The 72,089-nt window shown below is 37.5% G+C and overlaps 1 protein-coding gene across 2 annotated transcripts; it reads right to left on the bottom strand.

The window, feature by feature from the left end:
- Positions 1–22,362: 22,362 nt before the first annotated feature.
- LOC134854184 (degenerin-like protein unc-105) lies at positions 22,363–58,641 on the bottom strand. Of its 2 annotated transcripts, XM_063870335.1 has the most exons (12): positions 58,449–58,641; positions 38,996–39,311; positions 38,615–38,751; positions 37,911–38,065; positions 37,420–37,520; positions 36,469–36,632; positions 35,947–36,042; positions 35,611–35,734; positions 31,944–32,086; positions 24,817–25,064; positions 23,990–24,065; positions 22,363–22,765 (listed from the first exon to the last, which is right to left on the bottom strand). In XM_063870335.1, exons 1-12 carry the CDS (start codon positions 58,503–58,505, stop codon positions 22,364–22,366), a joined length of 2,019 nt encoding a protein of 672 aa, XP_063726405.1. In that variant the 5' UTR covers positions 58,506–58,641; the 3' UTR covers position 22,363. The 2 variants fall into 2 exon arrangements, with proteins under 2 accessions (XP_063726405.1, XP_063726404.1); XM_063870334.1 differs by lacking the exon at positions 58,449–58,641 and having other exon boundaries at positions 38,996–39,839.
- Positions 58,642–72,089: the final 13,448 nt, after the last annotated feature.

Genomic DNA, 72,089 nt, shown 5'->3' with positions numbered 1-72,089 from the left:
CATACCTTGATTATTGATTTTGTGAGCAAACTCGAGCTGTTGGCTGAGAAAAGTGAGCTGGAGATGAGAACAAATTTTCAAGATAAAGAAGTAACTGTCAATGAAAGAATAAAAAGGATCTTTGATCAGCTAAACGAACGTGGTAAAATTTATTCAAGTAACAAATTCGATTACAAAGAAGAATGCATTGAAGATTCGGAAGAAGCAGATATGTCAACACAATTCTTGCGAATTCAGAAAAATCAACTCATTGATTTGAAACAACATCTGGAGAGATATGTAAATACTTTACCTGTTTTTGGGTTTAACAGCGGTAGATATGATTTAAATTTGATCAAGTCCTACCTAATCCCCTATTTGATTCGCGATAAAGAACAAGAAACATCCGTCATCAAAAAAGCAAATGATTTTATATCTTTCAAGTTTGGAGATGTACAATTTCTCGACATAGTGAAGTTTTTGGGAGGGGCAACTACTCTGGACTCCTTTCTCAAAGCCTATAAAGCTAGCGAAACGAAGGGATTCTTTCCCTATGAGTGGTTTGATAACCCAGACAAACTTGACTTTCCTGAAGTGCCACCGTATAAAGCCTTTTTCAGTAAACTTAGAAACAACAATCCTCTAGACAAAGACTTCATTGATTATGAGAAGTTTAGAAAAAGTGGGTTTGACGAACAACAGGCCTTGAAAAAGCTTCAAATCAAGACTGTTCCTATATCTGGTTTGGATAATTACTTACAAGAGACTTTGAAGAAAAATGGAATGACAGTGTTCAAAGACTTTTTGAAGTTGTACAGCAACAAGGATGTAGTTCCAACCCTTGAGGCAATGCAAAAAATGATTCAGTTTTATCATAACAAGGGGATAGATATGTTGAAACTTGGATGCACACTTCCAAATTTAGCAAACATATGTCTACACAAATCTACAAATTACAAGTTTTATCCGTTTTGCGAAAGTGATAGAGACTTGTGTGAAAAAATTAGAGAGGACATGACTGGAGGTCCTTCCATTGTTTTCACTCAAAAAGCTGTAGTTGATAAAACATACATCAGAAATTCATCAAATGTTTGTAAATCAATCGTTGGAATTGATGCAAGCCAGCTTTACCCTTTCTCAATGTGTCAAGATATGCCAACAGGACTGTACACGAGATGGGAGTTTGACACTGAAATGCAGAAATTCAAGGCCAAACATAATCGAACTAGCAATTTTGAGAATATGGTCATGTCTTTCTATCAAGAATCAAGACCAGAATGTATAATTGAGAGCTTTTTTACATCTGGAAAACAATAAAAAAATCGACTGTTTTAATGTTGATGGTTACTGCGATCACTGTAAAACGGTATTCGAAGCAATGGGATGTTACTATCACTTCTGTTCCTGTCAAGAAGCTCGTCCCTCTTTTACAGAACAGGATATTGAGCGAGGAAACAAGAAGAGAGAGATGGATGATATGCGACGAGAATATATTAAAGAGAAAGGATACAAAGTGGAAGAAATGTGGGAGTGTGACTGGTGGGAAAGTTTCAAAACCAATGGCAAGATCAAAAATCACGTCAAAACCCACTTTACCTATAAAAGACCTCTTTCTACAGACTCCCTTCTAGCAAAATTAAAAGATTGACCTCTTTTTGGCTACGTTCAGTGCGACTTAGTTGTTCCAGATGAGCTAAAATCAAAATTTGCTAATTTTCCTCCAATTTTTAAAAACACTGAGGTTGGAAGAAACGATATTGGAGACTACAGGAAAAACTAGGCTATCGAGAACGAAATGTTAAAGTATCCTCAGGGAATACTGATATCTAGTTTCAAGCTGCAAAATGGAACAATTATAACTCCTCTGTTCAACTTTTATATGGAACTTTCTCCTCGGAAATGCTTTAATAATTCCGTTCAGTCAGTGGTTGATGCTAGAAGAGAAGGAGATGAAAACTCTTTGTCAGGAGTTGTAGCAGAAACAATGAAACTTTTGGGTAATTCTTCGTATGGATATCAGATCATGGATAGATCCAGGCATACAATCACAAAATATCTGAACGATGAAACAATTCACAAGGCAATCAAAGAACTATTGTTCAAACGATTGAATACAGTTGAAATCAACCATTGAACATAGAGAACCTATCATCGTTGGATTTTTCATACTGCAGTATGCGAAACTGAGAATATTGGAACTCTACTATAACTTCTTCGACAAATTCTGTGATGTAAACAAATTTGAAGAGTTAGAGATGGACACAGACTCACTTCACTTAGCTCTTGCTGAAGAAAATTTATACGACTGTATCGAACCAGATAAGAGAGCTGCTTGGGAAAAAATGAGGGAAAGTGACAGCAGAGACTCTTTCAAGGCGGATGCAAAATCGAATTTATTCCCTCGAACGTGTTGCAGTACGCATAAAAAGTATGATAAGCGGGAGCCGGGATTTTTCTAAAGAAGAATTTAAATGTACAGAAATGCTATGTTTGTGTAGCAAGACATATTGCTGCTATGACAACAAGTCAGATAAGTTCAAATTTAGCAGTAAAGGATTAAACATGCGAGTTCTCGAATATTCTGGAGACGGACCTATGTCAAAATACAGGAGAGTGCTCGATGAAGCAATCAACTTAACATCTACAAATGGAGGATTCAGAACTATAAATCATATGGTGGCAGCATATGAACAAACAAAGAAAGGACTAAGCTATTTTTATCCAAAAAGACAAGTACAATATGATGGAATTCATACAAAACCACTGAACTTATAAGAACTGATCTGGTCTAGTAAATTTATTCATGATGTCGTATTATATTGGTTTTAATGATGTTAAAATGTAAAATTTTGCGGTAAACTTGTTATACAATGCAGTGATTTATATACTTTTTTGTAATTTAATTTTTTTTTGATGTCTCTGTACGTTTCAGCATTGTTTCAATTAGATAGAAAGTAAGATTGTCTAATAAATTAAGTCAAATAATAGCTAATCTTATCGTGTTTTGAACTTTTTTTTTGAAAAATTTTCAAAAAAGTTCCAAGTTTTTGCACAAAAACTCTTACCATTGACTTACCATGCACCAAAAAACTAAATACATGACTTCAATTCTACAACCTACACGTAATCAACAATTAATTTTTCCCAATTAGATAACGCGCGCCAAAAATTTTGCGAAATAAATAAACATTCGTTTTTCTTACCATTATCTTACCATCACACGAACCATAAAACCTTACAATCGGTATTCCCTATCTTAATTTATTGTAGACTCTATACCCAATCATAATACATAGCATGGAAGACCGGAAATTTTTAACGTATCTTAATACATGGGGTCTTCCATGCACCCCCCCCCCCCACTTAACCTCCAACATCTACTACTAACAGTTGAAAAAGTATGAGGTTTTTTAAAATTGGTCACTAATTTTTTTACTTGTTTTCTTTACTCGTTTTCAGAATGATGTAATTTGCAAAATTTGTCGGATGTAACTATTGTGCTCAGAGTCACAGATTCACATTCACCGCGAATAATTTTACAGATAAGTGTCAAGATTTAATATGAAGAAGCTCTTTTTTCATTTTAAGTTTTCAGTTTTCCTCCAGTATGTTAATTGATTCGAACTTTAAGTTAAGACTAGTTAATCTGTTGATGTTGAGATCAGTTTTGTCAGGCGGAAGTTAACAGGTACAATTCTAGTTATCCTTACAACAACTGACCCTGTTTAGCTCCTCACTTTTGAACCAAAAGAATTGGTCCGTTCAAACAGTGTTAATTTGGTTTGAAAACTCGTTAAAAAATTGCGAAATTAAAAACTAGTAAAAATCGAGCAGGACATTTATAACCAAACTTGAGAAAAACTACGTTAAAAGTTCTGTTTTAGTTCACTTTATCCGGTTGTTTTAATTCAGCACTGGTGTAGCTTGTTCAGCATAAAAGGCAGCGAAAACTCAGTAAATCGAAAAAACAAGCATGAAAAAAAATCAAGCGTGAACAAACGCAATGAATTAAATTATCAAAATTTGGCAGAGTTTTACTACCTACCGCAAAAATTCACATCAAAAACCCAAATAATATTGAAACGAGAGAAAATTTCTAAAATAAAATTGTGAAAACACCCTTTAGAAGGAAACGGTAAGCCTTGAAATATGAAAATGTATAAATTAGTGTAAAAATTCTATCCTTACTAGCTGCCGTAAAATTTTTCCCAGTTATTGGTTAGGTCTTTAATCGTTTTATTTTGCATTATATTCCAAAAAAATCAACTGACGAGCAGAAGCATTACTATGTATCCTGTTCTCAAGGAACAAAAAGTTGGGGTTTCCAATTCAACCATAGTCACCGCTCGAGAGTTAGAACTTTTTATCCAGTATACAAGAATGAACAACAACGCAATTTTTTATGTAGTTTCTGAATGTAGTTTTTAATCAGCTTCGTAGCAGCTGTGCTTCGTAAAAAGCTGAAAAGCTCGAGTCTAGGTACTTTTTTTCCTGGACAATTAGTTTTGAGCTGTTGCAAATTACGAGGCCATACTCTATACTGAATAGGTGCAAAATTTGAGCGGTATAGACTCTCTGGAATCCAGATACAAGTCTTTAAACATGTTCAATTTTTTCCAAACTTTTACAGAAAACGAAAGAAAAAAGATGAACAAAAAGCGCGTCCCTGTTGCGCAATTCGTTTTCATCTCAAAAAGTACGCTGGCAGTTTGGCCTCGTAAAATTTTTTAGCAGTCTTTAGGGTTGAGGAATTTGCATGGTGTCATAGCGCTAAATTAGACATTCGAGTTGTTATTTAGTTCTTGCTAGTTTCTCTTGTCAATCATTCCAGTTCTTTCCAGTGCTAGACATTATTGACAGGTATTTGGCCTTCGAAGTGTCTGACACCTTTGGATGACCTCCGAAACATTGTCTTTGTGATCTAGGATACGATTATGTTGTATATGCAAAAGATTTAATTCAAGTTTAAAATATGCATTTTTAAGGTGGCGCAGCCAGCAAACCCAATGGGGGGAACGAATCTACTAGAAATTACATCCTTTTGGCCGCCCAAATGTGCAGATCCACCGATTTTATGGGAGTTTTTGGTGAATCGCTTCCAGTGGAGAATGGTTGCGAAACATTCTATAAACCCGATGAATTTCTACTTCCTTAGTACGCTGGACGCAGCGTTGCCGGAAAAGGTTGATGTAAAAAACCGGTTAGAGTCGAAGCAAACTCTAATTTCGATATACCTGTGCCTGAGGGAGAAACAATAGGACGAATTTCACAAACGAAAACAACATCTGGATTTGGGGGCCTCGCGTTATCCAAGGGTGCTCGATGCGATGGAAGGGGAGTTCAAGAAGGAACGCAATGAAACATAGGAAGTCTTTCCGCTACTGTCAAGGAAGCAGCAGACTGAGGAGTCCTTAGAGCAGTTTCATGCGTTGCTCAGTGGACTGGCGGCGCGTTGCTTCGGTGCAAGTTCATCATTAACATGACGAGCAGCGAGGCCCCAAATTAGTTATGTAGAGCCACAAAAATCCCGGAAAAAGCGTATCGTATCGCTCTTTACTAAAGGCGGGGGAGAAATATGCCAAAACTTACGTTTCAACCGGAGGCGCAGCAACGAGTAGTACCATAGGCTTCGGGCTGCAAATCAAGACAAAAACGGTGGGAATCATCAGAGGTGGATACCGGAACAACCGGTGGAGAGGCCGCAGCCCAAGAACTATAAATCATATGGTGGCAACATATGAACAAACAAAGAAAGGACTAAGCTATTTTATCCAAAAAGACAAGTACAAGATGATGGAATCCATACAAAACCACTGAACTTATAAGAACTGATCTGGTCTAGTAAATTTATTCATGATGTTGTATTATTTTGGTTTTATGATGTTAAAATGTAAAATTTTGCGGTAAACTTGTTATACAATGCAGTGATTTATATACTCTTTTGGAACTTAATTTTTTTCTCTCAAAAAAATCGATTTTTTTCGATGTCTCTGTAGGTTTCAGCATTGTTTCAGTTAGATAGAAAGTAAGATTGTCTAATAATTTATGTCAAATAATAGCTAACCTAAACGTGTTTTGAACTTTTTTTTTGAAAAAGTTTTCAAAAAAAATCCAAGTTTTTGCACAAAAACTCTTACCATTGACTTACCATGCACCAAAAAACTCATTACATAACTTTAATTCTACAATCTACACGTAATTAACAATTAATTGTTCCCAATTAGATAACGCGCGCCAAAAATTTTGCAAAAAAAATAAACATTTCCACACAAAAACCAAAAAATTACGTTTTTCTTACCCTTATCTTACCATAACACAAACCATAAAACCTTACCATCGGTATTCCCTATCTTAAAACATTGTAGATTGTATACCCAATCATAACACATAGCATGGAAGACCGGGAATTCATAACTTATCTTAATACACGGGGTCTTCCATGCAGCACCCCCCCCCCCTCCCCCCACTTAACCTCCAACATCTACTACTAACAGTTGAAAAAGTATGATGTTTTTTAAAATTGGTCACTAATTTTTTTACTTGTTTTCTTTACTCGTTTTCAGAATGATGTAATTTGCAAAGTTTGTTGGATGTAACTATTGTGCTCAGAGTCACAGATTCACATTCACCGCGAATAATTTTACAGATAAGTTTCAAGATTTTATTTGAAGAAGCTCTTTTTTCATTTTAAGTTTTCAGTTTTCCTCCAATAAATTAATTGATTCGAAGTTTAAGTTAAGACTAGTTAATCTGTTGATGTTGAAATCAGTTTTGTCAAGGTTTGATTTGGAAGTCGACTCGTATATTAACACGCCATATTGATCAACAAGTTTAACGTATGTTCGGTGAAACTGGTTCAGTCGCTATTCATTTAAAATCTTACGCAGCTGATAAATGATTCCACAGAATTTATTAGGTTTAGTTTTAGCATTATCAATGTGATCTTTGATTTTAAAATTATTATCGAGATAAAAACCCAGATATTGAAAAACGGATTTTTGCTTTATGTCTTTGCTGTGCAATTTCCTTGTGTAGTTGTTTTTTTATTCCGTTTTGTCAACCTATATGTTTTAGTTTTACTTAAGTTCAAAGTCATTCAAAGTCAGTTTGCTTTCAACCAACCATTCCTTTTGCTTTTGTCAATGCACTTTTTTCAAGGTTTTTAACCAATATTGATTTTTCAGACTGAGTTTTGATGGCTGTATCATCGGCATAGAGATATCTGTTTGTGTTTGCATTCAAACTAGGTTTATCATTATAAACAGAATGAAAAGTAGAGGTCCTAGAATTAAGCCATGCGTTTCTTAGAATTTTTTTTTAATTTGCGATTTGATTCCGTTGATACTTACAAACTGTTCACGTTCAGATACTGAATATTTGCTGCATTTTGTGCTGAACAAGCTACTATAGTGCAAAATTAAAACAACCGGATAAAATGAACTACAGCAGAATTTTAATTTTGTTTATCTCAACTTTGGTTATAGTTGGCAAAAAAATGATGAAAACAGAGAATGCCCAAAATTTTGCTTTTTTTTCATGGTGCTTGTTTAACAAATTCGAACCAAATTACACCTATCAAACAGGTGGAAGTTAACAGGTACAACTCTAGTTATCCTTATAACAACTGACCCTGTTTAGCTCCTCACTTTTGAACCAAAAGAATTGGTCCGTTCAAACAGTGTTAGTTTGGTTTAAGAACTTGTTAAAAAATTTCGAAATTAAAAAAGTAGAAAAATCAAGCAGGACATTTATAACCAAACCTGAGAAAAACTATTTTAAACGTTCTGTTTTAGTTCATTTTATCCGGTTGTTTTAATTCAGCGCTGGTGTAGAATGTTCAGCATAAAATGCAGCGAAAACTCAGTAAATCGGAGAAACAAGCGCGAAAAAAAATAAGCGTGAACAAACGCAATGATTTATATTATCAAAATTTGGCAGAGTTTTACAGCCTACCGCAAAAATTCACATCAAAAACCCAAATAATATTGAAACGAGAGAAAATTTCTAAAATAAAATTGTGAAAACACCCTTTAGAAGGAAACGGTAAGCCTTGAAATATGAAAATGTATAAATTAGTGTAAAAATTCTATCCTTACTAGCTGCCGTAAAATTTTTCCCAGTTATTGGTTAGGTCTTTAATCGTTTTATTTTGCATTATATTCCAAAAAAATCAACTGACGAGCAGAAGCATTACTATGTATCCAGTTCTCAAGGAACAAAAAGTTGGGGTTTCGAATTCAACCATAGTCACCGCTCGAGAGTTAGACATTTTGTCCAGTATATAAGAATGAACAACAACGAATTTTTTTATGTAGTTTCTGAATGTAGTTTTTAACCAGCTCCGTAGAAGTTGTGCTTCGTAAAAAGCTGAAAGGCTCGAGTCTAGGTACTTTTTTTGCTGGACAATTAGTTTTGAGCTGTTGCAAATTACGAGGCTATACTCTATACTGAATAGGTGCAAAATTTGGGCGGTATAGACTCTCTGGAATCCAGATACAAGTCTTTAAACATTTTCAATTTTTTCCAAACTTTTACAGAAAACGAAAGAAAAAAGATAAACAAAAAGCGCGTCCCTGTTGCGCAATTCGTTTTCATCTCAAAAAGTACGCTGGCAGTTTGGCCTCGTAAAAACTTTTAGCAGTTTTCAGGGTTGAGGAATTTGCATGGTGTCATAGTGCTAAATTAGACATTCGAGTTGTTATTTAGTTCTTGCTAGTTTCTCTTGTCAATCATTCCAGTTTTTTCCAGTGCTAGACATCATTGACAGGTATTAGGCCTTCGAAGTGTCTGACACCTTTGGATTACCTCTGAAACATTGTCTTTGTGATCTAGGATACGATTAAGTTGTGTATGCAAAAGATTTAATTCAAGTTTAAAATATGCATTTTTAACTTGGCGCAGCCAGCAGACCCATTGAATGGAACAAATCCACTTAAAATTACATCTTTTTGGCCGCTCAAATGTGCAGAGCAACCAATTTTATGGGAACTTTTGGTGAATCGCTTCCAGTGGAGAATAGTAGCGAAACATTCTATAAACCCGATGAATTTCTACTTCCTTAGTACGCTGGACGCAGCGTTGCCGGAAAAGATTGATGTAAAAAACCGGTTAGAGTCGAAGCAAACTCTAATTTCGATATACTTGTGCCTGAGGGAAAAACAACAGGACGAATTTCACAAACGAAAACCACATCTGGATTTGGGGGCCTCGCGTTATCCAAGGTTGCTCGGTGCGATGGAAGGGGAGTTCAAGAAGGAACGCAATGAAACATAGGAAGTCTTTCCGCTACTGTCAAGGAAGCAGCAGACTGAGGAGTCCTTAGAGCAGTTTCATGCGTTGCTCAGAGGACTGGCGGCGCGTTGCCTCGGTGCACTGGAAGCAAGTTCACCGTTAACACGACGAGCAGCGAGGCTCCAAATGAGTTATGTAGAGCCACAAAAATCCCGGAAAAAGCGTATCGTATCGCTCTTTACTAAAGGCGGGGGGAGAAATATTCCAAAACTTACGTTTCAACCGGAGGCGCAGCAACGAGCAGTACCATAGGCTTCGGGCTGCAAATCAAGACAGAAACGGTGGGAATCATCAGAAGTGGATACCGGAACAACCGGGGGAGAGGCCGCAGCCAAACCCAAGGCCGAGGACAGTACCGAGGAGGGACGAATGAGGGAGACCGTAGATGTTATACTTGTGATAAACCCTGTTTCACATGGAAGCAGAAGAACGAATGTGCAAACAAGAACTTTACCTGCAACTTTCGTGGAAAATTTGGACAATTCGAGCGAACGTGCCGTGCCAAGAAAAGCAATAAGGGGAGATCATCGGTCGGAATGATTTAAGGACCAGATTGTCAAGAGCAATTCGAATCGGAAGAAATGAAGGATGATAAATCGGAACATGAAAGCTCAGTGGGATGGGTGAAAAAAAAACATAAAAAAACGTGTCCAATCGTGGGGTTCTGACAACTCGGAAGACTACAATATGATGGCGGTTAGAGCAAAGAAAAATGCGGAGCTACGAGTGGCGGGCGTGAAACTTCCTATTAAAATCAACGGGCAGAGACGAGCGTGTGGGTCGTTAGTGGGTCACCAATCTCCATATTTACGACTGGGGTTCCGGAAAAATTAGGCGCCGCAGGCATAAAAAAGCAAGAATTCGAGCCGAAGGACCAAGAGTTTCGCGACTACTGAAATAACCCTATACGCTTACTGGGGACAATGAGAGTGGAGCTGGTGTCCAATGGCTAGGTGACAACGGCGTCAATCAAGGTCAACGGAGGAACTCGACCATACATCATTGGACTGGATTTGATGACCGAATTGGGATTGCAACTAAGCCAGAAGAAGCCAGGCCACAAAGTGATGTCGATCCAGGATAAGACCGCCTCCGACGACGACGCTAAACTAGAGAAGTGGCAGGATTACTTCAGTAAGCTCTTCTCTAATCTCTCTAAACAGGTAGGGAAAAACGTACTTATAATGTACAAGTCGAATTTTTTGCAAATCTCATGCCGATTCAACAAAAATGACGAAGGGTGCCAATAACACTCCAAAAAAATGTCGATGGGGAAACTGATAAATTAAACAAGAAAGGGCAAATAAAAAATTGGAAAACTGCTCGGATAAGTTTTTTTTGTATCTCCGATTTTGAATACAGTCAAGAAGGAGGGCTGGCTGGGTAAAACTTGCACTCTGACCACGCAAATTAAGAAAACAGGTGCAAAAGAACAAGTACCAATTGCCGAGCATCGAGGATCTAATAGACGCCGTCGGCCAAACTATAAAAGAAAAGAAATCGCGCCAAACATACTTCTCCACTATGGATCTAACGTATGCGTACAGACAACTGCCGCTAAGCCAAGATACCACTCTGCATTGTAATTTCTTTTTTGTCGGTCGTAAATCGACAGGAACGTATAGATTTGAAACCGGGTTTTTGCGATCTAACCACAATGCCGGCGGATTTCTAAAAAGTAATGAAACCGATCCTATGGGAATATCCACAGGCTCATGCGTCTATCGAAGATATATTATTAGTAACTTAAGGCTCCGAAACAGAGCATTTATCAACCGTGGAGAGAATCCTAAGGAAGTTAGACAAAACAAAGATGTCATTGAAGCTAACGAATTGTTTTTTTGTCCAAAAGTATGTGAATGAATAGGACATAAAGTTACGTTGACCGGATTACGCCGCTCATTCGGAAAGCGGAGCCAATCAGTGCACCGAAACCGCCCCGCACAATATCTCAACTAAAATAAATTATGGGGTCAATTCACAGTCTACACAAGTTTTTACGGGCATTAGCAGAGTCATCGGCCCCGTTGAGATCATTAGTAAGCAAGAAAAAACGAATACGCATGGACAGCTGAGTTTCAGGAAAATTTGATAAACATAAAACTTCAGAGGTAAAACATCGTAGAACCGAGGCTTTTTGACGCGCATAAAGATTTTAGGAAAGCGTGCGACGCTAGTCAAAATGGATTGGGGACCGTATTAGAGCAACTTGGTACCCAAGGGCGGAGGCCAGTTTCGTTTGCATCGCGTTATTTAAATGGTGCCCAAAAACGGTACTCCACAGATGAACTAGAAATTTTCGCCGTAGTTTGGGGGGCAGAATACTTAAGGAATTAGGTCCTAGGACAGAAATTTCAAGTAAATACCGATCATAAAGCGCTAGCATCAGTTTTAAACGGAAAAAATAAGAAGAACAAAACAGGATTTAGACGGTTAACAAGATAGCTTGGTAAACTAATTCCGTTCGACTTTGAGTTGGAACATAAGCCAGTGGGGAAAATCGGTCTAGCGGACTATTTTTCTAGACATCCGAACAGTGAGGCAAAAACTTTGTCGACTTACGCAAAAATTATTTCAATTCAAAGAGCCCTCAGTTATAAAACAAAGTTATCCAGAGATCCGGAAACTGTACATACTAATAAAGATAACGTTGTAAAATCGAACCGTAAAATTCGTAGACAAACATGGCCGCTAGAGGGCGAGCGATCATGCAACGACAAGCCAACCAATCAGAGTTTAGATATTTGCATATGCCGACGGTCTCGAAACAAACCGCGCCGACGGTCAAACGTCGATATAAATAGATTACTTGGAGCAATTAAGAGTTGTAAACACAGTCACACATAGTCTATTTATAACAAACTTCATTTGTTATGGACATATCAATTCGGAAATTACAGAAAATTTTAGAACGCCATCCTTCTATAACCAGTATTGACGAAGATGAAGTGGAAGAGTTAGTCGGAGAAGGAAACCTAAATGCAATCACTGCGGAGACGAAAAGTACAAATGTAACACAACCTTATCAATTTCTTTTTAATTCCCTGGTGAATTATTTCCCGCTGTTGACCCAGCTAACTTATTTGTGTCTATATTCCCTCGTAATTGTTTCCAAGGCCACCGCGATATCGGACTTCTTCAACCTTCGGTTTTTTGAGTCTCAAAATGCATTGGATCCCCAGCTAGAAGCTGTTTATCAGTAAATTAAATCTAAGTACCTCGATACCGCATCGAAAATTTATGCGATTAACCGATATTATGCACAATTTGTTAATGATTTCCATATTAAAGAAAACTGTTTGTAGATGGACAAAAAGTTAATCATTCCAAACACCCCTCCGAAAGCAATTAACAGTCGACTGTATTACTATCATCACGGGAAAAATAAAATGTTTGCGGCGGCAAAGTATATTCGATATCCAGATATCCATCGAATATAGCGTCTATCACGGAAAATTTCCAGGAGTGCATACTCGTCGGTAAAAGCTTATAATTTATGTGTACTAAAGGCGACTAGGGTAAAAATCCCGAACCAAAGAAGCCCAATATGGCCTTACAGTTGGAATTGTACAGCAATTGTGTAAAGGTCACAAAAACCTACTCAAATTCTAATTTCGAGAAAGTTTTAACAATTTCGTTTTTTCCAGTTCCCAGTTAACATTCCCAGTTTGTTTGTTCCCAGTTTTAAAAAAATTATCCCAATAGCAAAAAATATCGGTTTGAAAATGTTCAGTTTTTGGTCCAAGTTCGAGCGAGAAAAGCAATCGAGTGACGCTCGTGTACTTAAAATTGTTCGTTTAGGATCAGTATTTTTGATTTTATTTTAAAAAAACTTCGCAATTATTTTTTTTTGATTTTCTTCAAATCCTCACCTCGAAATTATTTGCAAATTGAAATACAAATTACGCAGTTACGCTCTCCCACAAAGCAAATTCAAATAACCGAAACAAAACGTGTCAGATTTGCGTTTCGAAAGTTTACCTGCGCTTAAAAATTTTTGTCTTATTTCAAAAGCGCATGCTTGAAGGTCAATGTTTGCTCTGAAATTTATAGTATGCAAGCAGCACATAAAAACCCCAAATTTAGTTTTTAATTTTTTGTTAGTTTTGAGATACGCTTGCGGCGAGTTGAAATTCTCGGACGTGTTCAATTTTACCACAAACCAGTTTTTCGAAGAAAAACTGTTCAATGCTGTGTTATTTTTTAAAGGGACTCAAACTTCAAGAATTAAGGCCCAGATCCAATTCTTGATTCATGGTCGTTTAATGAGTCAATGCTGATTTGTAGATGATCAGTGATAAATAAGCGATAATGCATTTATCAATTATCGATGCAACTTATGGATGAATTACTGACAATTTGTTCATCGATCAATCCAGGGGCGGATTTAGGGGGGGAAGGGGCGGGGGGGCGGACCCCTCCCTTCCCCCTCAGGGATTCGACCCCCTGCCGACCCAAAGGGTCCCCCTTTGATACTTTTTATGAAATCCATTTTTGGCCGACCGACCCTAAAATTTTTCTAAAGGCGCCTTGGGCGCCAATATATACTAATTTTGAGGGGGGATCGCGCGCCGGAAAAACGCAAGTTTTCGGTCAAAATTTTCCAAAAATTGCCTAAAAACGCCTTTTTTTGGCCTGTTTTTTCAAAATTTTGCCGGCGGCGCAAAAAATTTGGCCAAAATTGGGACAAAACCGTGCTTTGGAAGAGCTGGAAAGATCAATTTGGTCGACCTAAAAAAAAAAAAGGTCGTCAAAATTTTCGAAAATTTTTTGAAAATCCGCCCCCCCTCGAAAAAATCCTAGATCCGCCCCTGGATGAATCAGCAATATTTCATCAATGAATTAGCGCTGGAACGTTCTAAAATTTTTCATGCTGACTGAATAATAAGAAATATTTTTGAAAAGTAACTTCAAATTTCGTGTAAAAACTTGCCATGATATTTTATCAGAACGAAAAAATAAGAGTGACTGATATCAGAAAGCGTTGTAGAAATATCATGTTTTCCTTAGAAAAATTTTGAAATCGATTATAATGATTTCCTTTGAAAAAATTGCAAGAAAAACCACAATATAATTTTTATTAAATTTGCTCTTTGTTGCTGCAGTAACCCTTTGGTATCATTTTTGTGAAATATATTGTTTTTAAAATTCATGCTGAGCACTTCGAAAAAATTTTGCCTATCGATTTTTCATGATAAGTGAAGTTCACAATACTGAACAAACGCAATAAATAAATCAATTTGAAAAAAAATAGATGATCATAGTGTATCCTTTCATGGATCAGATTTCATCAGTATTTCTGAATAAATTACCAATAATCATAGTTCAAGGATAAACAAATGACCTATTGATGTACTTTTTAGACTTTTCAACAATTCAGGAAAATTTACTTACAAACCATTATCTCATATTTGGACCACTCACACTCGATTTGGAAAAACATGTTTTCTTCGAAGATGCTCATTGCAAGGTCAACAATTGAAACGATATGAAAAATTTAAATCGAGAAGACAATTATTATTGTTCAAAAATTGTTTCAGCCGTTTTTGGTACAGCGGCTGCTGCATATTTGACGGAAAAATTCGATAAAGGTTTGAGGCAGGTTCAGTTTGCAATGGCTATGCATTGGCTTTGTTTCTGTATGGAAGTGCTATGCCTTATAATGGCCTGTATAGCTGCCTTCTGCAAGAAAAACTAACGAAAAGGAGAACAACCTCGAAAAATGCTACAATCAATCAAATCGCTGCATTTTTTGGCCTATAATCAGAAATAATTACACAACATCTGCCAGAACGACATCGTCGAAAATTTGGTTAAAATGACAGCATTTTTCTTTAGACTGAGCCTTTTTCGACATTTTTGGAGCCGAGAAACGAGTACATTACTAATTTTTTTTTTTGCGTAGTTTCCGTTCTTCAAAAATTGTAATCCCACAAGAATGAAAGCAATTTTTTATAACTCATTTGGACCAATAAAAGTTTTCATGGGTATTTCTTTTTTGTCCTCAAACAGCTCCACTTTCGCAAAAAAGTTTTCCCCTATTAATTGAAGCTGAGTTCCGCGGTTTTCGCTCACTTTCAGTCAATTTCGAATTAAACATATGTTTTGATGCTTTGAAATTACTGAGGTTGAAACCGCAAAGGACTAGCATTTAATTATTGACATTAGATTTAATTTGTTTTATATGACTACTATTGGTAGTAAATATCATGCTTCTTCCAACGCTTTTCAGCTAACTCACCATAAACTTTTTAACGAAAGCCTTGAACAAAAAAAGCATCAATTTTGTTTGTTTGGTTCCCCAGTATTTACACAAAATTTTGAAGAAAACGCGCAATTTTTTTTTGTTCAAAATGCTCAAAAAAGCTTAAAAACGCCGTTGTTGGCTCGTTTATGCATTTTCAAAAAAAATTTTGTGGCGCACAAAATTATCTCAGAAAGGGATCTTTAAAATGTTTTCAGAGTAATCGAAAATTTTATTTAGTCGAACCAGTGACGGAGCTAGGTTTTTCTCGAGAAGTGGATTTTTCAAAAAAAAAAAAAATCTGTCGGTTTTTTCTACAATTACTGTACATTTAATCTGACTTCGTTTCAGTTGATTCTGGGAGCTTCTCAAATGCAGTGGAAACCAAAACTCACTTAATTATCATGCAATATTTTATCAATTGACGAATCAATTGTCGTACATCGATCATACCAGATTACAAATGTTCAATATTAACCAAAACGAACAAATGTTAAATTTGATAAATCAAAAATGTATCAGTATGTGCGCTTTATAAATTCGAGATCAAAATTTAAAGCAAACTGATCTTAAATTCAGTGACTTAACATTTTTTGAGAAGGCGAAAGTAACCAAAGTTTTAATTTGGGCGTCAGAGTTTGAGGCCAAATTTTATTTCATTTACGCCGTTAGTTTTTTTAGGAGCCGAAAACTGTTTTTGCTGCTGTTTTTTTGGCGATCTGTTTTTTTGAATAAAAAGGCCGATTTTAATTTTTTGCATAAATTTCGTAGGGTAAAATTGCTGCCAAAACTTTTTTGTTGCCAATATTTAAAATTTTGAAAAAACAATCAAAAAATTTTACACATTAACACAAAAACGTCCAATTAGATCTTTCAAAAATGAACTTACGCCAATGATTTGTCTGAACAATATTTGAATTTTGCAAAGAACATCACTTTGTAGTGTGCATAGCGTGGAGTTTTTTCTTGAATATTACCAGTGCTCTTTGGTTTCAATTTGAATAAGTAGTTTCAAAACAATAAATTAGTTTTCAAAAAATCTAACAAATAAAAACAGTTTCAATTATTTAATTATATTGGTAAATTTGAGCAAAAGTTATTTCACCGACGGTAAAGAGCAAACGGCACATTCAAATCTTTTTTCTTATACGATCAGTGTTGTTATCTTTTTATTGATAAGTTATGTCTCGAAATCGTTTATTTAAGAGTTCATTGTTCGTTTTCTAATAACAATTCGTGCTCAGTTTGGGTTTTCATATGAAATTTTGATTTTTAACAAACTTCGACAAAATATTTAGTACTGATATCGACTAGAAAATATTGATGTGCTGAGCACAAATTTAAAAAAATCCTCGTATCAAGGACAAATCATTATAGCTTCATCTGATTTTTGAATAGAAAAAAAAATAGCTTCCCCCGATACCCATTTTTAGAATTCCATTGCTTTTGCGTCTATTAACGTATTGATACGATCAAACAGGAAGCATGAGTTCAATTTCTTTTAATTTGTGAGCAACATTAAAGAGCGACTTCAGCTGAAAAGCATGCATTTTAAAGCGCGTTACTTTGCTCAAATTGGTAATTGTGAAAAAAAAATTGCCCAAAACATTGCTAAAATCAATCATTAGTTCAGTTTTAACTTTCAATTCAAAGCTTCAGTAACTTTCAGATGATGAAAAAATTCTGTTCAAAAGAGGCTAGTTGTAAAGACTAAACAAGACTGCTCGTACCAGGGCGAAGCCCTGAATGTTCCGACAGCTTTTTAATGTTTATGGAGCAGTAATAATATTTAGGAAATTTAATGAAATAAAACGAAATGAAATTTTTTTTTTAAATTTGATTTTTTTTTTAATGAAAATCATCCCCCCACACGCCATATTGAGTACAAAAGGATAGATTTTGCTCCTTGTAACAAAATCAGTTATGGCAAATAAGCTTCTTTCAACCAATTTGTAACGATTTCTAAGACGGACTAACTCTCCGCTTACGCGTTAATAGCGCGAAATATATCGCGCGTTAATTGTCCCAAATTGGCCAAAATGACAATCCTTAAACCCTCGTAAATTTACGAAAAATGATCACAGGTAAAATATCTTTTTTATGTTATTACTGCTGCTCCATAAACCTTAAAAGGCAGTCGGAACAATCAGGGCTTCGCCCTGATACGAGCAGTCTTGTTGATTTTTAGAATTTGATAGAACACTAGTATACGCTAAATTTTTCCTCAAAAGGCACTTACTTGTTACTTCTGTTTTTTGGTGGAACGTTTCAAAACAGCTCATTTTTTACAAATAACTGCACTATTTTTTAGGCAAAAACTTTAAAGATACACTAAAAGGCATACTCAATTCAATCAAGGCGCGTTCTTAATAGAGTCCATGTTTAATTATTTAAAAAAAGGGGAAACCAAAAAATTAATTGAAGAACTGATAAACATTTAGTGGAAAAATCGAAAATCTTGGCATTTGAAATTATGACACTCATATCACCTATAAACACACAAAGTCAAAATGGTTATTTGGAGTGCTGATCTCAGAAAAAAAAGCAAAAACAAACGAATAGAGACTTTAACATGGCCAAGTGAATCAAGGCAGATCACTGATTGTCCAGACTTGTCTCTAGAGTCTATGAAAATCTTGATTACACAATTGATGCAAATTTAAAACGCAATTGAACAAATTGAAAATTAAATTGAACAACAAGCTATGCTAAGTACAAATTGATTTATTTAGAGTCTTGTAACAAAACATTAAAAGTGAATAGCTTGTCTCAATTTATTCAGAAATTTTTTCTGAGCTGTTTTCAATTGTCATCCACACGTTAACTGCGCAAGGCAGATCGCGAAATATTTTTCCTCATTTAGCAAATTGCAAATTTTTGTATTCTTACTTATAAAATTAATATATGAGTTTGAACATTAGAATACTTCTCAATTGACACGAAGTTTTCCGTGCACTAGAGCTAGTTAAAAATTTTAAGTAAAAGTTAAGACAAGTAAAAATTTATCTCAGTTAATCACACACAAGAATCACATTTTTCCCGTCACTTTCTTTGCGTACATGATAGTCATTTCATGAAAGAAAACGGCTGCTTGTTTTTCTCAAAATAGATGGCGAAAAATCTTTCAGACCTAGTGTAACAATTCATTACTTTTATTTATCACAAAACCGAAGAAATGATGTGCATAGACTTCGTTACTGAGAGACATGCCGTCACCAACTAATGTTTCAAGTAAAATTTTGATCCGACTGTCCAAAAAAATCATCAAACTAATCAGTGCGGGATAGTTTCTTCTTGCCATCTGATAGCTTCTAATAGTTTTCCTCAAATTTGCTCAATGCCAGACAACTTACCTAATGCCAGAAAATTTCAGATAGTTCACGAGACACTTGACTTTTCGAATTCCGACATGAAACTGATTACAAAATAATGAAGACTTAAAAAAGTATATACAAAAATTGCAATTTTATTTTAAAAAAGTGTTTTTCCAATCGTTTTGCTTTAAAAAATTGTTATGAAGACAGAGAAGTTCAATTTCATTCATATCGCTTGACTTTCTCATTGGTTGCTACAAAGATAGAGGAAAAAAATAAACAAAACAATCCAAGAAAAATGAAAAATCAACTATAGTTAAACAAAAATTGTCCGATCAGCTCAAGAAACTTTACTTTACTAAATAACATCGAAAACCATTAATTTTTCCCAAACTGTGAGATTATTTTAGCGTGGTGTGATTTTAATACATTAATCACAATTCAAAACAGTTATATCCGAAAAAAAATTGACTTTCTTGAGTTTTTTGTAGTTTATTTTGACAAGGAACTGCTACACAAAGCTTCAAAAACTTGTTTCCAAGCGCAAAAGTGTTTTTAAGCGTAATAAAAAACGATTAATTTTCATCTAAAAAACGTTACTCACTTGCCTCAATCACTCGAAATCAGATCAAAAAAATTTCAATTTTTTGGTGTCCAGTAAGGAACAGTAGCAGATTTAGGGTGCAGCACGTCCCAGGGATTAGGCCCCTTGGCCACCTAAAGATCCTTTTGAGCCATTATTCGAAATTGAATTTTGGTCAACCAAGACCACCTAACCTTCTTAGCGCCAAAATTAACTAAAGTTGAGCGCGAGAATCGGTCAAAAACACAGTTTGTGGTCAAAACCTTTCGAAAAAATGCGAAAAATGTCATTTTTGGCCTAGTTGAATTCAAAAACTTTGTGATAAATAGACAGTTAGTTTTGGAAGAGCTGCGCAGAAAAATTGTTTTTGGGTAGTTTTGTAAGCGGCGATTAAAACATTTTAATTTGGAATATGTATCTGTCGACCTTCGACCTAATGACAACTTGGATCAAATCTTCGATATTACACCTTTTCAAAGCCTATTGAACAATCGGTAATTTGAAAAATATTATAGGTAACTTCCATTGAAAAAACATTTATTTCGTAAGTTCTAAAGAATAGAAAAACGATGGAGTGCTCACAAGTGTCTTCAATTGAAAACATGTTATTTCAAATGAATAAGAACAGAATATAATATGCAGAATCAACGGTTTTTATACAACATCCATTGTTCATCCATCTATTTTATTCCTGGCCAAACAATCCGGAATATATGTCATCGTATGATTGCACCAACCAACACATTTCTGCTGAGTAATATCACAATTTGTTCGTTCCAATATAGATTTGACATGACGGAAACGGTAATCCTGAAGTGTTTGTCCTGGCTCCTTCAGGGCATCAGCGTTGATAATCAAATCCATCTCTTCGTGCAGTTTTCGTTTCACAGCCGCTTTCCAGAAATTGCAGCTTCAACCAAAGTTAGAAATGGGCTGTACTTTGGGAGCCTCTTCAGAGGGGATATTCCACTAAGGTCCATATCTTCGATTCCTCTGTGCCCGGGAGCATTGTCAAAAACGCAAAATCCATCAGCATCGTCCATTCGTCAAGGATAATGTTTCCACATAGAACTTCGAGAACGTTTTTGAAAATTTCCTTCTTCATTCCACCTTGAATTACCTGATAATGCAAAAGGCCTTCCGTGGAAACTGCGCAACTGATTGTAAGATTGTAACATTGGGTCCTTTCTGGGCACTGACCTTTCTATAAACGCTGTCACCCTTAGCAGATTGCCCTTGAGTACGCCGCATGTGGATATTTACTCCAAATTTATCCAGAACAGTTTTTCGCGAACGTATGATGTCAGGGCTCATGATCCACAATGCATAGTTGTAACGATCTTCTAGGTTTTCTTCGCTGTTACGCTCTGCAGTACAATCTCTCGCAATCTTGAAAAAGATAATTCTCCCTTCTAATGATTTTAATAGTTCTTGTTGGGTAAAATTAGGTTTTTGGGGTAAGCGCGCTCTCAACGCAAAATTCACTTGCTGCAACGTCATCTGTGGATTGCCCTCCAGAATGTCAATAGCGCCCAAAATAACCTCTTTGTCAATTTTTCGATTGTATGGTCCAACTTTTGGTAAATTTTTATATCTCCCATGTCGCAAAACTGTATACGCAGTGTTCCGATTTATTCTTAAACAGTCGGCCAAAGCTTTACAATCTTCTCCACGCGAATGCGTTTCGATAAAAACGTCGTTTGTCGACATATGAAAGTTTTTTATACATGGCCATTTTGAGCGTGATTCAATTGGAATTTCGCGATTTCAAAAGAACTTATGAACACACATTTGAGCATGCATTATTTCTTGACTTTCAATTGAAACTACGTTTTGTTCAAAAGATGTCACTAACATTTCAATAGTAAAAAAATGGATTTCACGTGCCGAGAAATTTCTTGAGCTGCGCCTGGGATCCCATCTGAGAGCCTGATTAAAAAACTTTGACATGTTAAGCCGTATGAATTGTTCGATCCTTGATAAGTTCTTAGCGGCCGTGTGGGCCATCTTCACTCTTTCAACATTGGCAGTTTTGATTTCACACCAATAATGTGCTTTTTGAACTCAAAAATTAAGCAAAAGTTGACTGATGAGTTTCAATTTTTAAGTCTTCTTTCTAACTGGATTCCTGGTTCAATCATTTTTATCCGTTTACTTAAAGGCAATTAAATTTAGCAGTTAAAACTTTTCGAGGAGTTTGCCGAACATTTGTAGCTTATCCTGGTCAAAGATCATGATCAAGCTTTCTTCTCGACTAAGTTGAGCCTTTGCCTATGTTTAGATTTTGCTGGCGACTATGTTCAGATCTTGTTCTTGATGTCAAACCCCGCTAGGAGTTTGAATTTTGATCTTCAGCTGTGAAATCAGAGTGTGTCTTTGGAAGCCGTAACATTCGTGACACTCTCTGGACACCCTGTCGTTTTTTATGCCACTCGAGTTATTTAAGCAGGTCTATGGCCTTGAATACTTCCACGAACTCTGATATGCTCATCAGTGCTAAAAATCTTTGTTCCAGCTGCGACAATCAGTCTCATAACTAATGTGACTTTCGCACCGAAAACATTTTCTCGCTATAAATTTTATCACATGGATACAAACTTACAGAAAAACTCTGTTGCGTCTTTCAAAAATAGCCGTAGCTCCACCGTCTGGCTTTTCTGCCGTTTCCATTTCACGGGTTGAAATTATCAAATCTATTGTGTAATCATTAATGAAATATGAGATCAAAATGAGCTTCTAATTAGGCACTGAAAACCAGATACTAATGTTCATGGCATTAGACAAAATGCAAAAAAAAAAATCAGCAGATTTTTGTAATTGCAATGAGTGCCGAAAATCACAAGAGCCGAAAAAGTATTCAATAAGAAAAACAGAAATTATTTTAATTCGACTTAACTAACATTGACGTGCTTTTTTTTCAATAAATTATGTATAAAATCCAATGTCTCTTTCTTAATCAAAACTTGTTTCATCTTCGGCCTTTTTTTCAATAGTGAAAACTGGAATTTGTCTGTTGGACCTCGGAACTAAAAGATCGTTTCCACTTTGCTGTGAAGATTTGGCCGATGGAGATTCTTTAACATAGCAATTCACGTAAGTTGTCAACTCTCGGTGTTCCACACCCCTTTTCGTAGGAGAAGCGCGGTTGAAATTGTGCGTAACAGGATTTAAAGTACTTCCATTGTTTTTGGACGTGGTTATGGCGTTCTTGGGTATTTTGGAGAGCCAGTTCCAGGAGCTGCGGAGGAAGTAAACGGAGAACACGATGATTTCGAGGAACTCCATCAGTGTGATTATTGAGATGCCGACCCACAGTCCAAGAACTCCTCCGATCTCAGCAAGCAGCTTCTCAAACTAAAATTCATTCGTATGTCATGAAACAACAATCTACCAAAGTTGCGATTACCCAAAAACATCATTTAAATTTTTTTTGAATTAAATTCAAATCATGAATAGCTGACTGCTGTGCTAATAACAAAGAAAGAGACCGACAACACCGATTGGATTAAAGAAGTCCAGAAAAATCCAAAACGTTTTTTTTCTTCAATTTCCCCTAATTTGCAGTTTTTTTTCGGTAAGGGGCGATTACAACAGGTCAAAAAAATGGTTTAAAAAATTAGGTCAAACAAAAGAATGTACAAATTGCTGCAGAAACTGAAGCTCTCCTTTTGTCGTTTTGGTTTGAAGAACAGAAAAATCCAGACTTCAAGACTTGAAGAACAGAAAAATCCAGTTTTCTGTGCACGGAGACAATTTTTTTTAATTTTTTTTGCAGCTGGTGAGTAGCGACCGATTGGTTTTAATATGCCGCCACTACGATTTTTGCTGTGGTCAAAATTGGGATGAAAAAGCACTATCTATGCCATAGTTCCTCCCTTCACTATGTGAAATGGACTGAAATGAACTAAATTTGGCAAAGGTATCACAACCTACTTTAAGCATTGATTAACTAAAATAGCATAGTAACTTCAAGAAACGCTTCCAAAGGCAAAACTGATTGGTGGTTAGTGAAAAGGAGACCACTACTATTTTGACCAAATTAAAAACTCTGCCAATGACGTTTTCAGTTCTCATTAGCAAATTGTGCGAAACATAGCCAGCAGACAGTATGAAAGGAGTCATAAACGAAAAGAAACAGAAAAAAAATAACATGTTAGAAAAAAACTTCAAGTTATAAATGTTTTTAAAATTTTTGCCCTTGAAGTTCTTTGAATTTCAAGGACAATTTAGGTTGAGACTTTTTTGACACTCTTTATCCAACTTGACCCAACTTGAGAAAACTGGATCAATAGGCTAAAATGTTTCCGCTGGGAAATCCGAAAGTTAAAATCCACGTTAAAAATTAGAAATTGATCACGTTTTTCAAGACCTTTACACTTTTGCTGTTCGATAAAAATTGGCCTTACTTTAATTAAACGAAAGGAGCTGAACTAAAAAAGAATTCAAACGCCAAACCGCAAAAAATCTAATTTGATCGTGAACAATTTTTCAGACTTCTTCACAAAAAAAATCACCATGACCTAAATAAAGAGTGTTCACTACGTTCATGACTCTAAATAACAATGGAAATGTACCAACCTGTATCTCTGGCTTTTCTGTCTGAATTTCATGGTCATTCACTGCTTCTGTCACGTGAATCGTCGCATACATCGACCTTGAACAATTATTCAGTTGCAATAACTTAAAACTTATAAAGTAATAACCAAACAACAAAGAAAAAAGGCATGAAAGACTTAATAAAGTGGCACAAAAACGGTTAGCCGTTATCAGTCGAACAGGTTTTTCTTGGTATTTTTCCTCGTGAAATAGTGGTCTTATCGCAATGAACATCTTCATGTCTTAAAGCACTGTGGTTCCTTTTTCTGCTTTAAAACACAAACCAGCTAATTATTTTGGGAAGAAAAAAACAATCAGCAAACTTGATTTATCTGAAGCAAAAACCATGTACCATGAATGTTGTTACTCAGTCAATCGGAATCAGGGGCGGATCTAGGATTTTCACGAGGGGGGGAGGGGGCGGATTTTCAAAAAAATTTCGAAAATTTTGACGACCTTTTTTTTAGGTCGACCAAATTGATTTTCCGAGCTCTCCTAAAGCAGTATTAAAACGCTGTTTTGGCCAATATTTTGAAAAAAAAACAGGTGAAAAATTGCGTTTTTTTGGGCGCGCGCTCCCCTCAAAGTTAGTATATATTGGCGCCCGAGGCGCCTTTAGAAAAATTTTAGGGTCTGTCGGCCAAAAATGGATTTCTTAAAAAGTACCGAAGGGGGGACCCTTTGGGTCGGCAGGGGGTCGAATCCCTGAGGGAGGAAGACGTCCGCCCCCCCCCCCCCCCACCCTAAGTCCGCACCTGATCGGAATCCTAACTTGCTCTCGAACCCTTGAATTATAATTAAGAAGTCACCTTATCTTGTCGAGTAAATCATTGATGCCATCTTGTTTTTTGATCTCATCGAACCACTTGAGTGGATTATAGTGAATAAAACAAGAGACCAGACTGTATACATTAACATCTGGGTTTTTGTTCAAAATCTGTTCACATGAGGGGTATTGTGAACTGTTGAAGAGGTGGGCGAGGTCTGACAGGAATGTCTTGGAGTCGTTTCGCACGAGGGAGTTGCTGCTGCGCATCAAACTCAACAGTTCTGGAACCTACATGAAATAAATAGAAATTATGGAATTTCCCTTTGGTACTATTTTACGACAATCAAACCCCAATAATATCCCAGGATGCTTTCGGCATTACTAAGAGAGGGGAGTTCACGCCGCCCCAAAAATTTGACAACATTCGTTTAAAACGGCTCACAAAGATCAACTAGATTTCAGCAAACCGATAAATTTCTAGATCTGATCCTGCTTCAAATCAATACTCCGGATAGAAATTGATAAACATCGAAGATATCTGTGAAAAATGCAGATTCAATATCTTTTATTCACTGAACTAAGATTGACTCGTTTATTCTTTAACGGTTAACAACAGTGAATCCAAACATCGCAGACTAAACTTAAGGTTGACAGGTATTAATTAATTAGTAGCCGCACCAGACACATAGCTAACCAATGGCGCCAACACGTAATATATGATTAGATACTATATATGACATTCCCTCAACAATCAATTTTCAAACAACTGTTTTAAAATTATCCAACGGAAATGTTTGAGTTTTAGACCAGCGAAAGTCCACCCTCTCCCTGGGCATGAGTTTTAGTTTAACAAGTTTCTTGAGTTTCCTTTTTTTTTTTCACTCCCTCTTTCAAATGTGCCTTCCTGCTCAATTAGTGTCCCGCTCTCTGTCTTCCTCTCCTTTGGATGTTCTCGCTTTCAATATACTATCTATCATAACCCCGCCGAATTTAGATACCGCCGTCCGCTTCCTGGTACTTTTCCGTGATCCTGTTCCATCTTCTGATTCTTGACTCGAGTATGATACGAGACGTAAGCGTCGTACTCGTTCCCCTTTCTTTTTAGAATGTTTCCCCCCTCGTCCTTCGTTACTCAAATTTGGGGCACTCCCCCCTTGCTCGTTGCTCATAGTCTGGACCTCCGTGTCCACCCCCTGGGATTTTCCAGCTCCGCTTCCTTCGGATAAGTTTGGTCTTCCAATTCCGTCTTCTACATCGTTATTCATTTTTGGTTCATTTCCTTCCACATCTCGCCCTGGTGCTATTGTTGAGTTCCCTGCGTGTTTGGAAATTGTTATTGGCTCGTACTCCGAGTCCGAATCGTCCTCCTCCGCTGGTGAAAATTCTCGCACTCTGTTATCAGCCGTACTCTGTGCGCTTGCTTTACTCTGTGTGCTCGTCCCCGCCGCCTGTTCGTTCGCTGCTCGCTTTAGTTCCGCCCGACGTTGCAATGCACTCATAGCTGGGAGTGGTAGTGTTAGCTTACTCGCGGTAGTTGGCGCGTTCGATTTGATGACTTTCTCGGCAACCCCACTTTTCCTAAGTACAGAGCCATTTGCTAGAGTTATAGTGTGCTTAGATTCGCGAATTACTTTTTGGTTTATGGGTCTATACCTTTTATTGCTATCCTTGAGTCGTTGGAACAACAGTTCGGTCCGTTTACTTGGCTGTTTAGACTTTCCCCCACCAGCCTGTTTCCCGTCCCCGTCAGCCATTGGTGTTCCATCCGCCGCCGAAACTAGTTGATTTTGCGTCAGTCGCCTAGGGTGATTCATATGATCGACATCAAACTCCACGTCGGATCGTTCTTCCCAATCCGTTGCCATGGGTTGGATGTTCCTCGGAGCTCTGGGGTCAGTAGAATCTAAATAGGCAGATTTTTGTTTCAACACTCTGGCGCAGTTTAGGTTTTGCAGGGTTGGCTTTTTCGTAAGATTTCGCAGTACCGTATTGGCTTCTCTGCCGTGATGAGCCTCAAACGGCGATATCTTGAGAGTAGCATTTGGGGCAAATCTTAGAGCACTCAAGGCTCGTTCTATCATTGATTCTAAGTTTCCACTATCTTTTTCTTTAGCGTAAGTTAAGACAAAGTTTTTCAGACTGCCAATGGTACGTTCGACACACCCGGTGGCGCGATGATCATTCACGGGTGAATAAATTATTTCAATTCCTTCGGAATTGCAAAATGATTTAACTGCATTTGATGTGAAACTTGTACCTTGATCCATAAAAATTTTCCTAGGGACACCATGTTGAGATATGTATTGTTTAATGAACTTAAGGACCTTGTCGCTTTTATTATTTCCGCAGATCATTGCAGAGGGCCAACGTGAGAATCGGTCAACCGCTACCAAGACATATTTACTTGATTCATTTAAGTATCTAATTGGACCCCAAAAATCAAGCTGTAAGCATTCGTTCGGCTCGCGTGGTTCATAGATCTTCCCAACATCACCTTTGGCGCATAATGGTTTAAGGCTTTTACCTGCATCGGTGCATTCCTTGCATCCATCCGCAGCTGCGACTAAACTCCGGTGGAGATAGGGAAACCAGACATCCCTCGCAGCGTCGAACATACTCGAGCGCCCATGGTGAAACGCATGTATCCGATTAACCACAGCCTTCCTGAGTGGTATGGGGATGACGAGTCGTTCGTCCATCCACAGACAATTTTCCCGCACGTGGAAATCATGTGTGTGCTGTCCGAGGTAGGCACCCATTGCTCTGACCTTCTTTTCCAAATCCGGGTCCTTACTCTCCACCAGTTCTTTTATTGCGCGCATCTGGGGGTCCCCTTTATAGTTCGCTTCCACGAGCTTCAGGTTGAATAGCTCCGGCAGTGCACTGCTTTTGCGGACTATCTTGCAGTCCCGGGGGATTACTGACATGATGACGTTCCCTCCTGCTGGGTATGCCGCCGGAAAAATTTCACCTCCGAATGCCGAAGGAATGGAGATGACTGTGTTGCATCGAATGTCCCTGGTGTGATGCGTCTCCGCCTCCAATCGTGCATCCACAATCTCCACCTCGCTGCTACTGCCGCTCGTTATTTCTGGATGTTTCAACAGTAATTTATTTAATTTCTTCAAATTAAGTGATGTCATTGTAGATATGTGTATTTTGTTAGATCGATAATTTGTTTTGTTAAATAGAGGACTACTGTTTACTGTGGAATTAATATCAGACTCACGTAGTTTACATTCGGTGATTGACTTTACTACTTTTGCGCTTTCCCGGTCATTACACTCAGCTATTCGTTTTAGTGGCTTCTGATTGGTCCACCGATGGTCACGCGTTTTGACGCCCTCTTCCGGTGGAATGTTAACTTTATCGTTTCCAACTTGAATATCTTTAGCTGAAACAATTGATTCCTTTGATGCTTTGATGATCCCTTTATTGGTATCAATATATCCGAGTGAATTGGTAATTGATTTCAATTTTGCCACTGTGAAAGTGTTATCATAAAGACTAACTTTCGTGGCTTCCCCCACCGGATGCCTTGAAAGGTAATCCGCCAGGCCAATTTTAGCCCCAGGCATGTGTTCAATGACAAAATCAAAGGGGATAATTCTATCAATCCAGCGAGTTAATCGACTGAACATAGTCTTGTTTCTCTTATTGTTCCCATTCAATAAAGATAGCAAAGCCTTATGATCTGTCACCACAGTAAATTTCCGCCCGAAAATATAATTTCTGAAGTATTCGGAGCCCCAAACTACGGCCAGCATTTCTAGCTCATTCGTCGAATATTTCTTTTCGGCCGCATTTAAAAACCGGGACGCAAATGATATTGGTCGCCAACCCTCGGTGCCTAGTTGTTCGAGTACCGCCCCCAAACCGTTATGGCTTGCGTCGCACACGATACGTATATCCTTATGTACGTCGAAATGCTTAAGTTCGACAATGTTCGCGACTTGTTTCTTAATCGATTCGAACGCTGTTTGGCAGTCAATTGTCCAGAGGAATTCGTTCTTCTTACTTAGAAGTGGACGTAGAGGCGCCGAAGTTTCCGCTAACGCCGGTAAGTATTTGTGAAGACTATGGATTGACCCCATGAACGATTTCAACTGAGAGAGCGTTTTCGGGGCGGTTAATTTGTCAATTGGATCTGTTTTCCGCACCATTGGTGTAATCCCTGATTTCGTAATCCGGTGGCCTAACCACTCGCAAGTATTTTTCGCAAATTGACATTTTTCTAGCTTCAAAGCCATATTTTCTTTATCGAGTTTCATTAAAATCTTCTCCACTAAAGCGATATGTTCGATCTTGGTACCTTTCGAAATTACTAATATATCATCAATGAAAGCATGCGCGCACGGAAATTCAGCCAGAATGGCATCCATGACCCGTTGAAATTCCGCCGGCATGGTTGTCAATCCGTAGAATCCTGTTTTGAATCGATATGTACCGGTAGAACGGCCTCCCACCAATGAAAAATTGCAATGTTTACTAGTGTTTTCATTTAAAGGAAGTTGGCCGTATGCGTACGTGAGGTCCATCGTTGTAAAAAAGACATCCCCCTGTTTGCGTTCGCTGATAGTTTGCCCTACGATGTCCATTAGTTCTTCAATATTGGGCATTTGGTATTTATTCTTATGCACTTGTTTGTTTAGTTCTCTAGATTCCAGTGCAAGTTTAACAGAACCGTCCTTTTTCACGGTGATGACAATAGGTGAAACAAAGTATTTGTCTGAACATTCTTCCAACTTTTGGATATGACCCTGTCCCAACAGTTTTTCAATCTCCTTATCGACTTTTTCCTGTAACGTTATAGGTACTCGCCTACCTTTTTGTTGAATTGGAGTTAGGTTTTTGAAGAAATCTGCCTGCACCTTATAATTTCGAATGCGCCCTACCCTGTGAAAAAGATGTTGAAATTGCTTACAGAAATGTGTCTGCCACTCATCCAGGTCATTGTCCATCGCCACAGTTCCTTCCGTGGTATGTATGCTTTTCACCCCTTCTGTCGATGGTGCTTGTACCAGCATCAGTCCTAGTGAGGGCATTAAATCCCTGCCAATAATAGACGGTCGGCACCCTCCGATGACGTTTATATCCGACGAACAAGTCCATCCATTGGAATGAAGCGTGACTTGCATCTTGCCCAGAAATTTTAACGGATTGTTTCCGTAATCGCGGAATTGGTCGTCTTGTGGATTCAGCGGTTTCAATTGTACGTTGACTGTCCCCAGGGTACGTTTTAGTTCCCCAATAGTGAAGATGGATATTGGCGAACCACTGTCAATCCAGGCCTGAGTTGCTTTGCCGTTGATTCTTAAGGCTAGTTTGGCCCCCGCGACTTTTAATTCCGTTTCCTCCTTCCGCCGAATTGACATAACCACATACTCCGTCGAACTATCCGAATCCCATCCATGTGCCGGTGTCTTTGAATCAGTCACCCATCCGACAGAACTTCCGTAATTGGATGCACTCTCCTCCGGATAATCTTGGGTAGTCCCGCCATTGGTGTCATCCTCATTTATCATGCCTACGCGACCCCTATTCGCCGATCGACGTCCTCTACAAGTTCGCTCATAGTGTCCCATTTTCTTGCAAAAATTGCAGGTTACATTTCTTGCTGGGCACTTTGGAATGTGGTCCGGGGTAAAACCACTCTGGTCGCAATTGTAGCACTTGCGATCTGCTGCTCCTCCGCGGCCCCTTGTGCCGCCCCTGCCAAATCCACGTCCGCCTCTTTGGAATGGACGACGGTACCCTCCTCTAATTGCGCTTATAGGCTCCGCTTTAATTTGTAGTGAACCCGCTGGTGCCGCAGTAAGTCCCCCACCGGATACTTTATACGACTTTGCGTATTTGTCCCCCCGTTCATATGACAAAGCAATCCGGTAGACCTCATCTGGTGTCTTAGTTGAACGGCATAGCTCCGTTTGGGCTTCCTTGTTGGACATATTTACTATGAATACATCACGTAACACCCGTCGTTCCAATGTTCCCAATGAGCATCTAGCGGCTAGTCCACTCAAAACGGAGTGAAATTCTTCTAGCGTTTCCCCGTCACGTTGTTTCCGAGATAGTAGCTGGTACGTCTCGAATGTTTCGTTTCTTTCCTTGCGGAAAACACTCTCAAATTCATCCAAAACCCGTGGATATCGGGTAGTCGCCAGGTCCAGATGGGGCTTCCTGTTATGTAATTCGTCCTGTCCACGTTCCCCCAAACACAAATAGAGGTTAGAAATTAGTGTCTGCTCTGCTTCCACTCGATTTTTCCCATTCACCTCCTCTGGCAGACCGGTAATTTGCGCCTCAGTGAGCGTATTAGCAAAATAAAATGCCGTCGGATTGAATGAATGTTTTGCTATTACACCCCAGGTGAATCGTGTAATCCAATGCTCCCACAACATTGGTGCTTCCGTACATTTACTCGGCCAAAATGCCGTAATTCCCAGTGGATTTTTTCCTGATCCCGCGCTTTGTCCTGCTTGCTGCGCCATGTGAAAAATGCAGATTCAATATCTTTTATTCACTGAACTAAGATTGACTCGTTTATTCTTTAACGGTTAACAACAGTGAATCCAAACATCGCAGACTAAACTTAAGGTTGACAGGTATTAATTAATTAGTAGCCGCACCAGACACATAGCTAACCAATGGCGCCAACACGTAATATATGATTAGATACTATATATGACAAAAATTTGACAACATTCGTTTAAAACGGCTCACAAAGATCAACTAGATTTCAGCAAACCGATAAATTTCTAGATCTGATCCTGCTTCAAATCAATACTCCGGATAGAAATTGATAAACATCGAAGATATCGAATTCGCTCGAGCAAATATGAGGATATCAAACGAACAGCCTTTTTGGATTTTCCTAATGCTCCAAAATTATCTCATTTTATGAGACCTATATGCGCCTGTGATGGTCGAGCAATTGAGTGATTATTGCAAAACAAGTTGGATCATTGTTTTAGAAAAACGTTTTCGCCAACACTGCCATCATCAGTCATATAAAACCAACAATTATCCAAAAACCAAATCAAAAAAATTACCGGAAGAAAAAAGAGGGAAAATTAAAACAAAAACAGCAAATTGTGAGTTGGAAAAACAATTTATGATTCTGAGTGATCATCTTGACTAACTAGATAATTAACAAACTAGACATACTATTGAGTTGATGTGTGGGTACTTGGCAGCCGATAGAGCCAACTCGTACTGGGTGTCCCGGCATGGCAAGTGACACCTCTGATCGCACTTATGAGGAACTGCGTGGTCCACTTTACGAGAGGAGTACTGTTGCCAACAGAGATCTAAGAAGAAAAGACGACTTTTGTAAAATGGTTTCCACATTCACTAAGTGGTTCCACTGGCCACTTTTCTTCTACTTTTGTTTTTATGATTCCATTCCACAAATTGGAATTAAGTCGTTTTCCTCCTCCTTCTAAGCTGAACCACTAGTTTGAAAATTTTTGGGCCACTCTAATTTGTCTGGTGATGTTGCCTAAAGTCGTTTGGCTGGCTTTAGAGGTGTTTGATTTCTCTAATTCGGTAGGTTTTTATACAGTGCTTATTGTAGTTATCCCGACAAAACGCATTAAACTTGAATATTAAAATGCATATTTTTCTCAAAGTGAGTTGACCTTAGTTGAAAAACGATGCAGACAAATCTTTTGGCTTTTAGAAGTTCGAATTTTAGGGACTGAAATTGAACGTCTTTTTTTCTCCCCCCCCCCCCCCCCCCCACCTTGCACGGTCATCAATTTTTTGATGTAATGAGTAGATTTACAAGGTTAATTATGAAGGTTGAAAACATTTGTCATGGTCCAATTTGTCCGCGCGTCAATTTTCATAACAATAGGAGAATGTGAAAAAAAATTGAGTTGTTAAATTTGATGGTGGAGGGAAAGAAAAATGTACCCATCCCCCACACCGCTATGCTAAATGACGTTTTAATTCACAAAATTTGTAATTAACAGAAAAAAAACATCAATGAACTCGAAGAAAAAAGGAACTTTTTTCAAATTCTGCGCTCAAAATTGTCTTGTGATCTCATCATTTTTCAGAAAAAAATCAGAAAACTGGAAGTTTAAAAACTTAGCTTAAACCATAATTTATAACAACAAGGATATCCAGTTACTGCGCAATAAGCACAGAATTTTCCGACCGTTGTCTTTAAAATAATCAAAAAAATTTCAAATAAGAGTAGTTTCTTTGCGTGGTTTGATAAAAGGATCTGATTTAAAAAAATAAAAGTAGGCATATTCGACAGTCAGAGTAAAAGAGGCACTTTGGATAACAGTTTTGCGAGAGAAAAACACAACAATCATGAAATTAAAACAGTTTTAAAAAAAATTCAATTGAATCGACGTATTTTTTTGAACTTTTGAACTTTTTAAATGCCAGAAAAAAAACGCCGAAATTTTTTCCTCGAGTAAAACTAAACATTCACAGCTTGAAATTAAAGGTCCCAATAGCTCTGCAATAATATGTTTGGCTATAGGAGGCTCCTCTCTTGCACTCATTTTTGCAAACTGGTGGGTTGAAGATTGCAAACCCGTGCTGAAGAAAAAGATTCCCGAGATTTGCAAGCCCATGGAAGTTTTAATTGGTGTCCGTCCAAAATGTTCGAAATATTCTAAAGACAAAGAAGAGCTGTGAAAGTTGGCTACAATGGTTCCATCAAAAGTAGAGTATGGTTCAGTCTTATAATTATTAGAAAGTAGCCAATATGATCTGGTTTCGCTCTTCAAGCTGAGTTGAAAAAACGATACCAACTTTCAGAGTTGAAAAAATTTTCAAAGAGGAATGTGGATGACATCATGAGAACTGTAAAAGGAGACCCGGTGAATATATCGAACGCTGCAATTAATTTACTTCCTTATCTACAGATTGCTCTAGAAAAGGCTCACAAAAACAGAAATTTAGAATCTATATTTGTCCAATATTTCCAAACAGAAATCAATTCCTAACATCCGAAAACTCCTCAGACAATTTAGATTTGCTTTTTGCTGGAAGACTCCCGACTGTCCGAGAATACCTGAATAATGATTAAACAAAAAAATAAAGCATTCAAAGTCTTTACAGATTTTTCTCCGAAGATCGTTCAGTACTCCTGCAAAAACCCTTTAAAAAACTCCTTCGATATTCTCGAATCAAACTATTTAATCAATAATTCTGCCTGTTTTATACAAGCCGCCAGTTCAACCTAAAATACCAAAACATTTGTGAATAACTGAAAAAAAATTACCACATCCACCCACATGGCTTTTTTATGATAGAAATCCTTAGTTATTGTGTTTTGAGATTAAAACACAAACTTTTGAAGCTTTTTTTGCAATTTAATCATGAAAAAAGCCTATCATACAATTTCATGGAATAAAAAAAAATGTTTTGCTATTTCGGCACTTTTTTGGTACATATAAATGCAAAAAGTTGCTATTTAGTCCCGGAGTGTGGTAAAAAACACTTGTTATGAAACTTCATAGCAAGGGAAAAAAGATTATTTGTGCCATTTTCATATAATCGGTTCTCAGTAATCTAATGGAATATTGTGAGTGTCTTATAACTTCTCTATTTTTTCGAAAGATTTGCCCTGACGGATGTTTATGAGAAAACTCAGGGTTTGCTCCTTACATCTGGCTTTTGGCCGAAAAAGCAGAGCGTTTTTCAAATTGATGAGGGTGCATTTTGGTTACTAATATATAACTAGTAACAAAAAGTTGGAACAAACAGAAATAATTACAAAGCGCAATCTACCAATTTTGAGCACTTTTGGATGCAAATTTGAATTGTTACGTAACATTGAGTCATACTTTCTGTCTGACAAGTTAGCTTTTGTAAAAAAAAGTTTTCTGAAATAGCTTATTTGCTCTTTTTAGTTAATTTTGTCTGTTGCTACTTTTTGCAACTCTCTTTAACCACCAGTAGAAATTTGCGGCGACGCAGACATTTTTGTGGATTGCAAACCGACTGCCGAGTTTAGAATCGTTTCAATTTTTTGATTTATTGAAATGTACACTTTTATGTTCATAATATGAACAGCTTTGAAACAATTCGCTCTGAAAGAATGAATGAATAACAGACAAAACCTTTTGTCTCTTAATCTAAGTTTAGTAAATTGCACCATTTGAAAACTGTGGAGTGAGCAATCATGAAAAGATTGCATCTAATCTCTCACAAAAATTGTTACAACACTGATAAGTAAATTGAACTTTGAGTCAAATAACACTTTGAGCACTTAGACATGAAGACATTAGGGCATTTTTGTGCTTGTCGATTACCTCCACATACAAAAGCAAATGGATCATAATTGATTTTTTATGGTGTTTAGGCTTCTCGAATGGCAAATCACAACTCTCAGTCTCGGAGACGAAGATTTTACTTTAAATCACCATTAATTACCATCTGATACCGTCGTTCTCGAGCGAGGTCAAATTAGACGTATAACAAAAAAAGCTATGAAATATCCCTTCTTCTCGATAAACTAAAGATAGACCCTAGATGCTCATGTGTCTGATGTTTGATAACAACGGATGCAAAAAGTTAGCGTCAGTTATAACTGTGCGCTAAAGTTTCGATGTTTGCAAATTTTATGGATGGACTGTGAGTTTTTGAATGACGACATGTTTGAAACAAAGTCGGTCAAAACAAGAAGCCAGGCCACTTCGGTCGAAAGATAAAGACGAACCCCCGTCAGAGGTGTTACCAGCTTTGCCGTCATCAGCGTCAAAGAGTGTCACTAACTAACTATACCGTGCTTCTATTGTCACGTGCCCCTATTGCCAATCACTTGCACCAATTGTGAGGAATTATTTCCCCGTGCCAATTGACTTACGATGCGATCCATTTTCGGCCAGCATGCATTTCTGTCTTTGAGGGTAGATGTTTTTATAGAGAACAGACAGAGCACACCCACATTCATCGTAGAGAGAATCCTCGATGCAGAGTTTGCGACACACCTTAAAATCAAATAAAAAATTCTGCAAATCAAATTCTCAAATACATCAAAAATAGCTACAAAAAATCTGGAAAAAAGATCGTTTGATACAATCAGTAATCATAGTATTTGTGCAAGATATTTAGTTTGCAAAAAATGTTTAAAAAAATAAGTTTGAGTAAAATTATGAGTATAAGACAAGCCTTTGGTAAGTCGTTAAAAACTATCTCTCACTTTGTCGCTGTATGCCAGTCCATCCAGCTGACGACTCTGAAGAGGCCAGACATCACTACAGTGTTCACGCCTGTTGTCGTATCGAAGAAGTGCCTTCTAAAATCGAGCATCGAAATTTTTAAACTGAAGAACTGATGCATGTCGCATTTTCGCCAAAAAAATTACCCTATGATATTATTTTCGAAATAAGAAAAGTATAAGCCTCATACAATTAATTAGTTCATTTTTAGTTAGAGAGCCCCAATATAAAGTGTTTTTGTAGGAACGTGCGCGGGAAAATACGTTTCTGATACTATCAAAAGCATCTATTTACAAAAAAATTATTTTGCAAAAATGTCTCCAGTTCGTTTCAACTTTATCTTTTTTCAACAGGTTTCATTTTTTGCAATATAAAAGCATACACAAAAGAGAACCAACAATTTTGTTATTATGTCATTAACAACTATCTCGAAAAAAAATTATCAACAAACTCAAGAAACAACGAGCTGTGTTCAAATTTGAAGGAATCTAGATCCAATTTACCTGGTTGAATCTGATAAGGGCATCGATGCCCAGAGGCGTGAACAACCCTCTGTCTTCGGCAAAAGAGGGCAGTTGGTTTGCATCGTGAACAGATATGCGGATTGCTTTCGTGGCTGCTCTCGCTTTTTCGGAGGTCTCGGGCAACCTCACTTTTAACTTGAGACCTAAATGATTCATTGTTAGATTGGTTTCTGAAAAAGTAAGTATGAAAGATTGGTCCAGTGATTTTTTGCAAAACGGAAAAGGACAGCCATCGAAGATTTTAAGGCAACTGATACTTGCTCTTTAGAAACGCAGAAACATTTAGATATTATTTCAATTCTGTTATCTGACGTTTTTAGGCGTCATAAGTTGTAAGTCATGCTGAGCAGGTTCCCAGAGAACTAATATGAGCCCATTAATTCAAATTTTTTTGTAATGTTCGCGAAAATGTTTACACAGCAAGAACATCTCTAAAACAGGTTATGAGATAATGTCTAATTCAGGCCAGAATCTTCAGGCCAGAATCTCATAAGATACTTGCTCGTTGAAATCAAAAAGCAACTTGTCCCGTGACTATAGCAAAGATGTTAGGCTAGATATCTTGTTGTTGTCGGTTTCTAGACTGGAAAACTTTGTTGAGCGAAACTCTTTTAGCGACCTTATATCTCATTCTTCGTTATTTTTGGTATACTTCTGATAAATTCAAACCCTACGTCAAATATTCTATTTTTTTGTGTATTTCAGAGCTTCAGGATAACAAAAATATTAAAAACATATAAGAAACGGTAAAAAATATGTTTCAAATGACAGCCCTACACCCCACATAAAAGAAATTATATTGGCTCATCAATTTATCTTACCTGGGGCTTTATCTAAAAATATTGCTTGTTATTGCTAATGCGTTTTTTCTGGGGAGGCAACTAAAAAATTACATAATAAAATGAAATCTTCCTTGAGCCCTCAACTTACCAGGGAGTCCCTTTGGCGAGTCTTGCGGCGTGTCAGAATATTCGGGAGACTGGAAGGTGAAACAGTTGCCATAAGAGTCACTCTTCTGAACTGAAAAGTCACTAAAGCAAACAAGAAGGTGCAGCTTTCCGAAAAGCACAAAGTTACGCAAAATGCCGAAACAAGACGATGTTTAACGCAAAACGTATCAAAATTTACCAAAAACAGAACTTCGGAGTACGTTTTTTGGCAAAAAAAAATATTTATGAGAAGCATTTTACGGTAGCTACTTTTTTCAGCTCTTACCCTTCGTGAATACGAACAACAGCTTTCTGAACATACAAATTTTCGAACAATCGCAATTAATTTATTCAAATCTGGTTATTTGTTAACTTTGCCATGATCCAATGTATTTCATAACATCAGAGAAGCTTTTAAATAGGCTTTCATAAATTTAATTTGCAGAGAAAATGAAAAAAAAAGAGTTTCGGGTAAAACACAATCAACGTAACCTGAAATTGCATGGCTTCCCTCTGAAAGAGCAGTCGAAGAAGTAGCTCTCCGGGTGGAGTTTGGACATGGCGTATGACTTGTGGGGTCCAGAGTATGACATCATTTCTTGCAATTCCAGGAAATCGGAGAAGTTGTAGCGTCCGGGGTAGCGCATAGAGAAAAAGTAGGGGCATGCACTGACCATTGTGGAAATTTTAATTATTATTTCAGCAAAAAAAATCTGCAATTGCTCCAAAACTGAGTCCACTTTGTTTGAATGGCGAGGGCGCACGATCCCACCTTTAAACCCGTCACTGCTTTAACATACTTTAATCAACATACTTGCAATGCTTCTTCTATATTTGTTGGATTTTCAGAAGAAAAAAAATTTTAACGTCTTTTTTCCTGAAAGTGGAGGCTACTGTTGATCAACCCAAGATGAAAAATTAACTTTTAACGGCAAATAATATCAATAAACTTGTTGCAGCAAAGTTGCATATTAAAGTAGCCAAAATCTTGAATGCCTTTTTCTTCTGGCTATATATTTATTTTTCCATGTTTAAATAGTGCTCCTCTAAAATACATTGAATCCAAAAAATCTTTTGAAATACATTAAATCCAAAAACCGATCGATTTTTTAGATACCATTAATAATTATAATCTGACACAAAAGATAAGATACCGTTTTGTTTTTAATTGTCTGATGTATTTGTTGCCCCTACATGTAATCGGTGATGTTGAACATCTGTTCCTTTAGTTCGTACCAGATGTCGACCATGTGTTCGGCGGAGATGTTGCCGACGTTGTAGGCTTCCATGATCTCGGGGATCTTGTTGATATCCGTCTCTGTGCTGATGTCCACTGAAACAAAAGACGACACAGGAGGTCATGCTCGAATTGCTAATTCTAGACAAAAAAAACTGAATAATAAAGCTGTTTATCTTTAGACAAGCTACAGGTTTTAGCTACCGACTTTGGATTTTAAAAAAACTATTGAACGTGAACCTATAAAAAAGCAAATATAAACTTTTTCATCGTTACTCAGGAAGGCTAAGTTACTCAAGTACAGTCTGAGATAGACTTTAGGAGTCCGCTTTCAACTGACCTTGCTGAGCTGTGATGTGTTCTTTCGCCAGTTTAGTCAATTCCACGAAGTATGGACTCGGCTCAACATCATCAGGAACAAAGAACTCACTGCAAAAGGTAATATACGGAAATTGGGGCAATTTTTCCTCCCTCAGCGCAATTGAAACTGTCTTTCCGTAACTCAGATATTGACCAATCAGTGTCCAGCACTGGCTGCTGACCATAAACATGGACAGAAAGAAGGTCAGGATCCAGAAGATTGACCTTTTACGCGGTCCCGATCCAATTCTCTCCATTCCATGCGCGGTGGAGTCCTCGAGGAGCAAGGATATTTCCTGAATGAAAAGATGCAAAAATTTCATTCTGGCGCTTTTGTTTCCGCTTCTGGAATCCATGAAATTAATATGTATGCTAAAGTTTCCAAGTTTTCTAAGCTAAAAATTCCGAAATCGGGTGGTCTGAATAATGAAGGAAGAATTGTAAAAATCAAAATTGTTTCTTCGTCTGTTTGGATCAGCAAAACAGATTTATATTGACAACATTGTCCATTATTAGCCTGACCAGAAAACTCATTGGGCGGAAAGTTACTCCTCCTGATAAAAAATGTTTTCTGGGGTAAAGCTATATTTTACATTAACTGTACAGGTATTATTGAGATTTAACACATGGCTTGTTTTTTTACAAACCATTTTAAAGGAAATTGCATAGTTTTTAACTCAATGGGTTCTTTATTTTAAAAGTGGAAAAACGTAAATTGGATGCAAAAAGAAGCAAAAATGAACTTGTAGTAAAATAAGAAACATTACTCGAGGGAAATAACTGTCGAATTTGCGTCATTTTGTTCAGTGAAAGGAGCTTTTCAACTCAAGTACAATGCAAGAGTAGTTGTCATTTGAACGCTCAAAGCAGATGTTAAAAAAACCACTACCGTGAAAAAAAAATTGTTGACGCCACAATGGTTAAGTTGCTAGGGTACAGATCTTCGCCTTTTTTCTTTACGGATAAATAAACGGTAATTTGTGTCGCAAAAGTAGCGGAACTGGAACTTTTACATTTTGTTAATTAGATAAAAGTAATTTAATATGACATGCTAATAGGTTGGAGACTGCACAAAAACAGCACCTGGGGCTCGTTAAACTTATTTGAAGTATCTTTTGAGATCCCTTTGGGAATCTAACAAGGAAAAGGAGATTTTATATTATACAATATAACTCATTACTGCGTTCACAATTCACCGCATTTTTCGGAGGTTCGTATTTTTTACAAAAAAAACTGAAAACAGACCTAATTAAGTTAAAGTATGTAGTCAGACCAAAAACATGTCGATCGATATTTGAGTTTGACAACGGCTCATTGAAATTGAAGTTTCCTCGCTATTTGATCTGCATATGTTGTCAATTAGAGAGTTTGAACCAACCAGTCCCGATGAAACAAGAATCCAATTGCTATCTGATGTTACATTAGGCAAATTATTTCCCCAGTGATCACAGATTTTCTAAAATGAAGTTGGACCAATATTTCAAAAAGAAAAGATGTGGTTTTATTTCATGTAAAGAGAACGGCATTCCTACGCAAACCTTTCAATATTGGCATACGGTTGAATTCGAAAAATACGAAGTCTGATTATTACTTACCCCGGATAGGGTTATCGTACTCAATTTTTGACGATAGATGCAATATATTCCGAGAAAGTCAGAAGAAAACGTTGAAACTTTCAATGGTTTATACCCTAATGGATCGTTTAAGATGACTTAATGTGAAACTAACGTTTTTGAGTTTTGTATTCATGCTAGATAAATTTTGACGGTGAAAGTCTAAATAGTCATCACGTTTTTTAAAACTCTATCCTACAAGAAAAATTAATCAGCCCGAAAATTTTTATTTCTCCTTTTTTAATTAATTTCTGCCGGTAAACAGAAACAAAAAACGTGTTAAACTTAGAAAAAATTTGTTAATCAGTCAGGTTTTAAAAGAAAATTTTGTTGCCAGGTATGTGGCTTCGGCTAGACACGCAGCGTTTCCTCGTTGGACTTGCAGACTAATGTTTTGTCTTACAAAGACGTAGGACCGCTTTTCACCGGTGTGCTCAGCAATTCTTATCGAAAAGTCTTTAACAAACTTTAGACTGCCTTCTCCGATTCCCCCAAGCTTTCCACGGCAAATGGCTCGAAGATAACATGGTCCAGCAAATCAGGATAAGGTGATCGCTTTCTGTTTTCATAATCATTGGTAACTGTTTGTGAGTTTCTTTTCTCTGATGAGACTTTGCTAATCGATTCTCACAACTAAAATCTTTTTCAATCACTTCCCTTGCTTCCAGGATGACAACGTGAAACTAACGGTACGTCTGCCATCTTCCCTTAACAGTCGCAGCAGCTCCAAGCTTGATGATAGGCCGGCAGTCAGTAAAATTTGTTTAATGAGAAGTTAGCAGTTATTGCGTCGTTGGAAACGTGCTTTGATTTTAGGACAGCTGAGTGCGTGTGCTCGTTGGTGTCTCAGAAAGAACTGCAAATGCACTCAAAAGTGCTCGTATTACGGGCAGTAATCAGTGGCAACACAGAACTCTTCATTCGTCAAATCTAGATGCAAAATTGAAGGTAGAACGTCAATCCAGTCTCCTGAATCTCGGGAAGCACAACCAAAGAGACTACCGCTGTCCTGGCTATCACAAAGAACTAGCGGGGACGATATCTTCGTCTTGTAATTAGATGTCCAGCTGCTCTGTTTGACGAAGCTTTCATGGAAATAAATCTCCAAAGCGTTCCAATCTTCAAAGATGGTAACAAGTCCTTGGTTTCCTGTTACCGACCGATATCACTGCTACCTGCGGCCAGTAAAATATTTGAGGGTGTAATATTCAATAAGCTTTACGATTTTGTGAGACCTAAGCTGTCATCGAATCAATTTGGATACCTGCGAAATCGGTCTGCTAATTTGCAGCTCCTTCAGTACCTCGACAATCTGTATGATAAATACAATGATTTGAGCGTCAATGAATTACTGACGTTGTACATGGACTTTGAGAAAGCTTTCGATCGTGTATCACACTCTGCACTTATTCGCAAGCTCCACCAAATCGGTGTAAAAGGAAAGCTAATCTCCCTTGTCACAAGCTACCTGACTGGTCGTTCCCAAAGGGTTAGAGTTGGCGAGAAACTTTCACAGGCGTTGCTTATCACAAGTGGTGTTCCCCAAGGCTCCATGCTTGGACCTTTATTGTTTCTCATTTATTTGAACGATTTGCTTACCTCCTTAACCTGCCTTAATTCCGCCTTCGCAGACGATATCAAACTCTGGTCAACGTCATTCCCGGATCTGTCAAATGATGCGAATACTATCATTCGTTCGTGCGCTGATAACTACATGTCAATTAATCCAACCAAGAGAAAGACCATTTGGTTTCGCGGTACACCTCGAGACGTACACTGCAGTAATCTTACCATTCATCACGATAGTAAAGAACGTGATCTCGGGGTCTTCATCACTGACAAACTGACATGGTCACATCACACCAATTCTCGGGACTCCAAAGCTACAAAAAGTCTGCTTCTTATCAAGCGCAACACAACTGACTCTTGTGCCTCTTTCACTAAACTTCATGCTTATTGTGGGTTTATCGTCCCAGTCCTTCTAAATGGCTCGCCAGTTTATTGTGCTAATCGTTCTGAACTAAAGAATCTTGAGCAAGTGCAGCAGCATGCAACCAAATGGATTTTAAATTTTACACCTCTACCCTATAAGCAAAGATTGGCTCAGCTCGCTCTTCTGCCTATTTGTCTATACATTGAACTTCATGATCTCTTACTCTTTTCTTCAATATTAAATGGAAAATACGATTATGACTGGTCTTCACATGTACGCTTCTCTGCGCCATCGACTACCAGGAGTACTACTACTGTTGCCTTTCATGTCTAGAATTACCGGTATACCAAATGCGAAAACAACTTCTGGAACAGGTGTTCACGATTAGCGAACTTTATTGACCCGATCGTCAACTTCCATCAGCCCGCTGGTCTGAAACAGCGCCTCACTCGACTGTACAAGAACTTCGCGACTGACGTCTATGACACAGACAACTTGTGCACTTGGAAGATGCTCTGTCGATGCTCAAATTGCCGAAACTCTCCCTCGCTTAGATTCCGACTGTTATCGGGTTGAAACATACCCTTGAGACTTTAGTCTCTAAATCCCATTATTATGATTATTATTATTATAATCAGCTTGGTTCAGCCAGATGTCGGCTCAAGTAAGATGTCGGAAGCAAAAGTATGAATGGTACACTGGACGTGCAAGGCAACAAACAACTGCTTTTTGGAGACTAAGGAAGAAAGGAAGACTTCTGTTGCAAAATCACAATGTCTGCGCGCCAAATCCGCCCATTCTTGACGGCATTATAATATATTACCAGGCCCTATTTCCAATATTGACGTTGGTAACCTTCTCAAATCCAGTACGATTAGTTTCGGAGATACCGCCAAACTTCTTGGGAAACTGGAAACTAGTTGAAAATCTGAAAACGCACATCAACTTCACAATTGAGAAGCATTTCTTCAGCAGGTAGAACGCTTCTTGTGACGAAAAAAAAAAGAAAAGGACATCGCATAACTTCTTCAACTCCTGGTATTTCTGCGCAAGAACTACACCAACGGCGGAATGGTAGCCGGAAACTTAACCACTTTAAGACCGAAGGCCCCAGTAGACACTCATTATAACTTTCACTTTACGCATTGTGATGTGGTTTGCGGGAATTCTGTTACCAATCCAACAAAAGAGAGCTTGCCATGAGGTTTGCTCACTGTGGTCTTGAAATGTGTTCATATATGGCAGGGGAAAACTTTTGATACACGCATTTTTTGAACGCTGATGCAACTTAGATCTTTTTAAAAATTAGCCAGGCTGGAAACGCTAAATTCATGTAATTGTATCAAGGACTTCGATTTGAGCTTTAAAGTGGTATAAAAAAATTTTGAAAACATTTTCAAACGATACAAAACCCAAAATTTACCGATCTCTAGTTACACTTTGATTCTCATTTGCTTAAATGCCTGATCATATCTATTGAGTTTTGAGTTTAATAGAACTTTTTGCTGAGTCGTCTCGCAGTCATTGCTGACATTAAATGTTAGGTTTAGTGCTACAACATCAGCGGAAACTCGCTGTTTCACCTCCGAAAATTTACTCCACTAAAAACGCGGAGCGACAAGCAACTGCACACCAATACCAGAATGAATTACGAACGATCAAGTCTTTTCGAAATTGACTTTTCTCTGCCTTAAAGAAGGATAACCGGGCACTGTATAACTATAATCGAATGCTGCATCTCATGATTTCAGATGAAGGAAAAAGAAAACCAGAAAAAATATCAGCCAAAACAAAACAGAAAAGAATAGAACAATCTTTCCATTTCCATTCCTAACTTTCAATTTCTTGTCTTTATTGGATTCCTCTTGTTTTTTTTAACGATAAACGGTTAAATATGGCTTAAAACTGCGGCAGAAACACCGGTAATTGAAACAGAATTCATATCAAAAATGACGTCGAGTTGAATTGAGTTACATCATAATTGAGAAATTATTATGTATTACATCATAATTGCGAAACCTCGAAATCCTTTGCGCAGTTGGGTTCTAAAGCTCCCTAACAGGCGCGGATCTAGGAACTTTTCGAAGGGGGCAGATTTTCAAAAAAATTGAAAATTTTGCCGATCTTTTTTTATGTCGACCAAATTGATTTTCTGAGCTCTCCCAAACCCCTATAAAGACGCAAATTTAATGAAATTTTCTGCGCCGCAGTCAAACTTTTGAAAAAAAGGCGTTTTTAAGCACTTTATGGAGAATTTCGACCAAAAAATTGCGTTTAGAAAAACTTTTAGGGTCCGTCACCAAGTATTGATATCTCAAAATAGTACAAAGGGTGACCCTTTGGGTAGGCAAGGGGTGGAATTCCTGAGAAGTGAGGAGGGGGTGTCCGCACCGTCGCCAGCCAAACCCCCCCCCCCCCCTCCCAAATCCGCCACTGCTCCTTAACATTAGCTACTGAACTTGATTTTGACGGTTGGTTATTTGAAAAGATAACACCAGTAACTGCAGCTGACAGAAATTTTTAAATTATTCTGTGGATCAATAAAATTCTGCATACAAAGTTCCCCGATCTTCGCAATTTGATTGCTCAAAAATAAATACTTGCGGAGTTTTTACCAGACCGCTGGCTCAATTAATGCTTTCAGATTATGACACTTTTTTTAAAATCTAGTTGGGCAATTTTTGTTTTCGATAAAGAACGTTTTAAGCAGGAGTTTCTGCAGCCTAGAGAAAATCTTTTTGAGACTCAAATCCACAATCCACTCTTCACCAGCAGAAAAACCTGGAGGTCTCCTCGATCTAGACAGAGAGAAAACGACAATCAGTCAGATTAACCAAAAAAATTTACTCTGATAGGCTTCGTTTACAAACGGATCTATCTACCAAAAGGACAGTCTTTACATGCAGCCGCTCTGAAAAAACTTTAGGTCGACAAGACGTCTGACAAAAAAAAAGATGTTATTTTGCGACATCAGAAAAAGGACATCAAAAAAACACATCAAACCAAACTACGCATATCAAGATGTTCTCAAACACATAAAGAGTGGCCAAACGAGACAATGATCAGAAGCGTACTGACGTTGAAATAAGAAATCCGAAAGAATAGCAATTTAGGTCGACAAGACGTCTGAAAAAAAAAGATGTTATTTTGCGACATCAGAAAAAGGACATCAAAAAAAAATCAAACCAAACTACGCATATCAAGATGTTCTCAAACATATAAAGAGTGACAAAAGGAGACAATGATCAGAAGCGTACTGACGTTGAAATAAGAAATCCGAAAGAATGGCAATTTAGGTCGACAAGACGTCTGAAAAAAAAAAAGATGTTATTTTGCGACATCAGAAAAAGGACATCAAAAAAACAAATCAAACCAAACTACGCATATCAAGATGTTCTCAAACACATAAAGAGTGGCCAAAGGAGACAATGATCAGAAGCGTACTGACGTTGAAATAAGAAATCCGAAAGAATGGCAATTTAGGTCGACAAGACGTCTGAAAAAAAAGATGTTATTTTGCGACATCAGAAGAAGGACATCAAAAAAAAATCAAACCAAACTACGCATATCAAAATGTTCTCAAACACATAAAGAGTGACAAAAGGAGACAATGATCAGAAGCGTACTGACGTTGAAATAAGAAATTCGAAAGAATGGCAATTTAGGTCGACAAGACGTCTGAAAAAAAAAGATGTTATTTTGCGACATCAGAAAAAGGACATCAAAAAAAAATCAAACCAAACTACGCATATCAAGATGTTCTCAAACACATAAAGAGTGACAAAAGGAGACAATGATCAGAAGCGTACTGACGTTGAAATAAGAAATCCGAAAGAATGGCAATTTAGGTCGACAAGACGTCTGAAAAAAAAGATGTTATTTTGCGACATCAGAAAAAGGACATCAAAAAAAACAAATCAAACCAAACTACGCATATCAAGATGTTCTCAAACATATAAAGAGTGACAAAAGGAGACAATGATCAGAAGCGTACTGACGTTGAAATAAGAAATCCGAAAGAATGGCAATTTAGGTCGACAAGACGTCTGAAAAAAAAAAGATGTTATTTTGCGACATCAGAAAAAGGACATCAAAAAAAACAAATCAAACCAAACTACGCATATCAAGATGTTGTCAAACACATAAAGAGTGGCCAAAGGAGACAATGATTAGAAGCGTACTGACGTTGAAATAAGAAATCCGAAAGAATGGCAATTTAGGTCGACAAGACGTCTGAAAAAAAAGATGTTATTTTGCGACATCAGAAAAAGGACATCAAAAAAAAATCAAACCAAACTACGCATATCAAGATGTTCTCAAACATATAAAGAGTGACAAAAGGAGACAATGATCAGAAGCGTACTGACGTTGAAATAAGAAATCCGAAAGAATGGCAATTTAGGTCGACAAGACGTCTGAAAAAAAAAAGATGTTATTTTGCGACATAAGAAAAAGGACATCAAAAAAAACAAATCAAACCAAACTACGCATATCAAGATGTTCTCAAACACATAAAGAGTGGCCAAAGGAGACAATGATCAGAAGCGTACTGACGTTGAAATAAGAAATCCGAAAGAATGGCAATTTAGGTCGACAAGACGTCTGAAAAAAAAAGATGTTATTTTGCGACATCAGAAGAAGGACATCAAAAAAAATCAAACCAAACTACGCATATCAAGATGTTCTCAAACACATAAAGAGTGACAAAAGGAGACAATGATCAGAAGCGTACTGACGTTGAAATAAGAAATCCGAAAGAATGGCAATTTAGGTCGACAAGACGTCTGAAAAAAAAAGATGTTATTTTGCGACATCAGAAGAAGGACATCAAAAAAAAATCAAACCAAACTACGCATATCAAGATGTTCTCAAACACATAAAGAGTGACAAAAGGAGACAATGATCAGAAGCGTACTGACGTTGAAATAAGAAATCCGAAAGAATGGCAATTTAGGTCGACAAGACGTCTGAAAAAAAAAGATGTTATTTTGCGACATCAGAAAAAGGACATCAAAAAAAAATCAAACCAAACTACGCATATCAAGATGTTCTCAAACACATAAAGAGTGGCCAAAGGAGACAATGATCAGAAGCGTACTGACGTTGAAATAAGAAATCCGAAAGAATGGCAATTTAGGTCGACAAGACGTCTGAAAAAAAAGATGTTATTTTGCGACATCAGAAGAAGGACATCAAAAAAAATCAAACCAAACTACGCATATCAAGATGTTCTCAAACACATAAAGAGTGACAAAAGGAGACAATGACCAGAAGCGTACTGACGTTGAAATAAAAAATCCGAAAGAATGGCAATTTAGGTCGACAAGACGTCTGAAAAAAAAAGATGTTATTTTGCGACATCAGAAAAAGGACATCAAAAAAAAACAAATCAAACCAAACTACGCATATCAAGATGTTCTCAAACACATAAAGAGTGGCCAAAGGAGACAATGATCAGAAGCGTACTGACGTTGAAATAAGAAATCCGAAAGAATGGCAATTTAGGTCGACAAGACGTCTGAAAAAAAAAAGATGTTATTTTGCGACATCAGAAAAAGGACATCAAAAAAAACAAATCGAACCAAACTACGCATATCAAGATGTTCTCAAACACATAAAGAGTGGCCAAAGGAGACAATGATCAGAAGCGTACTGACGTTGAAATAAGAAATCCGAAAGAATGGCAATTTAGGTCGACAAGACGTCTGAAAAAAAAGATGTTATTTTGCGACATCAGAAAAAGGACATCAAAAAAAACAAATCAAACCAAACTACGCATATCAAGATGTTCTCAAACACAAAAAGAGTGACAAAAGGAGACAATGATCAGAAGCGTACTGACGTTGAAATAAGAAATTCGAAAGAATGGCAATTTAGGTCGACAAGACGTCTGAAAAAAAAGATGTTATTTTGCGACATCAGAAAAAGGACATCAAAAAAACACATCAAACCAAACTACGCATATCAAGATGTTCTCAAACACATAAAGAGTGGCAAAAGGAGACAATGATCGAGCGTACTGACTATTCAAGACAATTTGATGAACATATCTTGAAAGTCACTTTGTTGAAGTCAAATTTATTACTCATTAGTTAGGAACAAATCATGCTATTACTAAAAGATTTTACCGCATTTTTCTTTAATTCATGTGAGACAATTCATGTCATGAATATCCTCGGGGGAGGGAGATCTTATTTGGAACCGAAGGGGAAGGAGTTGAGCCAAGTTTTTTTTTTGTTGTTGTTGTTGTTGTTGTAAAACAATTAAAGTGGTCTTAAATCTTCTTTTTTGGGTTACGAGGGCAAGTTTCACCGCTGGTCTCGTTAAAGTACCTAGGGCTGTTTTCAGTTTACACGAGCGCGCGATGCCATCCGAGCCGGTAAAAACTTCTAACACTCGACCCAGTGGCCAGATGCCCCGTGGTGCAAAGTCCTCAAGTATCCACACGAGGTCATCTTTTTCGAGTGGTTCCTCGGGTTGCGTCCATTTAGTCCTTCTGATGAGAGTCGGAGCGTACTCTTTAAGTAGACGCCTCCAGAAGCTGTCAAGTCTATCTTTTGCTCGCTTCCAGGACTTGTTGGACAGTTTATTGGTAGATGCTTCGTAGAAGGCTGCTGCTGGAGCGTAGACGAATGGACGACCCATTAAGAAGTGATTGGGTGTCAGTGGAAGGTCGTCATCAAGGTCGCTACTGACATGAGTTAGCGGACGTGAGTTGAGGATTGCCTCGGTCTCGGCTACGATAGTAGAAAATAGATCTCTTGATAGTCGATCAGAACCGAGATTTAGTAAGAATGCTCGTTTTATCAATGAGACGAGTCGCTCCCACACGCCGCCAAAATGGGGGGCAGCCGGAGGATTTAAGCGCCATTCAACATTGTGGATTTGTAGCGTTTCAGTTAGGGTGGTTTCGTTGAAGTTGATTGGTTCTGAGCGTAGTTGTTTACGCGCGCCGACGAAGTAAGTAGCGTTGTCAGAGATTAAAAGCTTAGGTGTGCCTCTCCTAGCAATGAAACGTCTAATTGCCGTTATACAGTTGTTCGTAGTAAGGTTGTCTGTCGATTCCAGGTGAACCGCGCGAGTAGAGAGGCATGTGAAGAGGCAAATATAGCTTTTTTCAGTTGTATCCTTTGTTGCTATGTAGAATGGCCCGATATAGTCAATTCCTGTGTTTTTGAACGGAAATGGGTCGTCAGACGGATCGTCGAAACGAGTTGGCGGCAAGTCGGCCATGAATGGATGTAGCCCTTTGCCTTGGAATCTTCTGCAGAGAAAGCAGTTATGTCTTATCTGTCTGAGTGTTTTTCGGAGCCCAATGATGACAAAACTTTGTTGCAGGTAGTTGCGAATGTACTCAGTGCCGTGGTGCATGCAGCGGCGATGAGCGCTCTCGATCATCATGCGCACAATTGGGTCCTTTGCGTTAAGAATTATTGGATACTTTGTTGCGTCCGGTAAAGGTGAGTTTTGTAGTCGTCCTCGCGCGCGAATAACACCGTTGTCGAGAAAAGGTGACAGCTGTTGCAGTTTGTCTTTGTTTTCAACTTGTTGCTTGGTTCGTAGTTGATTGTAGGTGTCACCAAAGGTTTCTTGCTGGGACTGTTGATAAAGGAGGAGCTTAGCTTTTTCTAGGTCTTCCATAGTGGTGGAACGTTTACCGTTTCCCTTAAGTGTATCGACAAAAACTATAACCCGAGCTGTGATCCGAACTAATCGAAACCAATCTGAAAACCTGGAAGAATCGATTAAGGGTGTAGTTGAGGGGCTAACCGTTGTAGCATTACTTTGTTCCATTATTTCGTTGGTCCCCCAAATAGGCTCATTGTTGAGTAGAAATTGTGGTGCATCCAACCAGAGCTTTGCTACGTCTTTAAGTTCAATTCCTCGTGTAGCACTGTCTGCTGGGTTGAGTCTACCAGGGATGTGTTTCCATTGTTCGGCTTTGCATAAAGTAAGTATTTCATCAACTCTGTTTGCGCAGTAAGTTTTCAGTTTACCAGGTGAAGCAATCCAGGACAAAACAGTAGTGCTATCCGTCCAAAAGTGAGTGGAGTGGGGCTTTAACCGCATTTCATCAGTAGCGAACTTGCATAGCCGAGCACCCATAAGGGCGGCTTGTAATTCCAGTTTAGGAATGCTCTCTTGGTTCAGTGGTGCTACCTTTGTTCTGCCAATCAGGAAAGTAGCGTGTATGCCAGAGCTACAAGCAGTTCGGAAGTAGATGCACGTAGCCATTGCGTCTTGCGACGCGTCGCAGAAAACATGAAGCTGTATATCACTAGGTGACAGCTGTGGACCAAGTAAGCGCGGCAGTCTAACAGGGGGTACTTGTTTGCATTGGTCAACCCATTTGTCAATTATCGGAACAAAGTCACTGGGCACGGTTTCGTCCCAAGAGATACCAGACTTCCACAAGTTTTGCAGAAGAATTTTGAGTTTTATGACAAACGGCGCTAGGATGCCTAAGGGGTCGAAAACCCTTGCTACTGTAGAGAGAACTGTTCCGAGTGTAGATGATGTAGTATTATTTAGCTTGGTTGTTGGTTGCACCCAGAACACGATGCACTGGAGCATTAGTAGAAACTTCGCCTCCATCAATGGAGTAGATCGCGTCATTAGTGTTAGATACGAACTTAGTTAGGTTGAATCCTCCCTGTCTTAGGGAGGATTTTAGTTGCGTAGTAGAGTCTCTAGCCTCGTGTGTCGTGTTGAACGAGTGAACGAAGTCGTCCATGTAAAAGCTTTTGTGAAGCAGTTGAGCAATACTGGGTTTGGTTATGCAGTAATCGGCAGCTGTTTGATGAAGCGCAAAGATGGCAATGGATGGTGAGCATTTTGCACCAAAGATAAGTCGCGTGTATTGGTATTGTTTGATACCATTTTTAGTAGGCCAAAGGAAGCGAAGCGCATTTTGATCTTCATCTTTAATACCTATTTGCATAAACATACCTTCAATATCCGCTGATACAGCCACAGGTTTTTCTCGGAATCGTAGTAGAAGTCCAAACATGTTGTTCAGGAGTTCAGGTCCAGTTTCGAGGCAAGAGTTCAGCGAGACGCCTTTGTACGTTGAGGCGGCGTTTGCCACTCTGCGTACCTTTCCGGGCTTGTTTGGATTAGTTACAGGGTGATGTGGGAGGTACCAAAGTAATTCAGGTTGTGGGTATTGGAAAGTAACGGGCTTGACGTAGTTATTTTCCAGGTCGGTAGTAAGCGATTTCTCATAGAGTTGCATGGTTTCAGGGTCTTTTCTGAGCCGTTTTTGCAGCGATAGCAGTTGAGCTTTAGCTACCGGATAATTGTTTGGCAATTTTATTTTGTTTTTCCAGAGCAGATTTATTTTGTAGCGATCTCCATCGTGCTCAATACTTTTTTCCATAAATCTTAGTTGTCGTTTGCTTTTATCAGAGTATGTAGCTTTGTTATCTTCCTGGATGCCTGATCCTTCTACTTTCCAGAAATTTTCCACTAATTCAGTGAGATTAGCGTCTTCTTGATCATTTAAGTCAATGAAGTTAGTTGAGTGTGAACTTGGTCCGGAACTATTAGATTTCTGGTTGAGTGGGCCAGTGATCGTCCAACCTAGTAGGTTTTTTACAGCGTAGGGTGTGCCTGTAGGACCTTTTCTGATATCGCGCTCCGCAATATTCCAGAAAGCATCTACGCCAAGCAAAATTTGAACTGTGTTGTCGCCTAGTTCAGGAAAGTTGACATGTCGAAGGTGATTGTAGAGTGAGCACGTTTTGTTAAGGTTGTTTGCGTCGATAGCGTCAAAACTCAGAGCTTCAACTGAATAGACTGATTGTAGGGTGAAAGTAGGTTTTGTAGCGTTATGTGGTCCGATACTAAGCCGGACCAGCGAGGAAGACACTTTGTCCTTACTGAAAGCACCTCGTACGCTAAGCTGTAGTTGTTGGCTTGGTTTGCACTGAAGTGTTTCAGCTGTTTTGCTGAGGATATATGAGCAGCTGCTGCAGTTGTCGAGTATGGCGTAGCAATCTAGTTTGATGCCATTGTTAAACAGTGTTACCGGCATAAATTGTAACTGATTTTTGATGTTGTTCATATTTTGGATTGGATCTTCAGCTTGTTCCGAGGGCTTGGTTACTGTAGTGCCAAGCTGCATGTTATTTGATTTTTGGTTGTGCGTTTGAAACGGTTTTTTGTCGATGTGTAGAGTTGAATGGTGTTTCCCTCCGCAGTTGTTGATGAAACATCGCTTGGACGATGTGCATTCACTAAATCTATGTTGGCCTAAGCAGTTGAAGCACAGCTTATGTTGCTTCACTAGCTCTGTCCGTTGATCTACGGGAAGTTTCAAAAAGTCCGGACATTTTCCAACGTAGTGAACTTGGTTATCTATTGGACATGTTAAAGTTGTTGGTCTTGCTGATATGCCTGAAGATTTGTCGTAGTTTTGCCTGGACATAGAAGTAAATTGGTTGGGTCGAGTGTCGGGTTGTTGTTGCTTCATGGGTTGGCGATTTCGTCCAGCTTGGTTTGGAGTCGACGGCTCTATGTCCAGGTTCTCGCATGCTCGCGAGTAGTTATTGAGGTACTGCGTCAAGTCTTTGAGTGTAGCATAATCGAGATCGTGCAGCACGCAGTGTTCTTCCCACTTCATTAGTAGACTTACTGGGAGTTTTGATCGAGCAAGTCGGGTCAGGTTACTAGAATTTAGATCAGCGGTGTAGCCGTTGAGTTCGAAATTGTGGATTAGTTTCCGTAGGAAAGCAGCGTATCTTATGAAGTCCTGTGGTTCACTTAGTATCAATTTGTCAAACTTTTCAAGTTCCCTGATGAACGCTGACACCACATATTTTGGGTTACCGTATCTACGCACTAATTCAAGTATTGCCTGTTCATACTGAGAAGAATTGGTTCCGTAGCTCTCTATTAGAGATTTAGCATTATCAGTGCATAGTGACTGCAAGTAAGTTATTTTTTCAACCGGGCTTAGGCGTGGGTTGTTGCCAATCGCAGTCTGGAAGAGTTCGAACCAGTTGTTCCACTCCAGTGGGTTGCCGTCAAACTTTTGTAGTTTTATATCTGGTAATTTGAATCCTTTCAAACTGTAGTTGATGGCAGTGGTCGGATGACTGGTAGTGTGGTTGGTGATTTGTCTTTGTTCATTATCGAAAAGGCTGTTGCGTTGTTGTTCGTGTGATTGTAGGATAGTCCTATGATGGTCGTTAAAGTGGTTGGTAACGAACTGTTCAGATGTAGTAGCAGGACTATTTGCAATTGAAGTTGTTAGCAGACCATATCGGTTATTACCAGTTGACATCTGGGCTTCGTGTCTTGAGTTGTCGTTCCAAATGTGATTTTCATTGGAAACTGGTGGAGGCGAGAAGTTGTATCGTAGAGGAGCTCGAAAGTTGAAAGTACATGTATTGCAGACGGTGAGACTGATCTGAAATCAGTTGTAGAAGTAGTGATGACACCGTTGACTGTCTGATCCATAGCTCTGTTGGTTCCCGGTAGAGGTGGGAAACTGTAGCGTTGGGGAGCGTCTAAGTCGAATGAACTCAAGCCGTAGGTGGATGTGTAAGTTGAGAAGTCGGCAGCCGTAGTACTGATGAAGTTGTTGGCCAAGCTTTCAGTAGTATTTGAGCTTCTTACTGGTACACTGGCTGTTGCAGATGTGCCTTGCACTCTAAGTGGGCAGTTAGACCTTGTGGAAACTGAACCATCGTTTGTTAAGACCTTTTCGTATTTTCTAACATTGATTAGTAGGTCGCACTTTCGTTTTCGTAGCGTTGAAGCAGTGTTGAGGCAGTCTTGTGCTTCCTGAGTAGAAAACGCGGCTAAGTCGTCTGCGAGCGTATCAAGCAGATCAAAACAAGTGGCTATCTCCTCAAAACTGAGTTTAACGTACTCGATTTCGCTTGAGTTGGCTATTTGCCTCGTTACTTCTTCCTCAAGCTCCTCGAAAGTACTGTAGCGGCGTCTCCATTGATTGAGTAGCTGTTGTAAGGTTGGCTTTGTTGGAGCCATTCAAGAAAGTAGTACAAAGAGTAGAAACTATGTATTTAAAGTTTACGAGCTCGGATGGCAGCGATCGCAAAGTAGTTCCGGTAATGAAGCTTTTTTTTGAACTTTCTCAAGGTTTTTACTATAAGTTACGTTTAATTTTTTGTTAAAGTCAACCAGCCAGAGGGTTAACCCGGTGGTTAATTAAACAAAGTGAGCTACAGCTCATGCAGTTATGAGCTTTTTAATTATGGTTAAGGACTAAGCGGTGAAACTTTTTTTTTTTTTTTTTAAAGTTCAAATGAGTAAAAAATTTTGAGACTTTCAAAATTTTTGTAGAAAGTTTTGTAGATGTGGCTAGTAAAACCTTTTGTAGTTATGGGTTTAAAGAAAACGTTTCGGAAAAACGGGCTTTTGAAAATTCGCAGCAGCTAGTTTTGGGCTAGAAGATTTTGGCTATCGGGTTTTGGCTATCAGTATTTTTTTTGTATAAGTGGGAACCTTGTTTTTTTTGTGTTTAGGTACTACCTTAGTACCCCGAGGATTAAAATTAAATTAACCGATTCAGCACTAACATTTCAAATTTTAGCACAATGTGGGTTTTGCTATAGCACGAACTTGAATAAAGCTTTCAAAATCAACTATGGGTTTGAGACTTTTGTAGCAAGATTATGAATTTTTAAGTTTAGGCACAAAAATGTTTTTTGAGGTAAAAAAAATGTTTTCGAAATGGATCTAGCCTGAGTTGTGATGTAGGACCTTGGTCAGGACCTGTTGTTGATGCCGTTGATCCAGATCCAGGTGTGGGTCCGTATGTAGGTCCAGATATGGGTCCGTATGTAGGTACAGATGTTTGTCCAGATGTGGGTCTGTATGTAGGTCCAGATGTAGGTCCAGATGTGGTCCGTATGTAGGAACAGATGTTGATGCGAGACCTGCTTGATGAGTCAGGCGAGGCCTTTTGGATGAAGGCGAGTTGCCACGGGGGGCTGAATTTCCCTTGAGCGGGTAAATTCTGAGACTTCGAGAAAAAATTTTGGTCGCCAAATATTCAAGACAATTTGATGAACATATCTTGAAAGTCACTTTGTTGAAGTCAAATTTATTACTCATTAGTTAGGAACAAATCATGCTATTACTAAAAGATTTTACCGCATTTTTCTTTAATTCATGTGAGACAATTCATGTCATGAATACTGACGTTGAAATAAGAAATCCGAAAGAATGGCAATACAAAGCACGCATCATCTGTCGTAGTGTTTTTTTTCTTACTCCCGTGGTTTGAAAAAAGAAGGTTGATGCTCACAATATTTATTAGGCAACTTAAATTGCCCTAAGATTTTTTGCTGCCTGGTGGCCTGGCATCTCAAACGATGTAGAACGACTTAACGCATATGTGAGAGCTGTCGAATATAAGACCATCGCTAATTAAAAAAAGAAGCATCCAAGTGCTAGAACAAACTTTTAATGTCTGGGCGACAATTGATGACCAAACATACAACTTGGTTGCTGCGGTAGCAGGAAATAAGTGGATTGAAGCTTTTCCGACTATTGAAAGCAAAACTTGGACGTCAGCGAATGCCTGTCAGCTGTCTTTGCTAGATTTTTAGTACGAGAGGCATTGAACTCACCTTTCTTAGCGACGACTCCAAGAATAGACGCAAAGGAAATAGCAATAAAAATCTCCGATCTACAAACCACGCAGCAGAAAGAGCAGAACAGACAAGCAAACAAGCAATCAAGGCTTGAGTCAAGATTTTACCAGCCAATTTTTTGGCTTCTCCTCGATGGGTGTAATGATGCATCGGAACGCATCTACAGCAAAACTAAAAAAACGGGCCGAAAAACCAGACTGCTTCTTACGACGCTTGCATTACTTTGATGCTTGCATGCAAACGCTTTTTACTTTACGACGTGTTTTATGCTTTGCCGCTTGCATACAAAAATCTGTATGCCATATAATAGTTTCATCATTCAAATTTTCGTGCTGAGACTTTTGTTCTACAGGCGGTCAAAAAAGTTTCATTTCATATAAAAGGTTCCATTGTATCCATACGTCGCGCCATGCATGATACCATAGTAACCATACATTGCAACCATCCATGGTGACATATAAATTCTCAACAGCCCTGGTAAAATTATCAAAATTGTCTAATTTGAAGTCCCCATATTTAAAAAAAATGTGCAACCATACGTCGCGCCATGCTTGGAAAACGTGTTATTTTAACATAAAAATACGTCGGCAATTTTTTATAGCTTCCATGGAACCATGCAAGGTGCGACGTACGGTTGCACATTTTGGTCAACCCGGGTTTTCTAGATAAAATGAAATGGTCTCGTTAGCGATAACTCATGCTGGATACAGGTAACTTCTAAATCACAGACGAAACAAATGAGACGGGCTATACTTAAAACCAAGTGCAAAATTACAGCAAAAATCAGTTTTCACCAAAGTACAGAATGTTATCCTCAACTGGCCTTAGACAATTTCTATCATCATCAAGGTTGCAGAAATGAACAAAACACTACGCAGAGTCGCGGGTTGACCTCCAAACACCGAAAATGCTTATCATACCATTCCATACAACAAAAATCATTATCATACAAATCCATACATCAAGTGCATGGAAAAAATGCTAGTCTTACAATTTTCATACATTTTCGAAAAACGATAGGAAAAAATTAAACCATTTCTGCGGCTTTTTGAGAACAGTTGAACAGACTGGTGACAAAAAAACTGATTTAAAAGATTGTTTTGAAAAAATGCTTTCCATACAATTTATCGAAATTGCATGACTGGCATTTTTTGATGGCGACACAAAAATTTTTTCAAGGAATTTTGAAAATTTGCCCTTAATTCTTTTTTGTTTTTTTTTTCAACCGCAAATCAAATTTTGTACGCAAACAAACATTTTTTGTGTGCATAACGTAGTCCTGGGTACGATAATATTGGTTTTTTTCTTTTCTCATAAAGTTTTTTTTCAAAAACGCTGAAAATTCCTATTTCTTTTGTATGGCGTGTTTATGTATGCCATGATCATTGTCTAATAATTTGAAAATTCGAAAATTTAAAATAATCATCACTGAAAAATTTTGCCAAAAATTAAAAGTTTGTTACTTTTGTTATATCATTTGTTAAAGACATCTGCAAGTCAATTCAGGTCGTTTTTTATGCATTGTAAATGTAAGACCGTCCAACCTTTGGTGCTTTGAGTAACCAAGGTCTTTGTCACTTGTATACGGTTAATTTTTCAGAAAATAGGTTTAGAAACAAAAAACAGTTTTTTCGTATATGGAGAAAACACCTATTATACAATTTCCATTCAGGGAAAATGTTTATTGTATAGTTTTCATACAATTTTCTGTACTTTTGGAATTGTATGAAAAAAAATTTCCCATTTATGAGAATTGTATGATAAGCATTTTTGGTCAACCCGGGGTGTTTATCTGTAGATCTTCAGATCTTCCCAGAAAAAGAAGGAAGCTGTCATTAGTTTAAAACAAGCTACAATAAATATTTATATGACTTTATCTAATCTATTGAAGCAGAGCTAAACATTGTCTGATTCTAGATTTTTTGCTGTCTAACTTTTGATGCCTATCTTCCATCTTGATTTGAAAAACAAATTGTAAGAACTACGAAGACAGAACTTCTAGTTATCGGTTATACAGTTTAACAGCAAATTTTTACGTGATCCTAATTAAACAAAAACGTCATAGGGAGTGAAAAATATATTTCCATCATATTTTATGACATTTACGTACTGTTGAGTACTTTTTACTTCGTGTATTTTACCGGGTTCTTGAAGGTTTTGTATGGAAAGAAAACAGGAACAAAAATTTGCTTCTCAGAATTACTAACGTCTTTGATCGTCGAAACTTCTTCGTTCGACTAAGCTTACAAGAAAAATTACCTGTTTCCAACCATCCAAAACTTGTTGCAGGATTGAAGTGTCCAAACAAAAACCCATCGCTGCAGAATTCTTTTGAGGCTAAATGTTGAAGATTAATTAATTGAACGAATCGGTGCTCTGGGCATTCAATGACTTTTTAGGAAAAAAAAGTAACATTTTCTGAAGAGCTGTGGACGATAAATATTTAGTATTAGAGATCGAAAATTACGCAAGAATACTGAAAATAAGGAATACATCTGAAAAGCAACCCCTAAAGGGTGAGTTAGGAAAGAAGGATAAACGACAATGAATAATTAATCTAGTTTTAATTAAACTCGATTAGATCAAAGTTATCAACCAACCGTTGAAGTGACACTTTAAAAGCACTTAGACGATAAGTGTTTGCAGGCGCTGAACGCTTTCGGTAGTTTTTTCTAGCTTTTTACATCATAGTTTTAGTTCAAGTTTGACAAAATGTTGCGCTCAATTATAATAATTCTTTTCTTTTTTTTGAAAACTTTATCATCAAAAGGAGCAGCCTTGAAATTAGGATCTACTTTCGAAATTAGAACCACCTGCGGGGCTTTTTTTATAGTTGTAACGGGCGAAAATGGGAGCACTCAATGGGCGTTAATAGAATCGGGGCTCGCAGTAAGAATCCATCTAAATTTTATGAGAATTCTTCTAAACCTTTCAACCCAATTTGCATAATAAAATACAATTACCAAAACGAAGATGGTCATTTATCAACGAGGGAATAGGCCTGAAAGGCAATTCTGTGCCCATACCAGGGGACTTATAAGCCATGAAATTGAATTAGCATTTTTATGAAATAACCGCAAGTCGAAACTATCCCAAAAAGCTATCTTCTGCTACATCAAAATTAAAAAGACGCTAAGATCTAATGTAAACAATTTCTGCCGACCATAGTAAAAAAGACGTTTAGCTTTGAAGTTTGTTCTAATATACTTCTTAAATCATTTTTTTGTTTTAACGCGACTTCTCAGCAAACAAAAGTCCGTACAGTATTGAAATACACGGAGACGGAACTACCATTCATATAAAATAACCAATTATGGGGGAAAAAAAGTTGTGAAACTTCAAAAGTTCATTTTTCCAAGGTTTGCCAGGAAAAACCAATTTTTTGCGAATATTGTTTTTACCGAATTCGACAAATTTGTTATCTCGATTGATAAAGTTGAACTAAATTTGATTTTTATTTTGAATATAAAATTAAATGTTGTCAGGTATCAACAAAGAAATCTCAACAACAAATAACTAAAACAAATACGATTCTGAAGAACAGCGAAAATGGCTGAAAATTGTTAACATCGCTTGTCTTTTTGTCTGCCACAAACTATGAATTCCAATACTGTTTTTCCTCGTAGGCATTTTTCAGAGACTGGATTTAGAAACAAGGCGTGAACGGATTACAAAATTGCAAGTCGTATCTGTTGAATTAATTTCGTTAGAGTATCCTCCTCTTTTGGACGGGCGATGAATGAAACAGGCACATGGGTGGTTTAAAATAGGCAGATATAGAACTTTTTTTCTCTTTTTCTCAAAAATCTACCAGGGTGTTGTTTGTTTGCATTATGACGCTTTTCATCTTGCATTGGTATATGCAATTTTGGAAATAAGTTTTTCTTAGGGCAGTGGTAATAGTAACAGGTATAATAAACAAAGGATCCGGCTGCATGGGTATACTAGCTGGTCAGAAAGGTTGGCACCTAATACCGGAATTGAAAATATGTCTGGAACATTTTAGATGATGTTTGTCTTCCCTCTAATCAATAAAAACATGTCTGGTATACCCTAATTTACTGTAGCTTGTAGGTATCTAAATTGATTTTTTTTGCATATTTTGCAGATAAAAATGTAGAGCCATCACATAGTTTGGTATTCTGCTATACAATTGCAAATTTTTTTTCACCATAATCAAGTAAAAATTTCATTTCACCTTTATGAACAACAAATAAGAGCGTCAAAAACTAAAGTTAATTGATATATCGATTTCCCAGCTAACAGAAGATGATATTCCAGACATTCACATTTGCTTGATAAAAATAGACACTGAATCTTATCAATCAAACATACTTTTTTTCCTACTTTTTTCCGTGAAATTTTGATTCGTTTGATTGTCAGATAACTGGCAAAGAAACATCATTTGTGAAAATCAGACAGTGTTTATTTATAATCCCGTTTTTTTCAGTTAGTTCAAGCTGGGTTTCAAAAAGTCATGATATATCTGAATCTCAAAATGGACTTATTCGCCTACTAGTCATTGAGCCGATCTTCAAAGACAAATCAATCCGAAGGCGCCTTTAGAAAATTTTTAGGGTCAGTCAGCCAAAAATGGAGATCTCAAAAAAGTACATAAGGGGGACCCTTTGGGTCGGCAGAGGGTCAACTCTCTGAAAAAAAGGGCGTCACCCGCCCAACCCCTCCCTAAATTCGCAGGTGTATTTGCTGTTCAGCGTATGCTCAGAAAAAATACTTTCGACATTAGTACTCAACTTTCAAATACACTTTGTTATATGATCATACGCTTCTCTAAGATTGGAATAAGTTCTACGCATGACAATTGCTACAATGGTTTTGAGGCCTACAGGCAAATTGCACGTTCAGGTCAAAAAGTACCCGGCTGAAAATAGGTTTTCAAAAATGGCGGTTTGAAAAGTAAGAATCAGATTTTTGCTCAATTTTAGACATAGATATAGTAAAACAAAGATCAGTGAATCCATTGATTATTCTAAATTTTTGCAGTATGTGTTTTTAATCCGACTTTTGAAAAAAAAGTGACGGAAAATTGTGCTTGGGGTGGTTTTTTTTCTCCGGACAAAATTCGACTTTTGACTAGCAAATTTTGATGAGATTTTTTATACCATTACAAAGTTATTCCTGTACTGAGCTCAAATTTGAAAGATATTTTACCTGCGATCAATTTTTGTAAAACTTTGAAGGTTTAAAGATTGCGAACTTGGCCAATTTGGGACAATTAATGCGTGGTATATTTTGCGCTATTAACGCGTCAGCGAAGATTTAATCCGTTTTAGAAATCGTTCCAAATTGGTTGAAGGAAGCTTATTTGCCACAATTGATTTGTTACTATGAGCGAAATTTATCTTTTTGTACTTTATATGGCGTGTGAGGGGACGGTTTTTGCAAACATTTCAAATTTAAAAAAATTATATATTTTATTTTTTTACATTTGTTTTTTCAAGTAATTTTATTTTCTACATTTGTTTCATGTTTTTACTGCTCAATAGACCTTACAAGGCAGTCCGGTTATTCAGGGCAAGGTTTTAGATTTTTTGTTCCAATTTTTGAAGACGTCGATGTCCTATATATTCTAAATTATATTAATTGCCTGAGCTCAAAATAAAAAGATATTTTACTGGGATCGTTTAATTTTCTCAATTTTGCAAATTTGGTCAAATTGGATGACTAACGTGCAATTAAATTCGTGCAAAGAAAGCGTCAGAAATTTTTCAAAACTAAAGGGCAGCAATTTGATCTTACTAATGTTTAGGCTAAAATATAGTTTTTTTTTAACGAAGCAAACCTTCAATATGAACATTCCCAGACCAAGTGAAATTCGACGGACCTAGTAACAAATCAAAAGTTAACATCCTCAAAACCGTGAGAGGACAAAACAAACCTAGTCAATTCAATACCGAGAGTTCAACAAAAAAATCACTATCTTTGTAAAAATGTTCAAAAAAAGCTCAGTTGTAAATTAATTATTTTCTGCAGCTCAATTTAGCCTTTCTAAACTGTAAACGTTTCTAAAACATACTTTTTTTGAGGTTCCCCGCATACTGGAAGGCTGATATTTTGTGAGGTAATAGAAGCTTATATCAAAAAAAGTTTTTCCTTCTCCATCACATCGCTCCCCGTTACCGCCATAGTCATGCAGTGGGGGTCTATGCTCCGTTTTGCTTTCATCAATGAAACAAACTAATGGTCTTTTTCAAATTTCAGATAAAATTTTCGATTCGGGGTGATTTGATCTGTCGAAACTTTAATATTCACTAAGCTACAGTGACTTGGCTGTACTCGACATTAAACCCGAACGGTCCTTACTTCTTGGAGTGTAAGAATTCAGTATGTTAATAGCCGAGCATTGTGCACGACAGATGGAGCTTTAGCAAGTAATGTCAGTACAACCCATTCGAAACTTAGTCACCATATCTGGTTGTTTTGGATCTCAGGGTATAGCGGACGTAAGCCTCAACAAGCAGAGAAGGCCCTTCCCCGGACTGAGGTTGAACCTTGTTAAGTAAATGGCTTCCGATCCGGACCGACCACACATATCCTCAGCAATGTAATTCCATTTAGCCTCTTGGCCCTGCACGAGGCGATAATCGAAAATCTGGACGCGCAGCTTTTCGGCCAAAACGTGGAGATTGGATTTGCGGATTCCGCGTTCGACGATACTCTGACATGGAACAGCGGGTAGAAAGGCAATGGACATCGCGCAAGTTGCTTTTATTATTGTTCTGTGATCAACTCTTGAAGCCTGGTACACTTATTATTCGACCCTGTGTGAAGGTGGTGGAGACAATTAGAACACGGCGGAGTTCATTCTCATACCAACGAATCGTATTGGAACGCGTCAATTTCGTTGCAGTTCTCTGAGATAATAGGGTTGTTCCCTATCGTCAGTCCAAACCTTTGACAAGTTTGGGCTCCTATCTTCGGCGATAGGCGAACCATTGGCCCGTCGTTATTCATTGTCTTGCGGTTCTCGAAACAGCTTTCGCAGTCAATGCACAGGGTCCGACAGCGTCTGTGCCTCATTTGACTTAGGTAAAGAACCTCTCGACCTCGCAGATTACTACTACGGCATGAAAAGATATCGCATTAAATTCTACAGTCCATATTAACTAATATGACTAAAAGGTGGGCGATAGTTAAGCTAATGAGTGTAACGTAGCTGGGTACTTTTTAGTAGAAAGGTACACGAATAGTCAAATCCAAAATGAGGTCGAATCCTCAAAGAATTGTTCAATCCTATAGCTCAGAATCCGAATGAAATTAAGTGAGTCTACCAACCCTCCTAAATAGGAACAAAGTTTGCTAAGATTCATCAATTTCATACGGTAGTTAGTAGAAGTGGTTTGATACGGGCATGCAAAAATCCAGAACCCTCGGACCCCCCGGACCCAAGTGAAAGGGATCCCAGAAGTGCAAATAGCTCTTTTAAAAATCAATATCTAGCGGTTCGATTGAGACTAAAAAATTGTATGTGATAGATCTAAAAAGAGGGAAGCCTCACCGTAGCATACCAGACCCTATGGACAGCTGTTTCCGGTATTATCTATAGAGTATATAGTACCACCCCGACATTACTGTAGTCGTTTCTTGGCCAGCAACGAAGGCAAGAAGCCATAACTTTGGAAAATGATATTTAATGACAGGTCACGTCATGTATTATAATTTGAACCAAATCCGACGGTTGGTGTTTATAGTCTTATTCCAGAAAAATTCATAATGGACCTTCGAATTGGGATAACTTGGAAAACATTGGGATATTTACTTACCTCTCAGAGTAAAGAGTATAGATGGGAGACTTAGATGCTTGAAATGATTTACCGACCCATGAAAAAGGTCTTCAATTACTCGCGGATGGTCGGAAATTTTACAGCATTAGCTAAAATAAAGTAATTGGAAAACTTACTGATAAAAATAGCTTGGATTGCGATTAATTTGGAATTGACAATTAGCTAACTTGAACGAACTAGCTATTGGCAATTGGTATTTATCTAGCGACCTCAGAGGTGATAACTTAGCCCAAAGGTCTTGTGTAGGAAATATTTAGGTTTTTATTACAAAATTGTTTTGCTTAAAACTAAATACTGCTAAGCAAGTTATTGGCATTGTGATTTTGCTTACCCATTACAATTTCGAACAGTTAAAGTTTTGGTAATTTGTATGAAATTGTTTGAAAAACAAATGAGAAAATAATCAAAGTTTTCATGAGATAAATTTCAAAACAAGAGGACAAAAGTTTTCACGGAAATTGCTCAGATGTTGGAAGCAAATGTCCAGTTTAAACCAAATAAATTGAAAAGCGATTTGTATCTTGCCATGTTTTGGCCTTTTCTCTCAACAAAAACTGGTGATACGAAAACTATGTTTTTTTAAAGTATTTGCATGATAGTCCAACTGGATTCTTCTGCCAGGAATTATCAGTACTGTTTCAGAAGAAAAACCATTATTATGTTTTTTGCATTACTGTTGCAGGACAAAAAGAGAGAAACCAGAAAAACAGTACTGTTGCAGTGCTGTTCTTTCTGTTTGTTATAAAAGCTTTTACGAATATGACTTTGATGTTTTGCTAAACAAATGTTCCAGCTTAGCGTGGTATTTCCTAAGTTTAATAATTTCAAAGCTGGTTTCTTCTCTTAGAAGAAAAGTGTTATGGTCAAAAACAAGCAGACTAATTTTTCAAGTTGCACGACAGTCAAGACTATATAGGTTAAAAAATTTCACTATGATGAATCAATTGAAATTGACGTTGAAGGGCTTTTTGTGAGGTTCATTATAAGATAGCCTTATAGCTATGAAACCCGAAATACACCAATTTGATTTAATTTCGAATCAGATAAACGTATAAAGAATAACTAAACAGGTTTTTTGGCACAGAATAATCAACAAAAATGTAGATATTGGAAAAACTGAGCTCTGCTGAGATTTAAATGAAGACAAAGGTTCAGATGATTTTATGGTAACACAACCCACAATAGTCTTCAAGAAGGTGAGCTAACTAGTTGATTAGTTTTTCGAATCCTTAGTTTGGTCATATTTTTGTCAATATCAGATAGTGATGAACCGACTGTTCAATTTGTAGCAAAATTTAGAATCCGAGGTCATTTCATCTTCTCTAAATTTTCTGAAGGCATCTTTAGCTTACAATGCTTCAGAATAAATTGAAGCCTTCAAGTAGCAAGTTTGCCTTGAATATTTTTTAATTAACTACTGACTTTCCGTAAATTTTTTCTGAAATTAGAACAAAGCCTACAAAACTTCATGAAACAACTCATTTTGAGTTAGTCTTATTGAAAATTCCAATATTATTTTTTGATTTTTTCCAAATTATTTTTTTAACATCCTATTTTACTTTTGCGTTATTAGGATGTGAAGATACTACTGACTGCTGTCTTGATTGGATAACGCATTTAGAGGTGAGTTAAAGACTTTTGAAAACAAGAATAAAACAGCTCTGCTTTTCTGGTGCTAAAACTTTACCCATACTTACGTTGCTTGATTTTCACAAACACCATTATAATTTTGAAAATGCATAACAGAAAACAATTTTTTGGAAAAAACTGCGAGCCTGATGGTTTCGGAAACTTTTGGACACAGTGGTTTTTTCAACAAATAAGTCGATCCACGGCTCAATCGTCTTCCAATGCCTTTTTATCACAAAGAGTGCAATTTGGACGGTTGTAATTCGCTTTGCTCTTTCAGGTTGAAATGAATGAATGAAATATTCGAAACTGAGTCAGTCTCAAACTTGACAGAAGAAAAACAGTTCGACCGAGTTCGACCAAGAAAGGATTTCTACCGACAAGAAGTTCGACCGTGAAAAAGTTTTTCGACCAAGTTCAAGTGGGAAAAATGTTCGATTAAGTTTGACCCAGCTGATATACGTTTTGACTAAGTTCAACTAGGCAAATCAACTTTTTAAAAAGTTAAATTGTATGCTTATCGCGTATGATTTTGTGTCATTATTTAACAAGATCAAAAGCATAATAGTTACTGGAACGGTAACATGGCGTAGCGAAATCGTATTTTTTAAATTTTTAGTCCATTAACTTGCGTGTTTTTGTTTTAAGTTCACTGTTTGCAGCCACGGGAGCCCTTATATCTCAAATTATTGAAGATTACCCGTTAAAACCAATGATTTCTATAAACTATAGGTTGAGTTATGACCGTGGTGGTTAACTCATAGAGTAATTTCGGATAGGGTACACCGTCTGCTCGTCACGCTATCTTATTTTCGGCCGGATAGATTCGTGGAACTTCTTAGTCTAATACTTATATACTATCTAGTAATCTTATAATCTTACTCTTATACTATCTAGTCTCAGGTTGTTTAACTAGTCTCTGCTAGGCTCAATAGATCTAGGGTATACTGGTTTATTGCGGCTGCTGAAGTTCTCTTGGAGAGTCAACTAATTTCTAAGTTAAATTCAAATCTCTCTGGTGCTGAAATTACAAGTAATTTCAGCACTTACAAATAAGTGGGTTGTTAGTTAGATGGATCATGATTGGTTAATATTAAATACTTTACAGTGGTAAAATATCTAATTTATCCAATCATAAATTGTAGTTTAGATCAGGTTCCACCCATCCGGGTTTTACAGAGTTTTTTAGAATAGTCTTTCTGCAATTCAAAGGATGGATGATGGACGTTGGTATTTGGCGAACATCATAATTCTTCTGGGTTCTCTTGTTAGAGAAGTTCCAGGTTCAATCGCTGTGTCTTCTCATGACAACGACTGGGTTTTCGCAACAAACGCAAATCTGATTTCAGAATGGTTGGCTATGACAGGTTTTTCTGTTCCATGTAGAGAACTTCTTTTGGGTTGACCTTGTCTGGGAATGGCGTGGAGATTGTGCGTGGAGGGGATGCCTGGTTACTCGGATCTGTACGTATACTTGAACATCGAGGTGGTCATTGTTCTAGTTCAATGAAGTCCTTTTCTGCGAAGTCAAGTCGTACTCTAAATCCTTTGAGTTGTGATTGTGGGCGGCATATTGATTGTGGTTGGCCATTCTTTTTTCGAGTGTAGTGGGGTCATTTTGTCTTTGGATGTTCGTCTTTGGTGTTGTATGCTGATCTATATACTGCAAGGTATAATTTACATTTTATAAAATTTTTATTAGTTTGGTGTTTTAATTATGATTTTGGTTAGTTGTTTTCACAAAAGCTTTTTGTTTTAGTTCGATTATTTTGAAGAGTTACTCACCCTTGAGTACCTCTTATTAAAAATAGAAGTGTGGTCACAAAGCGTGGATGTAGCGCGGTGGGTTAGGCCGGCTATAGAGCATGCTCAGGACGTCCTCTCTGGTGGGTTAGGCCAGGAGTGGGAGTATGATTTCGTGCGGTTTCTGTGAGAGGTCCTGTTATGTGATAACGTTTTATGTTGGGTTTTTTGTGGTTTTTCTTATGTTTCGTTGGTTGTGTCCTTTTTTCAAAAATCAAATTGTTTTTGGTATGGGTTTGTCTTTCGACTTTTTTGTGTTTTATTATTTCTTTCTTAGACTTTATAATAGTCTTCAAAAGAATAAATTATCCAGTTTTAAACTGGGTTAATCCGGTTTGGGTACCGTTGGTTTCCTTTTCTTATTCATGCTGTTATTCTATGTGTTGTGGTGTTTAGTAAGCTGCGTTGGTTAGTTTTGTTTAGTATATAATTCCTTTCCAACCGGGTTAAAGGAAAGTTTGAAACTTGTTATCGTGTGTTCGAGTTGTTGAGTGTGAAAGCTTGAAACTGAAATTCATTATTTAAACAATTCTTCGTGGGCGAACTGTGCGAGTATGGATAGAATTCTTGTGCGAGTGAATAGAAAAAGTTAGTACTGCATTTTCGTCTTATCAATTTACTACATAGAATTTCAATTTTACTGCTAGTTTTGGGGAAAAATTAAGTTACAAATTTTCATCATTATTAGAATTACTGCTTTTAGGGAAATAATTTATAAATTAATTTACTACATTTGTATGAACTTTATTTAATTTAGCTGGTGCAAAAGATTATTAGAGTTTTGAACAATTTGAAGAAGTTTTTCTATTTTTTTATTTTTCTTTTGTGTATTTTGCAGATGATCGTGAGATGAAGACTAAAAATCAAAATGAGACATGGATAAAGAATGGTTAGTTTTTTAATTTGAATTTATTAGTTAAGAATATGATAAATTGTACTTACCTGTTAGTCGTCGGGAAAAAACCGCGGGGGAAGATGTCGTGTATTATGTTGGAATTTGTTAGTAATTTTGCTAGTATGCGAATGATGTTTTTAGTTTGAAGCAGTGGCCAAAGCAATTGAAGTGCTTTAATGGTTTTTAGTTCTTCAGTGCCAACTGCAAAATCATAAGGTGTGTTTTGGATGAGATTATATAATTTGTGATTGTATTTAGTGTTGTGGATGAATTCTAATATTGGGAATTCTATAGGTTGAATAAATTCATGTGGGATAAGGAAGGGTCTGGATTCTTCTGCGTTGAAGGTCTTTGTGATGGGACAAAAAATATACATTTGGGTTATGGGATCATAATTGCGAAGAATACCGTGAAGATTAGTATCTTTGATGCAATATGTGAAGTTAAGAAAAAATGGTGAAGTGTACTTAGAGTTAATAAATTGAAAACGGTGGTGTGGTTGTCTTGATGGAGTGTGTAGATCAAAGTGATTTTGTATGAAGCGATAATATATATATGTGTGGGTTTGTTTAGTGCGTAACATAATATCGTGTGAGCAGTGCAAATCTCTTTCATGTGGTGCAAGGAAATGAAAGGTTAGTGAAAATAATTGAAATTTTTCTTTAAAACTTTCGTAAGATTGTGTGTCGGTTAGTGCTTCAGAAATGATGTGATCGAATTTGCGATCAAATATATTGAGTGTAAATACATATGGTGTTTTGATGAAAAATTTTTCTGTGATTTGTGGGTTAGCGAAACGGTCATCATCTAAAAATTGGTCTTGGTTAGTTCGGATGATGTTGTGATCGTAATATTCTAGTGTGTATTCGTTAGCTCGGGGTGCAGTGTATGTTTTGAGTGACTTTTTATATCCTATATAAGTAAATTGTCTATGTGTTAGTGGTGTGGTGAGTCGATATAGCATATCTTTATTTCTTTCTATATCGATGTGAGTATTAGATAAAGGTAGGCAAAGGGGGTTAGTAAAATGATAATATGATGTCCAATGAAGTGTAGGCATTAAAACTTGTTCATCTACAAAATTACGTGTGTCGTTAGTGTCGTTAGGGGTGTTCAAAGTATATTGTCGAAATGAAGGTAAGGTGATTGCTAAAAAATCTTTCGTGTTAGTGTGATTTGGATGATTAATATATTCACGGGCTGTTCCTGGTTTTGTTGGAAATGGATGGTTTGGGAATTTTCTTTTAAAAGTGCGATAAGCTCTATTAGTGCTATTTGATGATTCGGTGGATGTGGAGGATGGTGCTAATGATGCGGTATAAGCTGAAGAGGGTGTAGGGGTAGGTGGGTTTAATGATTCTATTGTGGATGAAATCTGGTTTATAGTGGAATTTTCAAGGTGGAAGGGTTGTTGTTGTAGGGTGATAAAATTATCTAGTTCCTGGGAGATTTGGGGAGTATCTGGAGAATTGGATGATCGGTCTGAATGAAATGAAGAGTAGGTTGGGGTGACTTGTGAAGCATAAGAGGGTGTAGAAATCGATGGGAGTGGGTTATTTGGCGGGATTGGTTGAAAAGGGGGTTTTGAAAAAACTGAGGAGTTGGTTTGAAATTTATTGGAGGGAGATGGTTCAGAGTCTGCAAATTCATCAGGGGTTGCAATATCTGGGTTATTGAGTTGTGAGATGGAGTATAAAACTGAGATATGTGAATTAGTGTCTGAATTCATGCCTGATGTTACATTATTGGTTGGGAAATCGGGTGGCGGGAAAGCAAAAAGTGGAATTATTGTAATTGGAGTGTTGAGGTTGGTCGGGTGGGAATTTGAGCGGTGTAGGGATCCAAGTTGTCGGCTCATCGTGGGCTAAAAAAATTATTATTTTGAGACTGAAAAGCGGTGGTATGGGGTTGTTCTATAAGTTGTTCATATGTATTTTCATCTAGTGGATGGTGTGTCATTATATGTTGAATGGGACTTTGAGATATGGATGGTCTAAAATTTGGATTATGTGTTATTGCTAAATTTCGAAAATTTCGTGGGACTAGTGATAGTGGATGGTTATGTGGTAGGGGTGGTAACTGTGGTGCTGTAGGCGTTATGTCTACATTGTTATGTTCTTCGTCGTATGTGTTCTGTCTTGTTGCTATTTTTGTGTTGTATTTTTTATTTGTGCGTCTAAAAGAATTTTGTTTATTGATGATGAAAAAATTCCAAAAAATCCTGCAAATAGTATGCGTGCTACACTTGCTTGTCTATTTACTTGTGTGTGTATAGCGCATGTATTATAGATTCCTTTTAAAAGCGAAAAAAGAAATCCTATAAAGTTAAACATTGCGTATAAAATAGTCAATTTTTCTAAGATGTAGTAGGGTCATCCTAGAAAATCGAGAATTTCATTTTTTAGTGTAACAAAGCTAAAAATTTTTATAGGTGAAATATCTTGTGGTCTATATTTTTCACCGTTTAGATATATATAGTCTTTAATGTCTTTAAAATATCCGCTATAGTCTTGTGTATAAATATCTGCAAATCCTGCGGTTTCGGCAAGTTTGCGTAAGTTTTGGTCAATTGATTGTCTTTGTATAGTGTCCATTTGTGTTAATAATTCTTGTAATTGTTGTGTTCTAATGTGATGTTGGATATCGGATTTTGAATATATTCCAATTGATTGTAGGTCAATATTTGGGTTTCGAGCAATAGCTCTGATGCTTTCAGGTGAAAATTTTTTGAGTGATTGCATTAATGTGGGATATGGGGTAAGAAGGTAATATTTATCTTCATCAGGGTTCAGTTGAACTACATTGTGGCTATTTTCTGATCCACATGGGACTGCGGTATCCCAAAAATAGGTTCGTCTTGAAAGCGTGTCAACGAAATGTACTTTATTCTTATAAAAGATAGGGAATCTTTTATAGCATCTTTTATCTTCAAAAACATATAGTGGTGATACTTTTTTGGTACAGGTATAAAACATAAAATGTTTCCTTCATAGTCTAAAAAATTTGATCTATTTCCTGATAGTAAATATCCTGCGTAGGGTATTTTTAATACTGCTAGTGCAAGTGATTGTAGGATTTGTGTCCTTTCTAATTCGCATTGTTGGTGAAGTGTTTCTAATTCAGAGAGTGACATTTCTTGAAAAATTCGGCTAATTGTGTAGTCTAATTTCATATCTAGGTGAATATCATAGTGATAGTTCTTGTAAACGTGTGCTTCTAGTGTCATGGGGCTTTAGATGTCCACCAGGTTGACTTTTACTTTTTTGAAAATCAACTGGTATATATGATGTTCCTTCGTTTATGGGGTGACTTGTGGCGTATGGGTCGATTTTTACTTTTCCAGTGGTCATGTCGAATCCTTTTTCGTATTCAACTAATATCTCGGAGTATTGTGTTTTGTGAAGTGGATTTCTGTATTTACATACAAGTTCTGTTTCTTGATATATTTGAAAACGTGTCAATTTATTTTCTATATTGTCTATGTTTCTAAAATTAGAACTTTGTCTTCGTGATGGATGGACTTGTTCATATGGAATTGATTGTATAAAATATTTTTCGTGAAATTTTATCATACGAGCGTGTATTTTCGCTACTTGAAATGTTGTACATGTGTCTTCGGGGAACCAAACAATTGTTGCTTGTGTTCGTGTTGTAGGGTCACAATAGCCTTGATCGTTTTTACAAGGTAATCTAATTCCTTGATAGATCATGGTGTTGTCAGATAAATCGCGTGTAAGTTGTATTTTTTCGAGTTGTATTTTCCAATCG

The sequence above is a fragment of the Symsagittifera roscoffensis genome, chromosome 9 (genome assembly GCF_963678635.1).
Source record: "Symsagittifera roscoffensis chromosome 9, txSymRosc1.1, whole genome shotgun sequence".
NCBI classification, from domain to species: domain Eukaryota; kingdom Metazoa; phylum Xenacoelomorpha; order Acoela; family Convolutidae; genus Symsagittifera; species Symsagittifera roscoffensis.
Note: the sequence above shows the minus strand (reverse complement) of the source record. Positions and strands in the feature narration are given on the sequence as shown.

Excerpts from the sequence above, each read along its gene's own strand:
- LOC134854184 (XM_063870334.1), bottom strand. The coding sequence starts at position 39,371 with ATGGATTCCAGAAGCGGAAACAAAAGCGCCAGAATGAAATTTTTGCAT. Across the intron at positions 38,066-38,614 it reads TGTTCAACATCACCGATTAC|ATGCGCTACCCCGGACGCTA; the intron begins ATGTAGGGGCAA and ends TACTTTTTCTCT. Across the intron at positions 37,521-37,910 it reads GGGAAGCCATGCAATTTCAG|TGACTTTTCAGTTCAGAAGA; the intron begins GTTACGTTGATT and ends TGTTTGCTTTAG.